This window comes from Oryctolagus cuniculus, chromosome 8 (genome assembly GCF_051225735.1).
Source record: "Oryctolagus cuniculus isolate XC-2025 breed Fujian yellow rabbit chromosome 8, ASM5122573v1, whole genome shotgun sequence".
Taxonomy (NCBI): Eukaryota; Metazoa; Chordata; class Mammalia; order Lagomorpha; family Leporidae; genus Oryctolagus; species Oryctolagus cuniculus.
This window is the reverse complement of record NC_142874.1, coordinates 130,678,077-130,750,165: the sequence shown is the minus strand read 5'-3', so window position 1 is coordinate 130,750,165 and position 72,089 is coordinate 130,678,077. Positions and strand designations below refer to the sequence as shown.

General features: G+C 36.6%; 1 long non-coding RNA gene across 1 annotated transcript; it reads left to right on the top strand.

The window, feature by feature from the left end:
* Window positions 1-29,951: 29,951 nt before the first annotated feature.
* On the top strand, window positions 29,952-47,027 carry LOC138843288 (uncharacterized). Its single transcript, XR_011377992.2, has 2 exons — window positions 29,952-30,123; window positions 46,695-47,027. It is a non-coding gene; the product is annotated as an uncharacterized LOC138843288 (long non-coding RNA).
* Window positions 47,028-72,089: the final 25,062 nt, after the last annotated feature.

Below are 72,089 nucleotides of genomic sequence, written 5' to 3'. Positions count from 1 at the left end.
GAAAAAGCATATAATAGATTTGACAATGGACCAAAGAGAATTTCCAGAATTAGAAAGTCATTTAAAATGTCACACATTGCACTCAGTTCTGGAATTTGATAACTGATTGGACGTCCCTAACAGAGAACCTTAGCTACTTCAAGGTCAGAATATATTTTGCTTCCAGTAATAAAAAACACAGAAAATATAGAGGATGGAATAAAATGCAACAGATGAGAACATCTTGTATTTATTTATTCTAAGCCTAGGAAAAGGAAGAGAAAATAGTAGAGAACTAATATTTAAAATGAATGAGTTTTTTCAAAAGCATGAAGAACATCAATTTAACTCTGCTATAATACCAAAGAGTCCTGAGAATGATAAATGAAAGTATGCTCTCTCTCCGATGGTTTGCATTAAAAGTACAGAAATCCCAAAAGAGTAGGAAATATGAATCTGAAACTAATTTCCTATAAAGGAATTGTCCATTTAAAAATGTTAAATTATCAATACATCACAGAAACTGACTGTATTATGTTATTCTGTTCTCCATATGCAGAAAATTAAGCGAAGTTATGATTGATTCTGTGTCAATAATTCTGATAATTTTTGATGAACTTGTGAGACTTCTAGGAAAAATATCAATCACTCAACCTAAACCAATAATATTTACTAACATAATTGCTCCCCAATTTTTCTTCTCATGAATTCCTGCATTTCCATTCTTTTTACTAGAGTTGTTTTCTTTCTAGGAAATGTATTGTAGAATTCCTTCATTGGTCCCCCTTCTATAGAAAACTCAATTCAGATCTCTACAGATGGCAGGGACCCAGGAACTTCACCCATCACTGGTGCTTGCTTGCCAGGATGCACATTAGCAAGAAGCTGGAAGCGACAGCAGACCAAAGGATTTCACATGCCTGACACAACCCACGGACCAGGCATTCCACACCCCTGTCTAGGTAAGAAGGGCACAATCTGCTTCAGGAAGTAGTTATTTCTAGTGAAATCCCAGTAAATAAAGGTCTTCAGCACCACAGGCGTTTCTAAGATTTAGTTTTGAAAAAAGAATGGGAGCAGGTATTTGGATGTGTTAGGATGCCTGCATCCCACAATTGAGTGCCTGGGCTCTGTACAAAGCTGCAATTCCTGACTACAGCTCCTGCCAGTTGCAGACTCCAGGAGGCCGAGTGAGAGCTGAGTGGCTGAGTTCCCATTACTCCTGTAGGAGACCTGAAATGAATTCCTGCTCGCATCTCTGGCATCCAGACCAACCCTGAGTCAGCGCAGACATTTGGGGAGTGAACTATCAAATGCGAGTGTGTGCTCTCTCCCCCTTTTCCTTTCTTTCTGTCTCTCTAACTACTTACTTAATCATTTTTTTAATCCAGAAATAGATTTAATAGTAGATCCAAACGATTATCATATACCTGGAAAGATCAGTGAATCTGACTCCAGCTGTGATTCCACAGCATGTGGTTGACTAACTTACTTAGACTTGGCTGTCCCAGTTAGGAGAAACTCACAATGATAAGTGACACTATGTTTATATCAGAATATAATACCCCACAGCCACATCATTCTTGGCACAGTTTTAAAATTTTTAGTATGAAGAAATTACATTGAAGAAGTAATAGTTAAGATGAAGTAATAATTTATACCATATTTAAAATTATATTCAGGAACTTTTCATTCCTTTTATAGACTTCTGGGGAAATATTTAGGTTTTTAATAGTCTCATATGAGCATCAGTTCCTTAAATGTTGATATCAAGTCTTAAACTTCAGGAATATTTTTGATCAGTTAATGGATAGATTTGTATTTGTCAGGTAATGTTTAAGTTTAGCCACCAGCTTAAATATTATTACACAGAGTTCTGGAATGAAATTTGAATATTTGAAAAATACGTGTCACTTGAAATAATTATTAACTGGAGAGCCAGAAAATGTCAAGATGAGAACCTGCACTGATGGAAGACAGTGGTAGTGAGCTGTACTTATATTTTATTACCTTCCTTATGAGTCCTTGAACTACAAATTGAACTACTTATACTCAATTCCTTATCTTGCAGTACACTGAAATCCAGCTTATTGGTTTGGTTTAGTGACTGTTTCTTGGACTCCCTTTTTTTTAAAAAAAATCAATCTTGTCCTTATAGAAGAAAGTTCCAAAACTCATTGCCACAGTCTGAATCTCCTGCTGCTAACTATAATGATTTCATTTACTGATATCATTGCAATCTAATATGTTTAACTTTCAGACTTTTAACTGGGTTAATTAAATTTTGACTTATTTCTTTGTGTTTCTAGCATCTTCCTCTTACTACAAGATTTTTATGTTCTTCTGTGACTGACTCTGCACACATGATTTGCTTTTTTATAAATCCTATGATTTATTTTTATGTATTAGGATATTACAGATAAATACTAATCAATGAAATCTTGTTAAAAAGCAGCAAAAATCATTGCATACTATCCAACTGTGCTTCAGGAATTAGAAGTAGTTCCATCATTCCCAATATCCTTTGTTCAAATGTATATTTTTGTGTAAATTCAAACTAACTGATAATAATACTTACGGCAAGTTATCAGAAAGTTAGTTTAAATTTTTATTTAATTTTTTTAAATTACATTTGCTTTTAGACATGATTTTAACATTTACCAAATCACTTCATATGTATACATTATATATATATATATGCACATATGCACATACTATTTTTCTTGAAAATAAAGATATTAATATCTCATAATGTAGATTTGTAACAATGATCACAAAGTGAAGAAAGATTGATTATTATGTAGATGGTATAATTCAGGGATGATAACATGTATGATGGTTGTACTAAATATTATAATATCCACACATTTTTACACTCTCTGTATATAAACAAACTTCCATACATGTGAGAAAACATGTGGTGTTTTTCATTATGTGTCTGTCTTATTTTGCTTAGTACAACAAACTTCAATTTTATCCATATTGTTGCAAATGCCTGGATTTCATTCTTTTTATTGATGACTAATATCACATTCTGAATATATATAACGTGCATAAACATTTAAGTGGAATTTCTTGTAGGAGAGCGGCAAGATGGTGGAATAGGAAGGGAGAACACTGATAGTCTGGGAAGAGACAGTTTAATAAAAGTGGAGATACTGCAGGTTCAAGGAAGAGTAGGGGAAGAAACAGCAGAGGAAACTCTTCCAGAACTAGTGATTCACAGTGGACTTGTGTGGAGAGAATGGGAGCCCATGGTTCAGGAGATCAGTGGCAGAATCAATGCACCAGTGCTGGAACTCGAGATGAGCCAAACCTCAATAGCCCCAGACACTGGTGGGCAAGTGGAAAGAGGATTCTAGAGGGAATGAGGCTTGAAACCGTGTGGGGAAAAGTTCACCAGGCTAACTAGAAGAGAGAGGGAAAAAAAAAAAAAGTGACCAACATGGACACGAGTTTCTCTCTCTCTGCTCAACTGTCAAAGGCAAGCAAGACAAAGAACAAGCACCATTTTGGACATACGTCATAAGAGGGGCAACCTCAGGGCTGCACCTGCCCTCAGCCAAGCAGAAAAACCTGACTCTGGCAGGGGGTGAAATAACAGGAGATTAGGACCTAGTGGATGTGTGGTGCTAATGAACTGAGACTGTGAAAAAAGAGACGGTGGGTAAGAGAACTCACAGAATTCACGTGAGTACTCTCCAGAGACGCTACAATTCAGTAACCTTGGCAACCCAGTGGGAGACTGCAAGAGAATTTGAGCCCACACTGAGGGCAGAACAGATTCCCTGTGTGGTTCTTGGGAAAGAGCTTGTGATCTCTGGCTCCTGTGAGTATATCATTCATCTGCTAACTACCTTCAATTCCACTCAGCTGTGCGGAATTACTTTCCTTTTGAATCAAAGAAAGAAACAAAGAGTGAGAGATTTACCACACCTAACCTGGGAGTGTCACCTTTGGCACACCCTTAACCCTGAGGAACCAAACAGAACTCTCAGGCCACACCCATCTAAAGCCTCTAAGGCTCCATCAAAAGCAGACAGTCCACTTAATACAGTCATAGTATAACAAGAAAAAACACTACAGCAAGGGAAGAGGAACCTTAAGAATATCTCCACAATGCCAAGCAACAAATGCAGAAACCGAGGAAACAAGAACAAGGAAGACATTATGACACCGCCAAATGAACAAGACACCCCAAGCCAAGATTGTGAAGATGATGAGATGGAAGAAATGCAAGATACCAATTTCAAAAAATTTATGATAAGAACAATTAGAAGTTTTCAAAACAAATGCTTGAGCTACAGACATCCTTAGTGGAAAGGATAGAAAATCTCCTTCAAGAAAACGAAATCTTAAGGAGGAATCAAAATGAAACACAGAAACTAGCAGAAGAGGAAAGTGTGATAGTGAAGAGAAATCAAAATGAAATGAAGAACTCAATAGATCAAATGACAAACACATTAGAGAACCTTAAAAACAGAGTCAGTGAAACAGAAGAGAGAATATCAGACTTAGAAGACAGAGCACAGGAAAGTATACAATCAAACCAAAGAAAAGAAGAGGAAATTAGAAATCTAAAAAATATTGTTGGGAATCTACAGAACACTATTAAAAAACCCAACATTCTGGTTCTAGGAGTTCCTGAAGGCATGGAGAGAGAGCAAGGATTGAAAGGCCTTTTTAGTGAGATACTTGCAGAGAACTTCCCAGGTTTGGAGAAGCACAGAGACATCCTAGTACAGGAAGCTCACAGAACCCCTAATAAACACGACCAAAAGAGATCCTCACCACGACACGTTGTAATTAAACTCTCCACAGTGAAACATAAAGAAAAGATCCTAAAATGTGCAAGAGAGAAACGTCAGATTACTCTCAGAGGATCTCCAATCAGACTCACAGCAGACTTCTCATCAGAAACCAACAAGCTAGAAGGGAATGGTGAGACATAGCCCAGGTACTAAGAGAGAAAAACTGCCAGCCCAGAATATTATATCCTGCTAAGCTCTCATTTGTGAATGAAGGTGAAATAAAGACCTTTCATAGCAAACAGAAATTGAAAGAATTTGTCGCCACTCGTCCATCCCTGCAAAAGATGCTTAAAGATGTGTTACACACAGAAACACAGAAACACGGTCATCAATATGAAAGAAGGTAAAGGAAGGAAACCTCACAGCGAAAGATCACAGGAAGTTCAAAGCATATATTAGAAAATATCTTTGGCAAATGGCAGGGCAAAGTTACTACTTATCAATAGTCACATTGAACGTTAATGGCTTGAACTGTCCAGTTAAAAGACACCGATTGGCTGATTGGGTTAAGGGACAAAACCCATCTATTTGCTGCTTACAAGAAACCCATCTTTCCAACAAAGATGCATACAGACTGAAAGTGAAAGGCTGGAAAAAGATATACCATGCCAACAGAAATGAAAAAAGAGTGGGCATAGCCATCTTAATATCAGACAACATAAACTTTAACAGAAAAACTGTTAAGAGAGACAAAGAGGGGCACTATATAAAGATCAATGGATCAATTCAACAGGAAGATATAACGATTATCAATGTATATGCACCTAATTACAGGGAACCAGTTTATTTAAAAGATTTGTTAAGGGACTTAAAAGGAGACTTAGACTCCAATACAATAGTACTGGGGGACTTCAATACTCCACTCTCAGAAATAGACAGATCAACAGGACAGAAGATCAACAAGGATACAGTAGATTTAAACGACACTATAGCCCAAATGGATCTAACAGATATATACAGAACTTTCAATCCTACAGCTAAAGATTTTACATTCCTCTAGCAGTACATGGAACCTTTTCTATGACTGACCACATACTAGGCCATAAAGCAAGTCTCAGCAAATTCAAAAGAATTAGAATCATACAATGCAACTTCACAGACCATAGAGGAATGAAGTTGGAAATTAGCAACTCAGGAATCCCTAGAGCATATGCAAACACATGGAGGATGAACAACATGCTCCTGATGGGTCATAGAAGAAATCAAAAATTTTCTCGAAGTAAATGAGGATAACAGAACAACATAACAAAACTTATGGGATTCAGCAAAAGCAGTGTTAAGAGGAAAGTTTATATCAATAGGTGCCTACATCAAGAAATTGGAAAGGCACCATAAATGAGCTTTCAATTCATCTCAAGGATCTAGAAAATCCGCAGCAAGCCAGACCCAAATCTAGTAGGAGAAGAGAAAGAATTAGAATCAGAGATGAAATCAACAGGATTGAATAAAAAATTTAAAAAAAAAATCAGCCAAACGAGGTGCTGGTTTTTTGAAAAAATAAACAAGATTGACACCCCATTGGCCCAGTGAATTAAAAAAGAAAGAGAAAAGACCCAAATCAATAAAATCAGAGGTGAAAAAGGAAATGTAACATAACAACAGACACCACATAAATAAAAAGAATCATCAGAAATTACTACAAAGACTTGTATGCCAGCAAACAGGAAAACCTATCAGAAGTGGATAGATTCCTGGACACAGGGAATCTACCTAGATTGAACCAAGAAGACATAGAAAACCTAAACAGACCCATAACTGAGACAGAAACAGTAATAAAGGTCCTCCCAACAAAGAAAAGCCCAGGACCAGATGGATTCACTGCTGAATTCTATCAGATATTTAAAGAAAAACTAACTCCAATTCTTCTCAAACTATTCAGAACAATCGAAAAAGAGGGAATCCTCCCAAATTCTTTCTATGAAGCCAGCATCACCTTAATTCCTAAGCTGGAAAAAGATGTAGCATTGAAAGAAAATTACAGACCAATATCCATGATGAAAATAGATGCAAAAATCCTCAAAAATTCTAGCCAATAGAATGCAACATCATATCAGAAAGATTATCCACCCAGATCAAGTGGGATTTATCCCTGGTATGCAGGGATGGTTCAATGTACGGAAAATAATCAATGTGATACACCACATTAACAGACTGCAGAAGAAAAACATATGATTATCTCAATAGACGCAGAGTAAGTATTTGATAAAATACAACACCCTTTCATGATGAAAACTCTAAGCAAATTGGGTATAGAAGGAACATTCCTCAATATAATCAAAGCAATTTATGAAAAACCCATGGCCAGCATCCTATTGAATGGGGAAAAGTTGGAAGCATTTCCACTGAGATCTGGCACCAGACAGGGATGCCCACTCTCACCACTGCTATTTAACATAGTTCTGGAAGTTTTTGCCAGAGCCATCAGACAAGAAAAAGAAATTAAAGGAATACAAATTGGGAAGGAAGAACTCAAATTACCCCTCTTTGCAGATGATGAGATTCTTTATTTAGGGGATCCAAAGAACTCTACTAAGAGACTATTGGAACTCATAGAAGAGTTTGGCAAAGTAGCAGCATATAAAATCAATGCACAAAAATCAACAGCCTTTGTATACACAGACAATGCCATGGCTGAGGAAGAACTGCTAAGATCAATCCCATTCACAATAGCTACAAAAACAATCAAATACCTTGGAATCAACTTAACCAATGACGTTAAAGATCTCTACGATGAAAATTACAAAACCTTAAAGAAAGAAATAGAAGAGGATACCAAGAAATGGAAAAATCTTACATGCTCATGGATTGGAAGAATCAATATCATCAAAATGTCCATTCTCCCAAAAGCAATTTATACATTCAATGCAATACCAATCAAGATACCGAAGACCTTCTTCTCAGATCTAGAAAAAATGATGCTGAAATTCATATGGAGACACAGGAGACCTCGAATAGCTAAAGCAATCTTGTACAACAAAAACAAAGCCGGAGGAATCACAATATCAGATTTCAGGACATACTACAGGGCAGTTGTAATCAAAACAGCATGGTACTGGTACAGAAACAGATGGATAGACCAATGGAACTGATTAGAAACACCAGGAATTAATCCAAACATCTACAGCCAACTCATATTTCATCAAGGATCCAAAACCAATCCCTGGAGTAAGGACAGTCTTTTCAATAAATGGTGCTGGGAAAACTGGATTTCCACGTGCAGAATCATGAGGCAAGACCCCTACCTTTCACCTTACACAAAAATTCACTCAATAAGGATTAAAGACTTAAATCTACCACCTGACACCATCAAATTATTAGAGAGCATTGGAGAAACCCTGCAAGATATAGGTACCGGCAATGACTTCTTGGAAAAGGCCCCAGAAGCACAGGCAGTCAAAGCCAAAAATCTTTATTTAGGGGACCCAAAGAACTCTACTAAGAGACTATTGGAACTCATAGAAGAATTTGGTAAAGTAGCAGGGTATAAAATCAATGCACAAAAATCAACAGCCTTTGTATACACAGACAATGCCATGGCTGAGGAAGAACTGCTAAGATCAATCCCATTCACAATAGCTACAAAAACAATCAAATACCTTGGAATAAACTTAACCAAGGACGTTAAAGATCTCTACGATGAAAATTACAAAACCTTAAAGAAAGAAATAGAAGAGGATACCAAGAAATGGAAAAATCTTCCATGCTCATGGATTGGAAGAATCAATATCATCAAAATGTCCATTCTCCCAAAAGCAATTTATAAATTCAATGCAATAACAATCAAACTACCAAAGACCTTCTTCTCAGATCGGGAAAAATGATGCTGAAATTCATATGGAGACACAAGAGACCTCAAATAGCTAAAGCAATCTTGTACAACAAAAACAAAGCCGGAGGAATCATAATACCAGATTTCAGGATATACTACAGGGCAGTTGTAATCAAAACAGCATGGTACTGGTACAGAAACAGATGGATAGACCAATGGAACAGAATTGAAACACCAGAAATCAACCCAAACATCTACAGCCAACTTATATTTGATCAAGGATCTAAAACTAATTCCTGGAGCAAGGACAGTCTATTCAATAAATGGTGCTGGGAAAATTGGATTTCCACGTGCAGAAGCATGAAGCAAGACCCCTACCTTACACCTTACACAAAAACTGAACATGATTAAAGACCTAAATCTACGACCTGACACCATCAAGTTACTAGAGAGCATTGGAAAAACCCTTCAAGATATTGGCACAGGCAAAGAATTTCTGGAAAAAACCTGGGAGGCACAGGCAGTCAAAGCCAAAATCAACTATTGGGATTACATCAAATTGAGAAGTTTCTGTACTGCAAAAGAAACAGTGAGGAGAGTGAAGAGACAACCGACAGAATGGGAAAAAAATATTTGCAAACTATGCAACAGATAAAGGCTTGATAACCAGAATCTACAAAGAGATCAAGAAACTCCACAAAAACAAAACCAACAACCCACTGAAGAGATGGGCCAAGGACCTCAATAGACATTTTTCAAAAAAGGGAATCCAAGTGGCCAACAGGCACATGAAAAAATGTTCAAGGTCATTGGCAATCAGGGAAATGCAAATCAAAACCACAATGAGGTTTCACCTCACCCCGGTTAGAATGGCTCACATGCAGAAATCTACCAACAACAGATGCTGGCAATGATGTGGGGAAAAAGGAACACTAACCCACTGTTGGTGGGAATGCAAACTGGTCAAGCCACTATGGAAGTCAGTCCGGAGATTCCTCAGAAACCTGAAGATAACCCTACCGTTCGACCCAGCCATCCCACTCCTTGGAATTTACCCAAAGGAATTTAAATTGTCAAACAAAAAAGCGGTCTGCACCCTAATGTTTATTGCAGCTCAATTCACAATAGCCAAGACCTGGAACCAACCTAAATGCCCATCAACGGTAGACTGGATAAAGAAATTATGGGATATATACTCTTTAGAATACTATACCGCAGTAAGAAACAACGAAATCCAGTCATTTGCAACAAAATGGAGGATTCTGGAACACATCATGCTGAGTGAAATAAGCAAGTCCCAAAGGGACAAATACCATATGTTCTCCCTGATCGGTGACAACTGACTGAACACCAAAAAGGAAACCTGTTGAAGTGAAATGGACACTATGAGAAACGGTGACTTGATCAGCATAGCCCTGACTGTTAATGAACAACTTAATACATTATCCCTCTTAGTAGTTTTTTTGTCTGTTCTACTTAATATGACTGGTTTAATTCTGTAATTAATACACAGTTATTCTTAAGTGTTGAAAATTAACTGAAATGTGATCCCTGTTAAACATAAGAGTGGGAATAAGAGAGGGAAGAGATGTACAATTTGGGACATGCTCAAGCTGACTTGCCCCAATTGGTAGAGTTAGAAACATACCAGGGGATTCCAATTCAATCCCATCAAGTTGGCATGTACCAATGCCATCTCACTATTCCAAGTGATCAATTTCAGTTCACACTTGATCATAATGAAAGGACTAAGAGTCAAAGGGAGCACATAAACAAGTCTAGCACCTGCTAACACTAACCAATAGAATAAATAAAGGGGAGAGTGATCCAACATGGGAAGTGAGATACTCAGCAGACTCATAGAATGGCAGATGTCCTAAATAGCACTCTGGCCTCAGAATCAGCCCTAAAGGCATTCGGATCTGGCTGAAAAGCCCATAAGAGTATTTCAGGCATGGAAAGCCAAGACACGCTGGCAAAAGATCTCTGCGAGTGAGATCCCAGTGGAAAGAACAGGTCTTCAAAGAAGGAGGTACGTTTCTCTGAAGGGAGGAGAGAACCTCCACTTTGACTATGACCTTGTCTAAACAAGATAAGAGTCGGAGAACTCAAGGGGCTTCCATAGCCTTGGAAACTGATGACCGGAGCATAGGGAGATTACTGATGCCATAGACAGGAGTGTCAATTGGTAAAGTCAACAACAGGAGTCACTGTGCACTTACTCCTCATGTAGGATCTCTGTCCTTAATGTGCTGTGCGTTGAGATTTAATGCTATAACGAGTACTCAAACAATATATTTCACTTTGTGTTTCTATGGGGGTGCAAACTGTTGAAATCTTTACTTAATGCATACTAAACTGATCCTCAGTAAAAAAAGAGAAGAAATTAGCAATTCCCAACTTGACTCTCACTGGGATTAAACATGACAATAGGTCTGATCTGATTTCATCATCATTTAAAAAAATCATCTATTATTTTTCACTTTATGTTTCTGTGTGGGAGCAAACTGTTGAAATCCTTACTTAATGTATACTAAGCTGATCTTCTGTATATTAAGATAATCGAAAATGAATCTTGATGTGCATGAAAGGGGAGAGGCAGTGGGAAAGGGGAGGGTTGTGGGTGGGAGGGACGGTATGGGGGGGAAGCCATTGTAATCCATAAATGGTACTTTGGAAATTTATATTCATTAAATAAAAGTTAAAAAAAAAGAATAAACAGAAAAAAAAATAACATTTGGGATTGCATCAAATTGAGAAGTTTCTGTACTTCAAAAGAACAGTCAGGAAAATGAAGAGGTAACTGACAGAATGGGAAAAAGTATTTGCCAACTATGCAACAGATAAAGGCTTGATAACCAGAATCTACAAAGAAATCAAGAAACTCCACAACATCAAAACAAATAACCCACTGAAGAGATGGGCCAAGGACCTCAATAGACATTTTTCAAAAGAGGAAATCCAAATGCCCAACAGACACATGAAAAAATGTTCAAGATCACTAGCAATCAGGGAAATGCAAATCAAAACCACAATGAGGTTTCACCTCAACCCGGTTAGAATGGCTCACATGCAGAAATCTACCAACAACAGATGCTGGCGAGGATGTGGGGAAAAAGGGACACTAACCCACTGTTGGTGGGAATGCAAACTGGTCAAGCCACTATGGAAGTCAGTCTGGAGATTCCTCAGAAACCTGAAGATAACCCTACCTTTCGACCCAGCCATCCCACTCCTTGGAATTTACCCAAAGGAAATGAAATTGTCAAACAAACAAGCTGTCTGCACCCTAATGTTTATTGCAGCTCAATTCACAATAGCTAAGACCTGGAATCAACCCAAATGTCCATCAACAGTAGACTGGATAAAGAAATTATGGGTCTCTTGACTCTTCTCTCTCGGTTCTTCTCTCTAGCCTCCTCCTCTGGTGTTCTGGCTCTTGGTTTTTCTCTCTTGGCTCTGCTCTCCTCTCTCCTCTTCTCTGCTCTATCTTCTCTCCTTGCTAGCTCCTCTCCTCTCTGTCTCTCTTTCTTACAGTCTCCCTCTCTTTTTCCTTTGCCACCCCTTCACTCCAGTCTGTAGGGTGTTCCCCAAGAAACCCTTTCCCTTAAAAAAAAAGCAATTATGGGACATGTACTCTGTCGAATAATATACAGCAGTCAAAAACAATGAAATCCGGTCATTTGAAAAAAATTGGAGCAATCTGAAAAGCATTATGCTGAGTGAATTAAGCCAGTCCCAAAGGGACAAATATCATATGTTCTTCCTGATAGGTGACAACTAACTGAGCACCAAAGGGGAAACCTGTTGAAGTGAAATGGACGCTATGAGAAACAGTGACTTGATCAGCTCTTATCCTGACTGTTGATATACAATGTAATACTTTATCCCTTTTAGTATTTTTTTATTCTAGTATTATGGGTTGAACTCTTTAATTAACACACAATTATGCTTAGGTGTTTAAACTTTAACTGAAAAGTGATCCCTGTTAAATATAAGAGTGGGAATAAGAGAGGGAAGAGATGGATAATTTGGGACATGCTCAATCGGACTTTCCCCAAATGGTGGAGTTAGAAACGTGCCAGGGGATTCCAATACAATCCCATCAAGGTGGCATGTACCAATGCCATCTCACTAGTCCAAGTGATCAGTTTCAGTTCACAATTGATCACACTGATAGGTCTAAGAGTCAGAGGGAGCACACAAACAAGAATAATATCTGCGAATACTAACTGAATCAAAAAGGGAGAGAACGATCCAACATGGGAAGCGGGATACACAGCAGACTCATAGAATGGCAGATGTCCTAAATGGCACTCTGGTCTCAGAATCAGCCCTTAAGGCATTTGGATCTGGGTGAAGAGCCCATGAGAGTATTTTAGGCATGGAAAGCCATGAGACTCTGGAAAAAAAAAGAAAAAAAAAAAAACCTAAACGAAAGATCCATAGCCTTGGCAACTCATGACTAGAGCCTAGGGAGATTACTGACGCCATAAACAAGAGTGTCAAATTGTTAAGTCAACAACAGGAGTCACTGTGCACTTACTCCTCATGTAGGATCTCTGTCCTTAATGTGCTGTCCAATGTGAAGTAATGCTATAACTAGTACTGAAACAGTATTTTACACTCTGTGTTTCTGTGTGGGTGCAAACTGATGAAATCTTTACTTAATATATACTAAATTGATCTTCTGTATATAAAGATAATTGAAAATGAATCTTGATGTGAATGGAATAGGAGAGGGATCGGGAGATGGGAGTGGTGCGAGTGGGAGGGAAGTTATGGGTGGTGGAAATCCATTGTAATCCATTAAGTGTACTTTGGAAATTTGTATTTACCAAATAAACATTAAAAAATAATAAAAAAAATGCAAGTGGATTTTCTTGTAAAAATCATTTCCAAAATATGACAATTAATTCTAAAACTGTTGCTTTTAGGATGTTCTGCTTGCACATTTAAAATATACTCAAGTTACATTCTTTCATCCTTACACTTCAGTGACAAAATATAAAGATCCTTTAACATTACTTATCTCTGTAAGAGTGCTCCTAGTACAATAGCATCTGAAACCAAAAGTGTCTGAGTAAAACAGGAGAAAAATAAGTTGTGCCCAACATACTGTTTGCCAACTCACAAGTCATGCTTGGACATTAAGATATAATCAATTAATTGTGGCAAACTGGCTTTTGTAAAAAACTATTTTATTTATTTGAAATGCAGAATTGGAGGGGGTGGAGAGAGAGAGAGAGAGAGAGAGAGACATCTTCCATCCACTGGTTCTCTCCCCAAATGGCCACCATGGCCAGAGCTGGGCCAGTCTGAAGTCAGGAGCCAGGAGCTCCTTCAGGATTTTCCCTTCTTCCGCTGTTTTCCCAGGCACATTAGCAGGGAGCTGAATTGGAACTGGAGCAGCTGGGACTTGAACCAGCACTCATATGGGTTGTTGGCTCCACAGGGGGTGGCTTTATCTGTTATACCACAGCACCAGCCCCCAATTGGCAATATTTATACAACAGAGAGTGTTGTGGAATTCTACGACGTTAATGAATGATGTAAAGCAATCTTTATTAAGATTTATTTTCTTGAAAGGCAGAGAGTGAGAGAGAGAGAGGGAGATAGAGAGAAAGCATCTTTTATATAATGATTCACTCCTCAAATACCCACAAGAACACGAACTGGACCAGGCTGAATCCAGGAGTCCAGAATTCAATCCAAGTCTTCTACACAGGTGACAAAGAGGCAACAACTAGTTATCACCTACTGCCTCCAAGGGTACACATTAGCAAGAGATTAGAAAATGAAGTGGAATCAGACTGTAACCTATGCATTCTGATATTGGGTGTGAGCCTCCCAAGAAGCATCTTAACTGTGTGCCAAAAGCCCATTCCCTAAAACAATCTTTTCATTAAAGTGGATGCACTGAAATGCAATAAGACGATGTACAGAAATATTATCACTACTTATTTGAGTCATGTTTGGTATAATTACAAATTTATATTTAAGTAATTATATATGTATATATTTTTTTCAAACTAACAGAAACGTGAGAATAGTATAAGAATCTCCTTATTACATGTAATCATCCATTCACCAATAATTCCCATTTCCCCATCTTTTTACCTTATTAATTTTATGTCTTTGCCTATTTGTTTCTTTCTGTCTCTCTCCATCTCATTATCTGTGTCACTCTGTTGTTCTCTCATTACGGTAACAATTTGAATTTTAATAGTGACTAATAATGTTTAACATCTATTCTTTGGTTCACTTGCAATATTTTTTGTCCAAAAATCTTTTAGACATTATTTATTGTGTTGCTTCCTTTCTTCTAATATAATATAATTTTGAAATATTTTCACACATTCTTCACACAAATCTCTCAGTACCTCTAAAAGTAAAGCAATCAGATTGCTGAGTTTAAAAAAATTACATGAAGAATACTGTTAAATATTCTCTTGCTTAATATATTTTAATTAATATATCTATATTTTATGTTTCCTGCTTTTTTCCACTTGATAGTCTATTTTAGTTTGATTTTTAGAAAAACTACTCATAAAGATTAATAACCTGAGACTTTGAAAAACAGAATAAGTATGAAATTAAAGTGGTCAGAATCTGTTTTAAAGTTTCAAACAGATTGAAGACTTTCTATAATTTTGAAGACTTTTATAATTTTGAAGACTTTCTATTTCTAAACTGTCAACATTTTATTGTATATTAACTATGTATTTATCAGAATAAATAAAGTAAATATAAGAAATGTACTTAAAAGCTATAATTGTTGAAGCATTTTTATTTTAATTAAATATTTTAACATATCTAGGAGCCTGGTGTGTAGCTTCTCAATTTAGGTTGTATAGCAAAATGGCCAATTTATTCATTCAGATAAACACATGCATTGTGTGTATTTTAGTATAAGAAATAGATATAGCTGAGGCATCATTCAATAAGTATTAATGAAAATCTACCACTGAGATATATTTGGAACAAATATTCATGATATATTTGGCTTGCCATTATAGATCATATTTCTCAAATTTACAATGTTTACATTATTATACAGTATTTTTCATGATGTCAATATCCCAACATAATAGGCATTTGTTTAGGATTTATGGAAAAACAATGGAATTATAAAATTTTTTTCTCTTTTCTCACACAAAGAAAGCTCTGACCACTTCACATGAAGATCCATAGAAAGCTCTTAGGTCAAAGATTTTTTTAAACATTTACCTTTTTTATTTTTTTAATATTTATCTGTCTTTTGAAAGGCAGGGTTACAGAGGGAGAAGGAGAGACAGAAAAGACGTAAAGATCTTCCATCTGCTGTTTCACTCCCCATATGGCCACAACTACCAAAGCTGGGCCTGTATGAAGCCAAGAGCCAGGAGCTTCATCCAGGTCTCCCACATAGGTGCCGGGGCCCATCAGCACATCAGGGCCATCTCCTGCTGTGTTCTCAGGCGCATTAGCAGGTAGCTGGATTGGACATGGAGCAGCCGGAACTGGAACTAGGGCCCATATAGAATGCTGACACTGCATTACCCACTCTGTCACAATGCCAGCTCAGCGTTTACCTTTTTATAATGAAACAACATGACATTTGATTTTAGATTCTAGGCTATGAATAAAATGCATTAATGAGACAATTGGAAAATTTGTAGGCTGTATATGTTAGTATAACATCGTGTCAATATTAACTTTTGATTCTATTAAGTGTTTTATGATTTTGTGAGATTTTCTTGTTTTAAAATATACTTATTGGAGATTAACAATGCAATTTAGGTCTATGTGTCTGAATGTTAATGCGACAGAAAAGTAAGGGAGAAAAGTGAGATGTGATAAATTATAAATCAATGCAGTAAATATATCACTTGGGGAATTTCTGTATAAAAGTTATATATAAACATTTGTATTTATTTTAAAACTATCAGGGCTAATTCAAAGATATGTTTTTAATGAATAACAAATATTTCAAACATTTTAACTGAAATGATAATGAAAATTAAAAAAAAAACCCTTCAAATTAAATCCCATCATAATTCAAGGACCAAAGCAAGATGCTTGTAGATGATATGTGACATGTGCATGCATATTCAATAAAAATATAAGAACCTACATTCTTTTTACAGCCTTCATATGCTCAATCCCCTAACTAACCTTTTCTCTCTTTCTCTAGTGTTAGTGGATTTTAAATTTATGTATCCTTTGATGTGCTTGCCCTGTACTAAATGTTCTCTGGCAAATTATTTACAAATGTTAATGTTCCACTTTAGATGAGGTGATGTTTTAATTTGTTTGATTTACTTTTTATTTATTTCAACAGTGCCTCTACATTCTTACCTCAGGGATCAGATCAAATTTTAAAAGCTAAACCAAGACAAACACATAACAGAAGGTGAAATATGAGCTAGTTCTCTAAACTAGTGAAGTGCTGTATTAAGAACGCATAGTTCATAACTGGCTACACTCAGTTGAATTTAGTTCATCTGATATTTTCCAGTTATTGCTCATCTGTGCTTGTAACATTCAATAAAAACAGTAAAACAATTATACAGTCATCATCAAAGAAAGTTGGAATAAAAAGGCAACTAATATTGATAAGGAAATTTTACCCTATTCCATTACAGCATGTTTTTAGAGATGAGGGGTAATTTTGATGCTAAAGAAAAGATAATTTACATTAATGCTCTGACTTATTTTGTAAGGGGTAAGTCTAAATTGCTGCATTCTCTTTTTCTGGAAGATTAGATATCCTTAAAATCCTAATTTCATACCAACAAGGAGTCCTGGGGTAAGTGAGGAAATTCTCTTATTACACTCAGGAAGGAAGTCTTTCTCATGAATCTTATTTTACTGTCGCTTCCATTCCTCTCAAATATAATTAAAGGTGTGACCATTTTTTTTGGTAATTTACTGAGATTACAATGGAATCACTGGCTTGCTGCTATATCGTTTTCAGAAGCCCAGTTCAATTACATTTAATATTGTTTACTAGGGATTAAATATACTACTTTATTTTCCCCATTTAACCTCTTCATTATTTATTTATTTATCTATGTATTCTGTTCTTTTGCTGAGTGCTATCCAGCCCCATTATTTGCTTAGAATTTATGTTTTCCTTTACAATTAAACTTTACAAAAGAAGTTACTAAATGTCTTCATATACATTGAATAAAAAAAAACTAACATAGTTTCTGAAAAATGAAGTTCTTAAGTAAAAATTGAAGATGAATATTGAAAATATTCAATAATAAAATATTAAGATTCAAATTCTATAATTTATAATAATTTTAGCTAATTGAAAAGTGTATTAGTATGCCCAAATGTGTCCTTATATTTTTGGCAACCACTCACAACGACATAAAAATCAATAACTTTGTAACCAACAGTGTAGCATTTAGACTGGAAAGGACAGCTGCAACCATCTGTTTACTGTTTATAGAAAGTGACCAGATGTTGAAGTATCAAGCATTACTGTTGGGCTCTCCAAGCATCATTCCAAAACACTGTCAGACTTTGAAGTCTCCCATATTTCTACCAGTGTCTCAGTGCCCCTGGCACCTGGTTGCTCTGAAGGTGATGAATTGGGTGTCCTCAATTAGAAATGACCTCAGAATTGAATGTTTGCCTAACACAGAAGAAATATGATCTGTAGAAGTAGCAATTTCGTGGTCAGTGGTCAACAGATGGCAGGATACTCAATTGTTTCTTTACATAAAATTGTTGAAGCCAAGTCTCTCTCCAAGGATATTTGTATAAAAGGCATGGGACTGGCAGATTCAGTCTTCCTCCAAGGGTGCACATCAATAGGAAGCTAGAATCAGGAGCAAAGCCAGGACTCAAACTCAGGAACTCCAATATGGGGTTTGGGCATTCCAACTGGCATCTTCACTATGAAGCCAAATACCAGCACCACATTTGCTCAAAAATTTTTGAAGATTTATTTATTTGTTTGAAACTCAGCATTAGAGAGAGAGAGAGAGAGAGAGAGAGAGAGAAAGAGAGAGAGAGAGAGAGAGAGATCTTCCATTTGCTGATTCACTCCCCAAATGGCTGCAAAGACTGGGATTGGGCCAGGTTGAAGACAATAGCCAGTAGCTTTTTCTATGGCTCCCCTGTGGGGACAGGGGCCCATGGACTTTGGCCATCACCCACTGCTTTAGCCGGATGCATTTGCAGAAAGCTGGATTAGAAGTGGAGCAGCTGGGACTAAATGGGATGCCACTACAGCAGGCAGTGGCTTAATCTGCTGTGCCATAGCACGGACCCCATAACTTTCTCAATTTTTAATGACTATGTTGAATCTAGGAAGAATATTGGAACAGAACTGAGATATTTCACAGTATTAGAAAATGTATATTGGGGCTGGCCTCATGGCTCACGTGGTTAATCCTCCACCTGAGGTGCCGGCATCCCATATGGGCACCGCGTTCTAGTCCCGTCTGCTCCTCTTCCAGTCCAGCTCTCTGCTGTGGCCCAGGAGGGCAGTGGAGAATGGCCCAAGTGCTTGGGCCCCTACACCCACGTGGGAGACCAGGAGGAAGCACCTGGCTCCTGGCTTCTGATCGGCACAGTTCTGACCATGGCAGCCATTTGGGGAATGAACCAATGGAAGGAAGAACTTTCTATCTCTCTCACTGTGTATAACTCTGTCAAAAATAAATAAATAATTTTCTCAAAGTCCTTTCTAAATGTTTATAAAAAAAAGAAAATGTATATTAAAATTGCATAATAAAGTGTAATGGGTCTCCTAATTCATGTACATGATAAGCCCCCTAATTTATTTGGTGTTTTTAAATTTGCTAAATAATACATTTATTTACTATGTAGAGTTATGGTGTATTTTTATATATTTATTTAAGAACATTTTTAATGATTCTATGACTATTGTGAAGGCCATATTCCAAAAACCTGTATTATAACTGCTCCCTGTTACTGGACATCAGTGAAATTTCTTTATACACTGTCTTTGTGTGGTATGAATTAAATTATATTTTCTGAAGTTCTATAATAAAATGACACTTTATATAATCAGAATATCTTATTCACTAAATTTTTAAACTTTTAAATTTATTTGATGTAATGATACTGGAAAATTATTTGATTATTGAACATTGAACTTGTGATACTACTTTTTTATTCTCAATTTTAAAAAGGTTGAGATATTGTGGAGTTTTGTAGATATGTTTCATTAGAAACTTCTATTATTTTTACAGTTTTCAAAGGATTTCTCATCATTGATCAGGTATTTTGATGTTTTTATATCTATTTAATAATCATAATACATGTGCTGATAGAATTAATTTTTGAAAAAATAATCAAGCAATTTTATTTCTCAATAAATTCCACTAATGTCTTACTTTATCTTGTATTAAAGTTAACTCTTTTGTGGTATAAAATAGGTACACCACCTGTCTTTGGCTATTTTGTGGTTTATATTGTGTCCATCCTTCCACTTGTACAGTGTTATTCTTACTTTTAGATTGTGTATTTATTAAAGCAGCAAACAGTCTCAAATACTGATTTCTTAATGGAACAACGTAGCATTCTTAAAATACAATGGAAAGTGTGTAGCATTTGGATTCAATTACTTAATCATTCATTTTCAATTTATCCTACTCTGTCCTTTTCCATTGACTCATCTTTTGGTCATCTAATAAATTAGTTACATTTGTATTATGTTACACACACAATATAATGTAATTTTACATTATTTTACTATTGTTTACTCAGTACCCTAGAAATTTTTATATACATCCTTTCATATTCTACTATAAATTATTATTTTACCATCCCTTGAATAATGCAAGAAAATGGTTACCTCAATAATCTTCCTCCAATCACTTTAGCAATGTTTGTTATATATATTTTATTCACATGCGTATTTAAATTCCAGAAGACAATATTACTATTGCGCTGGGCTATTTATATTAATATAAATTAACCCATACATTTTCCTTTTGCGAATGTGCTGCTTTCATTTCTAATTCACATTGTGTTTACTGAAAATCTAACTTTTCTCCTTGCTTTCACATTTATAATTTTTCTTTGTTTAGAGTTCCTAAGTTTTATATGTATAATATCCCAGGTGTTATTTCCTGCAAATTTGTCTCATTTGTAAAGCTTTCACAATCTGGCATACTGTCTTCTCAGAGTTTTGAAAAAAAAAAAACAACTCAATTTTTACTTACCTAGAATACATTTACTTAAGATGCACAAACCCCATGCATTTCATAAATACAAATTTAGAAACATAGTGATTCTTTCCACCCTGTGCTCCTGCCAACCTGACTTGCCATATTCTTCCTCCTCCCTCTCCTGTTCCTCTTCTTATTTTTTACAAAGATCTATTTTCAGTAAACCTTATACTCATAATTTGACCCTACTCTAAGTAAAGAATTCAGCAAATAGTATGGAAAAAAAAAAAAAACACACTGTTCCTCAATATTCGAGACATGGGTTGTTCAAAATCATCACATCTCAAGAGTGTCACTTTCACTTCTATAGATTACCTTTTAGGTATTCTATTATTTAACTTGGATCAGGCAAAATATATGATATCTGTTTTTGGTACTTGCACATTTCACTAAATATAATGGTTTCCAGTTGTATTCATCTTGTTGCAAAAGAAAGGATTTCATATTTTATGCAGTTGAATAGAACTCCATAGTGTATATATACAATGACTTCTATATCCAGTCAACAGTTGATGAATATCTGGGTTGATTCCATTTCTTAGCTATTGTGCATTGTGCTGCAGTGAACATGGGGTAGATAACTTAAATATTCTGATTTCTTTTGGTTAAGATAAATTCTCAGGAATTGTAAGGCTGAATCATATAGTAGATCTATATTCAAATTTCTGAGGTGTCTCCATACTGTTTTCAACAGTGCATTTACCAGTTAACATTCCTACAAATAGTGGACCATGGCACCATTTTCCCCACATCCTCGCCAGCATTAGTTGTTTGTTGATTTCTGTATGTCAGCCATTCTAATTAGAGTAAAGTGAAACATCATTGTGGCTTTGATTTGCATTTTCCTGATTGCTAGTAATCTGAGCATTTCTCAAGTGATTGTTGGCCATTTTAATTTCCTCTATAGTGGATCTTTGGGATCTCTTGTGTTTCCATATGAAATCTGGCATCATTTTTTTTCTATATCTGAGAAGAATGTCATTGGTTTATTGATTGTAATCACATTGAATGTGTAAAGTGCTTTTCGTAATATGGATATTTATATGAGATTGATTCTTCCAATCCATGACCCTAGAAGATTTTTTTTTCATTTTAATGTCTTTTTCTCTTACTTTCTTTAATATTTTGTAATTTTAAATGCAGAAATATTTTACATCCTTGGTTCAATTTATTCTAAGCTATCTAATTTTTTGCTGTTGTAAATGGGATTGATCTTAGAAGTTCTTCCTCAGCCATGGCACTGTCTGAATATAATGGCTATTTATTTTAGTGTGTTACTTTTATATCCTGCCACTTTATCAAACTCTTTTATGAGTTCCAAATGGAGTCTTTTTTATCATCCAAATATAGAATATGTCATCTGTAAATAGGGACAATTTGACTTCCTCCTCCCCAATTTGTATCAGTTTGACTTATTATCTTTGCCTAATGGCTCTGGATAAAACTTCCAGGATTATATTGAATAGTAATGGTGAGAGTGGGCATTCTTTTCTAGTTCTGGATCTTAGTGGGAATGCTTTCAACATTTCCTCATTCAATAAGATGCTGGATGTGGGTTTGTCATAGATTGCTTTAATTTTGTTGGGGAATGTTCCTTCTGTACCAAATTTGCTTAAGGTTTTCATCATGAAAAGCTGTTGAATTTTATCAAATGCTTTCTCTGCATCTATTGAGATATCCATATGGATTTTGTTCTTCAGTTTGTTAATGTAATGTTTCACATTTATTAGTTTGCGAATGTTGAACCACCCTGAATACCTGGGATAAATCACACTTGGTCTGGATGAATAAGATTTCTTATGTGTTGTTGGATTCTGTTGGCCAGCATTTTATTGAGGGTTTTTGGGTATATGTTCTTCAGGGATATTAGTCTATAGTTCTCTTTCTGTGTTGTATCTTTTTCTGGTTTTGGAAATACATTGGTGTTAGCTTCATAGAAGGAGTTTGGGAGGATTCTCTCCCTTTCATTTGCTTAGAACAGCTTGAGAAGAATTGAAATTAATTTGTTCTTCTGTAAATGTATGTAGAAGTCAGCACTAAAACTGCCCCGTCTTACTTGTGTGTATTTTTAAATCTGTGTGTGTGTGTATTTTTTGGGGGGTGTCTTTATTACTGATTCAATCTCTATCTAGGGTATATGTGTCTGATTAGGTGTTCTATGTCTTCATGACTCAATTTTGTTAAGTTGTATGTTCCAGGAATCTTTCCATTTCTTCTAGGTTGCCCAATTTATTGGCATACAGTTCTTTGCAGCAATTCCTAAAGATTCTTTTTATTTGTGTGATATCTGTTGTTGAATTTCTTTGTTCATCCCTGATTTCATTGATTTGTGTCTTCTCCCTCTTTTTTTTTGTTAGATAGGCCAATGGTGTATCCATTTTGTTTATTTTTTTTTCAAACAAACAAACAAACAAACAAACAGGTCTTTATTTCACTGATCATTCGTATTGTTTTTTTGGTTTCAATTTTCATTATTTCTTTAATTTTTACTCTCCACTGTTCATTCCAGAGCATGCTGTTCAGTCTCAATGTGTTTGCATATGTTCTAGAGATTCTTGAATTGTTGATTTCTTGCTTCATTCCATTGTGGTCAGTGAAGATGTATGGTATGATTTTCATTTTTTTTTAATTTGCTGAGACTTCTCTTATAGTTTAGCATACAGTCTATCCTAGAGAAAATCCCATACACTGGTAAGAAAATGTGTATTCTGCAACTGTGGGGTAAAAAGTTCTGTAGATGTAAGTAATGTCTATTTGGTCAATAGTGTCAATTAACTTTCTTATTTCCTTTTTGATTTTCTGTCTGGTTAATCTGTCTATTGTTCAAAGTGGGGTATTGAAGTCCCTCATTACTATTGTTTTGGAGTCTATTCCTCCCTTCTGATCCATTAACATTTCTTTTACATAATCAAGTGCTCTGTAATTGGGTGCATATATGTTTATTATTGTCATATTTTCCTTTGAATTGATTCCTTAATCTTTACACAATGTACTTCTTTGTCTCTTTTAACAGTTTTTGTGTTAAATTATATTTTGTCTGATATTAGGATGGCTACACCTGCAATTTTTTTTTTGTTTCTGTTAGCACGGATTATCTTTTTTTCATCCTTTCACTTTCAGTCTGTAGGTGTCTTTGTTGGTGACATGTATTTCTTATAGGCAGTAAATATATGGGTCTTATTTCTTTAATCCATTCAGCCAGTCTGCATCCTTTTTTAAGTTTTTTTTTTTTATTTGAAAGATAAAGTTATAAAGAGAGAGAGGGAGAGGGAGGAGTTCTTCCATCCACTGACTCACTCCTAAAAAAGCCACAATGGCTGGAAATGAGCTGATCCAAAGCCAGAAACCAGGATCCAGGAGCTTCTTCTAGTCTGCCACATGGTTGCACAGGCTCAAGCAGTTGGGCCATCCTCCCCTGCTTTCCTAGTTGTATTAGCAGGGAGCTGGATCAAAAGTGGAACAGCTGGGAGTAGAACTTGAGCCCATATGTGATTCTGGAGCTACAGCAAATCCAAATGAAGTAATTTCTACTTCTTTCTCTGTGATGTTTATTATTATTATTATTATTGTGAGAGGCTGATAGAGAGGAAGAGAGAGAAAGAGAGAGAGAGAGAGAGAGAGAAATAGAGTGACAAACTCCTTCTGCTGATTCACACTTGAAATTCCCATAACAGCAGGGCCCAGGTTGAGTAAAAGTCAAGAGCTGACACTGAATTCTTGTATTGCATGCTGAGATCAGTAACCCAAAAACTTGAACTATCATCTAACATCTTCAAGGTTTACAATGACATGAAGCTTGTGTCAGGAGGCAGAATCAGAATCAAACCCAAGCACTCTGATTTGCTGTGGGGAACCGCAGGCTGGCCACCTGTGGGAACTTCCTCACTTTGCTGTTTGCATGGCCTGTTTTAACAACTTGTGCAAAACAAGTTAAGGAAGTGCTGGCTGCTGAGAAAAACAAGTCAAGGAAGTGCTAACCACAGGATGTCCTGAAGACACAAACAACCCCGATGGAGCAAGATGGACTTTCGTCCTGAGGCACTATGTGCCCTTTGACTTCATTGGACTGTGCCTGCATGGACTGCATGTGAACAGACTTGCCATTGGCTGGAAGCATCCTGCTAGGGGAACCTAGGGTATATAATGGGGATAGTATTGTGTAGGGAGATGAGGGCTTGGCTTCTTTTCTTTCGCTTTGCATCTGGATGAATAAAGTTCCATGAGAACTGAGTAAGCAGCAATCTGTCTTTACTACGCTGGACTCTCACGGGCGGGCGTCTGACAATTTGCAACATAAACACCTGCTCTCTTTTAATGCTTTCATATGAATATTTTCTTCTGTTTTATGAATTATATCTTATCACATTTTGTTTGCTATATATTGGTGTACAGCATGATGCTTTGTAAATTTAAAATAGTATTTGAATGCATTTGTTGAATTCTAATATGATTTATTGACTTTTTTCATTTCCACAATGGAATTTGATTTTAATAGTTTAAAGTTACATGATGAATCTCTCTATTGCTTTCTAATCTTTTGAATACATTACCGATTGTAAACACAAATCTTAATCATCAGTCTATTTTGTTTCTAGTGTTACTCTTATTCTCTTGAATTGTTATAAATACTTTGTCTTTTGGAAGTTCCATCATTTTTATTAAGTGACAAATGTTTTTCAAGAAAAATCCTATAAATAATTCGTGCTTCTGTTGTGGTTATCTTCTTCTAGAGGAACAGATTAATGCTGTCTCTGGAAGACAGTTAAATTATTGCTAGAATGTTCTAAAACAGTTGGACAGAGTTTAACAGAGATTGATTTTGCTGCTTGTGAAAGTTAATCTATTTCTGATTCATATTTATTGGTAAATACAGATTTTAAAGGATTAATCAACAAGAAGTTGAGCTGCTTAGCCAGGCTCCTCCTAAAGGATGACACTAGTTCCCAAATTTTATCACTGGCCGGTGAAACTTGGTGTAGCTCCCCTTAAAACACAAGATTCTCCTTAATGAAATTCTTCTCAGATTCCTACTATTTTAGTTGTACTTTTTGGACCAGCTATTGTCTTAAGAGGGAAACCAGTGTGCAAAATGGAGCTCATGTTAGTGGTTGCATTTCTCAATCTTTCATCTTATTCAACAGTATAACACTTTGGTAACCAGAAAAAAAAATGTGTTGTACACTAGTCAACAATAGCTAGAAGTAGAATTCTTCTTTATGGAGAAAAAGGAAAAACCATAACCTACTCTCACTGCTTCTGGAATCATCTTAAATAGAACATAGACAAATAGCTACATATATCCAAAATAAATATCACATGAATTTTCTTTTTTTACCTGAAGTTTCAAGGCATATGTGTGTTTGATATTCCAGATCAAATATATGATGTATGGAACAACACAACAGCAATGACAATAAAAAATGCATTTTAACACTCATGCAGCATTTCAGTTTGTACAGTTTTGTCATTGTGTCCCTTTAAATGATTTTTACTGTAGACCTACACTTCTTTCTGCTATGACTATAAATGTCACCACGTTTTGTTTTTCCTACAATATCCCTTATTAGAGAGTTAACAGAGCTTACATTTGTGTTCTCAAAGTGCTTAGCACACACCTCCAGCTCCATATCTATCATGTTGGATCATAGCTGTCTCTTTCCAGTCTGCTTTCTTTCTACCAGATTCAGAATTCCTCCAGAGTAAGCACTGTTTCTTATCTATCAGAACAGCACTGGCATCTATCATAGTGCAAAATCAGGCAATCAGTATAATCACTGACTCTATTTTTTTTAACTTTTATTTAATGAATATAAATTTCCAAAGTACGACTCATGGGTTACAATGGCTTCCCCCCCATACCGTCCCTCCCACCCACAACCCTCCCCTTTCCCACTCCCTCTCCCCTTCCATTCACATCAAGATTCATTTTCGATTATCTTAATATACAGATCAGCTTAGTATACATTAAGTAAGGATTTCAGCAGATTGCTCCCACACAGAAACATAAAGTGAAAAATAATAGATGATTTTTTTAAATGATGATGAAATCAGATCAGACCTATTGTCATGTTTAATCCCAGTGAGAGTCAAGTTGGGAGTTGATAATTTTTTTTTTTTTTTTTTTTTACAGAGGATCAGTTTAGTATACATTAAGTAAAGATTTCAACAGTTTGCACCCCCATAGAAACACAAAGTGAAATATATTGTTTGAGTACTCGTTATAGCATTAAATCTCAACGCACAGCACATTAAGGACAGAGATCCTACATGAGGAGTAAGTGCACAGTGACTCCTGTTGTTGACTTTACCAATTGACACTCCTGTCTATGGCATCAGTAATCTCCCTATGCTCTGGTCATCAGTTTCCAAGGCTATGGAAGCCCCTTGAGTTCTCCGACTCTTATCTTGTTTAGACAAGGTCATAGTCAAAGTGGAGGTTCTCTCCTCCCTTCAGAGAAAGGTACCTCCTTCTTTGAAGACCTGTTCTTTCCACTGGGATCTCACTCACAGAGATCTTTTTGCCAGAGTGTCTTGGCTTTCCATGCCTGAAATACTCTCATGGGCTTTTCAGCCAGATCCGAATGCCTTTAGGGCTGATTCTGAGGCCAGAGTGCTATTTAGGACATCTGCCATTCTATGAGTCTGCTGAGTATCTCACTTCCCATGTTGGATCACTCTCCCCCTTATTTATTCTATCGGTTAGTGTTAGCAGGTACTAGACTTGTTTATGTGCTCCCTTTGACTCTTAGTCCTTTCATTATGATCAAGTGTGAACTGAAATTGATCACTTGGAATAGTGAGATGGCATTGGTACATGCCACCTTGATGGGATTGAATTGGAATCCCCTGGTATGTTTCTAACTCTACCAATTGGGGCAAGTCAGCTTGAGCATGTCCCAAATTATACATCTCTTCCCTCTCTTATTCCCACTCTTATGTTTAACAGGGATCACATTTCAGTTAAATTTCAACACTTAAGAATAACTGTGTATTAATTACAGAATTAAACCAGTCATATTAAGTAGAACAGATATAAAAAAAAAAAAAAAACTACTAAGAGGGATAATGTATTAAGTTGTTGATTAACAGTCAGGGCTATGCTGATCAAGTCACCGTTTCCCATAGTGTCCATTTCACTTCAGGAGATTTCCTTTTAGGTGTTCAGTCAGTTGTCACCGATCAGGGAGAACATATGGTATTTGTCCCTTTGGGATTGGCTTATTTCACTCAGCATGATGTGTTCCAGATTCCACCATTTTGTTGCAAATGACTGGATTTCGTTGTTTCTTACTGCGGTATAGTATTCTAAAGAGTACATATCCCATAATTTCTTTATCCAGTCTACCGTTGATGGGCATTTAGGTTGGTTCCAGGTCTTAGCTATTGTGAATTGAGCTGCAATAAACATTAGGCTGCAGACCGCTTTTTTGTTTGCCAATTTAAATTCCTTTGGGTAAATTCCAAGGAGTGGGATGGCTGGGTCGAACGGTAGGGTTATCTTCAGGTTTCTGAGGAATCTCCAGACTGACTTCCATAGTGGCTTGACCAGATTGCATTCCCACCAACAGTGGGTTAGTGTCCCTTTTTCCCCACATCCTCGCCAGCATCTGTTGTTGGTAGATTTCTGAATGTGAGCCATTCTAACCGGGGTGAGGTGAAACCTCATTGTGGTTTTGATTTGCATTTCCCTGATTGCTAATGACCTTGAACATTTTTTCATGTGCCTGTTGGCCATTTGGATTTCCTCTTTTGAAAAATGTTTATTGAGGTCCTTGGCCCATCTCTTAATTGGGTTGTTGGTTTCGTTTTTGTGGAGTTTCTTGGTCTCTTTGTAGATTCTGGTTATTAACCCTTTATCTGTTGCATAGTTTGCAAATATTTTTTCCCATTCTGTCGGGTGTCTCTTCACTCTCCTGACTGTTTCTTTTGCAGTACAGAAACTTCTCAATTTGAGGCAATCCCAATAGTTGATTTTGGCTTTGACTGCCTGTGCCTCCCGGGTCTTTTCCAGAAATTCTTTGCCTGTGCCAATATCTTGAAGGGTTTCTCCAATGTTCTCTAATAACTTGATGGTGTCAGGTCGTAGATTTCGGTCTTTAATCCATGTTGAGTGGATTTTTGTGCAAGGTGTAAGGTAGGGGTCTTGCTTCATGATTCTGCACGTGGAAATCCAATTTTCCCAGCACCATTTATTGAATAGACTGTCCTTGCTCCGGGAATTAGTTTTAGATCCTTGATCAAATATAAGTTGGCTGTAGATGTTTGGGTTGATTTCTGGTATTTCAATTCTGTTCCATTGGTCTATCCATCTGTTTCTGTACCAGTACCATGCTGTTTTGATTACAACTGCCCTGTAGTATGTCCTGAAATCTGGTATTGTGATGCCTCTGGCTTCGTTTTCGTTGTACAAGATTGCTTTAGCTATTCGAGGTCTCTTGTGCCTCCATATGAATTTCAGCACCATTTTTTCCATGATCACTGACTCTTAACACAGGATTCACAGTGAGCATTCAAAAAATCTGGAGAACAGTGAATACATGATTTTGGTAAAAAAAAAAAATATATATATATATAATTTTATATTTATTTGAAATCCAAAAGAAATTTAGCATTGTGTTTGACAGTATATTCAGTCAGCAAGCCACATTAGTGATAGCTATATCTAGTATTTGTGACTGTAATTATTAAAAATCTGAGAAAATTCCTTTGAAATTACAGTTTTTGTAGATATCTTGGAATTATATTTAAGGTTTTGGCTTTTTGTGATACTCATTAATTGACTCACTACAGTCTTTATTTACTACGTTAATAGAGAAGGTATATAGGTACAGATGATTGTACTTCAATAACTTTTTATAATCCTGACTAATACATTTCCCTTGCTTGAAAAAATGATTCTGAGAAGTTAATAACTTGAATTATCAAAAATGACAAAAAGACCTATGGCAGAAAATATTTAAGTGTGCCTGATAAACATCTCTCTCCCTCTCTCTTTCTCTCTCTCTCTCTCTCTCACTTTCTCTCTTTCAGACCTATTTCTTCATTTGAAAAGCAGTGTGAAAGAGAAAGATGGAAGGAATGGGGGTGGTGAAAAGGGAGAGATCTATCCACTGGTTCATTCCACAGATGGCACAATGGCTGGGGCTGGGCCAGGCTGAAGTCGGGAGTCTGAACTCCATCTGATCTCCCACATAGGTGACAGGCCCCAAGTACCTGGACCATCGCTCACTGCTTTCCCTGGAGCATTCATTAGTAGGAAGCTTTATTAGAAGTAGAGCAGCTGTGATTGATCTGAACCTGCACTTCCATATGGGATGCTGGCTTATCAAGCAATGGCTTTACTCACTGGGCCACAACACTCACTCAGGTAAACATCTCTTTGAAGGAGAAGAATGTAGTAAGTATATTATTAATGCTAGAAAATATTTTACAGTTAAATTTTATTTTTATGAGTTTTGAATTTACATCTTAGCAGACTGCTTAATTTGGACAAATAAAAGTTGACTCTAACATCTCAGTTTTTCTTGTTTTAAAGGCAGAAAACTTGGGCACTAGCATTTATTTTCTTAAGAATGGTATGATTGAATATTTAAAATGGCAACTTTAAGCAAAGTTCCAGAAAGTTTCATTTGCATGTTTATTCATTTTTTTCTAATTTTGAAGAAATATTAACCCGATGGTGAAAATCTCTCTCTCAAAGTATACCATTTATAAAACTAGAAAAGGAAGAAACTAAAAGCAACATATCAGAAATACTGTCCCTATCTTTCTCTTTTTATGATATTATTGATAGTGTTACTTCAGATCTTTTACCATATTTAAAGAAATATTTAACCACAATAACAATTATCAACAAGCAAAAAAATATTCAGTGCATTCAAATTAAACCACAAAGAAAATGATCCAGAAAATAACTCACTTCTGAATGCAATATTCACTGAATATGCATACACAAACAAGAAGAGGAAGATGGAAAAAAGAACCGAGATAATAAAAAACAGAAAGAACGAAAACAAGAAAGAAGGAAAGGGAGAAAGAAGGGAAAAAAAAACCTACTGTAACTAATTGTTAATTATGTGTGATATATTGAAGTTCACTATCTGAATCCACCTTGGATGCCTTTCACTGTAAGAATAGAGAGCAGAGCCCTTTCCTAAATTCAGTTGTCTTTTATTAGTGGGTTAATAAGAAGCTTATTAACATTTTCTGTTCCTTGGAGGCATTCTTAAAAACTAAGACATAATAGTCAGAATGCATGCCCTAGGATGATGATGAAAAACTCTACTAAGTCAAAAAAGACAGGACTCAGATTTATAGGTAGCAAATATTTCCCGAAGATATTAGAATTCAAATGTACATTGTGCTTATAGGTAAGGCTGAAGGCTGAATTGTTACATGCGAAGTCCCTTTTTCCATTATAATATCTTATCTACAAATTGGATATGGTCATGTGTCACATAAATTTTGGAATAAGAAGCTAGAATGCCAGTTTTATCAAAGTTCCATCTGATCATAATGCAGAATAGCCTTAAGCAGAGGTCTTTGAGGGCCCTGCTTCAACTAATAGAGATATGGATAAATTATAAGCTTGCTGGCTGCTGAGCCCATAAGTTATGCTGCAGCCACTTCTGTAACTGAAGCAATGGAATGGAAATGAGATTTCATAAGCTGAACATTTTTTAAATATATCAAGGTCATTATACTATATATGAAACTCATGAAAAATTAATAATCAACTTGTAATCAAATCATTTATTCAATTAAACAATTGATTATATTTGAGGCAGTTGATATTAAGTTAAATATTATCAATGGGCATAAAATCATAAAGACAGTAATAAAATGGTTAGAGACTTTGATGTTGCTAATTTGAATTCACACTCCCATTCAAATCATTGGAGCAAAGTCTCCCTGAACAAAATTTTTACTTATTTATTTGAAAGGTAAAGTTAGAGAGAGACAGAGGCACAGAGAGAGAGAGAGAGAGAGAGAGAGAGAGAGAGAAAATATAGCTGGGCAGGCCAGGCGGTGGCTCAGTAGAGAGGCAGAGGGCTGAGGGTGCAATCTGCTTGAGGCCAGGGGTTTCTAAGGGGATGGGTCTTGCCTTCTGCCTCTTCTCCTCCTGGAACAAAGGACTTTTGGATGTAAATATGAAAAATTCCTTTCTGAGTTTCCCCCCTGAAGTTATCAAACAGGAGGAAGCCTGGCTGGCAATGTCCCAGGTTAGAGGAAGGATGGTTATCAGGTAGAAGGGGCAAGAGAGATAGAGAGAGTCTTCCATTCCCTGGTACACTCCCCAAATGGTCACAATGGCAGGAATTAACCAATGTGAAGCAAGGAGCCAGGAGCTTCCTCCGGGTCTCCCACGTGGGTGTAGGGGCCCAAAGACTGGGGCCATCTTCTGCTGCTTTCCCAGTCCTATAGCAGAGAGCTGAATCAGAAGTGGAGCAGCCAGGACTCAGACAGGAACCTACACGGGATGCTGGTACTACAGGCTGTGGCTTTACCTTCCAGGTGATAGCACCAGACCCCATAATGTCTCTTTATTCTTTTCCAAGATCTATTTTAAAGACTTCACAGTTAGTAGAATAGTAAACACTTTCTTCTATACTCAAAGATTAAATAGAGTCAAGCCTAAAATTGAAAAAAGATCATTAATGTTTGAAGAGACTTGTGACTCCCTTATTCTAGTAAATGAATGTGTTTGGACCTGGCATTGTTCAGTAGCAGGTAAAGATGCAGCTGGCAATGCAAGCATCTTTTATGGGTGCTGGCTCGAGTCCCAACTGCTGTACTTCTGATCTAGCTCCCTGATACTGTCTTGAGAAAAGCAGCAGAAGATAGCCCAAGTGTTTGGAGACCAATCACCCACATGGGAGACCCAGATGTATTTCCTGGCTCCTGCCTTCAGCCTGGTCCTGCCCTGGCCATTGCAGACCTTCTAGGAGTGAACCAGCCAATGGAAGACCTCTCTGTGTTTTCCTCTCAATATATTACTCTCTCAAATAAATGAACTTTTAAAAAAATTTTAAAAGGTAAGGAATGTGTTTTATTGAGTCAAGTCATACGAAGAAACATAATTTTTATCCAATTCTTCAGTAATTGTCATAAATACAAAAAAACAAATAAAAGTATTTACTTTTTATATGATTCTAGAAAATATTAATCTGAAACCATAAACTGATATGTATCTAGTCTTTGTCTCATTTCCATACATTTGCCAAATTATATAGGAAATGACTATTTCAAAGAGGGATCACTAAAATTAAAACATTGATATTACAGCTACTGATAATAAGCTTTCTACTGAGTAGACAGCAGGTCTCTACAATATCAGTAAATCCTAGCCCAACAGGATCTAATTTTGCTTCCAGGAGTTATCAAAATCTCTTTGTCATAGGGTTGCTCCCTTCTGTTGCTGGAGCTATCGCCCTGGTAGGATGGTCAGTGTCTCATTACTCACTACAGGAATACAGAAAGACTTCCTTTAGAAAGTTCACACTGTCAGAAAATGCATTTTCATTATGAACCATATACCCTGTACTAAAATAACATCCTCAAAAAATTGTCCACTACTTTTAAATTAATAATATTTTAAATTGACATCTCATAATTACATATATTTATGTGGTACAATGTGATGTTTTGACATCTCATACTTCAAAGAATGAGCACATAAATCATAAACAGTATTTTTATTACGTTGTATGTGATAAATAATATGTATAACTCCGGCCGGCGCCACGGCTCAATAGGCTAATCCTCCGCCTAGCGGCACCGGCACACCGGGTTCTAGTCCCAGTCGGGGTGCCAGATACTGTCCCGGTTGCCCCTCTTCCAGGCCACCTCTCTGCTGTGGCCAGGGAGTGCAGTGGAAGATGGCCCAAGTGCTTGGGTCCTGCACCCCATGGGAGACCAAGATAAGCACCTGGCTCCTGCCATCGGATCAGTGCGGTGTGCCGGCAGCAGTGCTCCGGCTGCGGCTGCCATTGGAGGGTGAACCAACGGCAAAGGAAGATCTTTCTCTCTGTCTCTCTCTCTCTCACTGTCCACTCTGCCTGTAAAAAAAAAAAAAAAAGGAAAACTCCATACGATTTATTTCATTTGTTAATTTTATATTATCCATTTTAGGCTTTTTCTATTTTTTAATATTTATTGTGTTCATTTGTAAGGCACAGTGACACAGAAATTGAAATTTAAAACAGCAGAAAAAGAGATATTCCATCTGATGGTTCACTCTCCATATGACCATAACTGCCAGGGATGGGACAGGCCAAAGCCAAGAGCCTGGAACCCCATGCAAGTCTCCCACATAGTTGGCAGGGTCAAAGTACTTGAGCTATCTTCTGCTACTATCCCAGGCATATTAGCAATGAGTTGGATTGGAAGTAAAGCAACCTGGACTCCAATGAGCAACCATATGGTTTGTTAGCATTGTAGGTTCCTGCTTAACACACTGTGCAGAGTGCTCACGTCAGGACTCATGTGTGTGTGTGTAGGGGGGTGGCTAAAAATATATTTATTTTATTCATTCTTTTTACTTATACAAAGGGAACAAATTTTATATTTATAATTTTAAAAACATAATGATATTTCCACCATATATTCCCTAACTTTCTCAGCCCCACGCTCTCTCTTCATTTCTTTCTTATTTTTCTTTCCTTATAAATGACATGCTTTCAATTTGCTTTTATAGTCACAAGATTAACCTTCCTCTAAAAAATTCAACAAGTACAGTAGGTAGAAAAATGACTGTTCTTCAGGAGTATAGACAAGGGCTATAAACAGTAAATGAATCTGAAAATATCAATTTCTCTCATATGAATTATATTTTTTGTACTCTGTGTATTAGTTACCATAAATCAGGGAAAACATGATATTTGTTTTTTGAGGACTATCTTATTTCAGTAAGCATGATGGTCTCCAATTGCATTCATTTTGTTGCAAAAGACAGGATGCCATTCTTTTCATAGCTGAATAATATTCCATCTCATTTACATAGTAAAATTTCTTTACCCAGTCATCAATTATTGAACATCTGAGTTGATTTCATATCTTAGCTATTGTGAGTTGAACTTCATAATCGTGAGGTAGAGGTAACTGATATTTTGAACAAAGGAGAAGTTAACGCTTTTCATAATCAACTTATCATGTCCAGCAAACTATTAAAAATATGAGTCCTATTGGACTCATAACTGTCCCTTTGTTAAAAAAATCTGAGAATTTAACTATGGAGGCTTTATAAGACAGAAATGTAACAAAATAAAAGCAATTTTGATTCTCATAGTTAATATTACCCACACAACCTATCTGTAACCAATCCCTTTCAAATATGTCCAATCCCGTTGTTTTCCTCCCACAAGAAGCAATGCTCGGGGCTGACTGGGAAATCTGGAGGACTTTCCAACCAATAAAAGGAAAAGAGTTTGAATAAAGGCACCTTGAGCATTTCTGATTTATTCCTGGGAGAATTGTGAATGAAGGCTTAGTGAAATCATAGACTGCAGAAAAAGGTGAATAGATGTTTATACTAATGACAGGAGGACCTAGTTATTACATAGCGAGTTTGAGCTGCAATACCAGGTCTACATTGTTCTGTCCCTGGACTCATTATCGCATAATCAAAATAAAGTATTATCTGCTATTGGTATCCCTGGTGGATTACATACCTGACATTTGCTTTAAAGGTTCACTTTCATTTTTGCATGTAATAGATTTTCGTGTCAATTTTAATGAAAATCTAGTGAATTGCAAAATCACACAAATTATAATCATTAAATGTGAAAAATTGTGTTTACTACAACCATGTGATACCTCTAGTATAGCTTACATAAAATGACATAGCCATAATACTTTAAATTCTTTAACATAACACTTCCTGTCATTTTAACTGTCAGCAGTAGCAATTATCACATGGTAGCTTTTATATACAAAAATCATCAAATCACATAAATTACCATTTATTCATTTTAATATACTCAGATCCTCATTATACCAATATACTTTATTATTTTGTAACCAATAGACATGAAAAATATAAGAAGTTTAAATATATGGTACATTATTATTATAAATATTATAAAGCAATCAGTTCTATATTAATTGTTTAATCAAATAATATCTAAAATATTCAATGTGATGAATGATACTTCATAGAATTTTCAGGTAATTAAAAAATTGGCCAGCAGTTACAGAAGAATCTTATTCTTTATTTTGCTCCTGGACATTTTCATGAAACTGCCAGCACGTTGGGCTAAATCATTGGCAGCATTCGTGTTCATTCATCTTCGTCCTGCCACTCATCCTGTGGCAGCAAGGAGCACACTGTGTAATTGAATTTGGTTGAAATCTAATATAAGAGCAAACTGCAATATGGTAACTCTCATCGGTTTGATTCACAAATTTGAGCACACGTTTTTGATAGCTGCTGTCTGGTGTCCTATAATGGCCCACAAATGAGAGCTCTGGGGAAAAGGCTCACAAGCTGCTTTGGGACACACCAAGAGTTCATGGACTCTCAGCTGAGAAATTACCCGCAGTCAGAGAAAAGGCATAATGAGCACACTACAGTATTCACAGAAAGGGAATGAAGCCTAATGTCTAAAAATTTTTCTAGGTTATATAAACAAAATAGTGTCTTAATGTTTTCTTTCTCTGTAATGTATTGTCACTAGTCTGTAATATTTTCTATTTCTATAATATATTGTCATATTTTAAGGAAATGTATATAATTCAGTAAAATTGTGTTATAAATTTGAAGGATGTAAAATTATATATACATCCATGATCATCTATCTAAAATCTTTAGCTGTATCTCGAGCTACATATACGTAACTCAACAATAGGCAAGAAGTCATGAAAGGTAGTTAAGACTTAGGGCTATATTTTCCCCATAAAATGATGTTCGTCATCCCTTACATGGAACGCTGAAAGAGTCCAGTTCTTGTTTTTGATGCCACTGCAGGGACACTTTGTGTTATCAAAGGGGCCTGGTGCATCGCAAGACCAGTTCATCAAAGGCTTTTTATTTGTGTATTATAACTTGTTTCCTTTTATTTATTTGATAGGTGTAGAAACAGAGAGGTAGATAGACACAGATATCTCACTCTCTGGCTCTCTCTAGAGAGTAAAAGAAAAAGAGTTTACATTTGCCAGTTCACTCTTGACATGTCTGCAAAAGGTGGCAGTTGGACTGGGGCCAACGGTTGGGTACTCAAGCTCTCAGCCCAGGATTTCTGCATGGGTGACGAAATCCAATTCTGGGAGCCCTCACTGCTGCCTACCAGTAGCCTCATTGGTAGGAAGCTGTAGTCAGGAGCCAGAGAAGGGTATGTAACTGAAATATTCCTGGAAGATATATGGATATATGAGGGCTATTTTGTTAAGATTTATTTATTTATTTATTTATTTATTTATTTATTCTTAGAGAAGCTTTTCTTTTTTTAATTTTTATTTATCTATTTGAGTAATAGAGTTACAGAGAGAGAGGGAGAGAGAGAGAGAAAGGTCTTCCATCTCCTGGTTCACTCCCCAAATGGCTGCAATGGCCAGAGCTCAGCCAATCTGAAGCAAGGAGCCAGGAGCTTCTTCTGGGTCTCCCATGTGGATACAGGGGCCCAAGCACTTAGGCTATCTTCAACTGCTTTCCCAGGCCATAATCAAAGAGCTGAATTGGAAGAGGAGCAACTGGAACATGAATTGGTGCCCATATGGGATGCTGGTGTCACAAGCAGAGGCTTAGCCTTCTAGGCCTCAACATCAACCCCTTATTTATTTATTTAAAAGTCAAAGTTACAGAGAGAGAGAGAGAGAAATTCACTCCCCAGATAGCCTTATTGGTCAGGTCTGAGCCAGGCTGAAGCCGGTGGAGCTTCATCTGGGGCTCCCTCATATGTGGCAGGCACCCAAGTTCTTGGGCCATCCTCTGTTGCTTTCCCAAGCATTGGGAAAGAGCTGAGTTAGAAGTGGACCTGGGCCATGAACTGGCACCCACATGGGATGTAACGACTGCAGGTGGAAACTTTACCTACTAAAACACAATGTGGGCCCAATGAGAGGGTATTAACTCAAATGCTAACCACTATGCCCATGCCCGTGCCCTAAAGAGGCTTTATTAATTGTGATCAGGACACTCTTCCACAGCGTCAGTTCATCTAAAACAGGAGGGTTTCAGTTACCTCCCAGGATGCAGATGCTGGATCCTCACCCTGTGAACTGAAGTTTGCGTTTTGTTGGTGTGCACCATGGTATTAGGAATGTTGGCATAGTTTATCACGGACAATATATGAATGCCAATGTGTCAGCGTTCTCACTTTGTCAGGTGATCGGTGTTGGCTGTGGGTTGGGGGAGCCTAATGAAAGCATTGTGCTTGCTGGCATCAGCTGCCTTGCCCCGTGGAAAACCAAGCTCAACAGGTACCAGCACCACTCTCATTCATGCATGTAGCCCAGATGTTCCCTACCTATCACAACGGAGTTGAGCTAAGTTGGGATAGCAGTGCAATTGGTTTGTCCTGGTGCTAATGTTACTTACAAACCTACTGACACAAATTTCTGCCCTTGTTTGTTGATGCAGGTCTTTTGGCTCTAGTTATTAAGTTCAGAAAAGAAGTCACATCCTATACAAACTCCCCAACTTTGATACTTCTATCCTTCAGACTGTTAGAATCAGATGTGTGCAGTGCTACCAGAGGGATCTTAGCCCCCTAATATTCTTTGGTGCCATCCCTCACTCCTGTGGGAACACAGAGAGGGGAGGTGCTCAGAGAAATTATCTCCTCCAGATGAGAGCCAGGGGTTCTGTCTAGGTTAATATAGCACTGAGAAGGATGAAGAGATGGAGGGAGGGGGAAAGTAGGAGGAAGAGGGGGAGTGAGAGGGAGAGGGAGAGAGGGAGAGGGAGGGGAAGGAGAGGGAGGGGGGATAGGGATGGAGGGGGGAGAGGAAAGAAATGCCTATGTGATTCAGTTTTGCTGCAAATACAGTGTTTGACCAAACTTTGCTGTAAATCCTTGTGAAACAAATTTATAGGAATACTATACTACAATAGTTTTATTGGTTTTGTTACTATTTTGTAATTTATATGGGTGAATTTGAACATCTAATTTGATTATCATGTATAGAATCTTTGCCTATTTTTCTGTTTGACTAATGTCTTTTTGCTTTTTATTTGTTGATTTATTCATTTAGGAGAGCCATTATGCTTTTGAATATAATGGAAATTAAAAATATGCTGTCAAAATAAATGAAATATTAAGTTGAATTAAATAAAAATAAAGGGGTGGCACTGTGGCATAGCAAGCAAAACTGCCACTTATGATACTGGCAACCCATGTGGGCACTGGCTGATCCACTTCCAATCCAGCTCATTGATACTTTGCATGAAAAAGCAGCAGAAGATGGAACATGTTCTTGGGCTCCTGCATCGATTTGGAAGATGGGGAAGAAGCTCCTGACTCTTTGACTTTGACCGGGCCCAACACTGGCCATTGTTGTAGCTATATGGGGAGTAAATCAAAGGACGGAAGATCTCTCTCTCTCTCTCTCTCTCTCTCTCTCTCTCTCTCTTTCTCCCTCCCTCCCTCCCTCCCTCCCTCCCTCTCTATAACTGTGCCTTTCAAATCAATAAAAATAAATCTTTAAAAGTAAATTTCTAAAAAATAGAAAAGAGGAAAAATAATCGTTGGGAACACTAAGAGCATGATTGCTCAGGCCCTGCCAGTTCATGGAGTTTCCTCTTTAAATTCTACATTACTAGTGTTTCTCAATGCTCTGCAGCCACGCCCCCTTTGTGTTGGAGTGTGGTGTTTGTTTTCATATTGCCGTGATCAGAGGGGGTTGGAGGTAGCACCCCTCTAGCTGATCATCCTGAGTTTCATTTATCAGCTCCATTGTGAGTCAGAAGTTCTGTCCTTCAAAGGATCTTTTGGTCTGCAAAATATGAGGAATGCCATTGTGTTCCCTGAGAATGTGTCCTGTATGTTGCTTGGGCATGTTTCTTGATTACAGTAAAGTCTCATGGAGTATCCAAATAAATGATATGCTTCTTTCCATCATGACTATAGCAGTACTTGTTTACACATAAGTGACATAGTTTGTCCTATTGTGGCAAAGAGCCTTAGTTATAGTCCTTGTACGCACACAGGGGATCCCTTAATATTCCATTCATTCCACTGCCATTCTTCTAAACCAATGGCTAGGATATTGGCAATAAATATGAGTAAGTGAAAACATAACAAGATGTGATGCTACAGGTGCTACAGGTGTCACCACTACATATTACATTCATTGGAATTCTCAGTGAAAAGGTAGCTATCCACTGGGTAGTTGACACCCACAAACAGTGGAATCTGTCTTGCTTCTGAGTCTTTTGCTGCAGCAGCCAACATATTCCCTATAGATTGCATGGTACCTTCTGATAAACCAATCATTCATTCATTGGCCTATTGGTCCCTGGGTATCTTGGCTGTAAACAATCTTAATGGTACCAATTCTGGTTGATCACCCGACGCACAGCGCATTCTCTCCCTATACCAAGTTATCACATTCCCTGGAATGAGCATGAACAAGGCCTAGACTTTTGCAGGCAGTTTGACCTTAACTCAGGAGATTGCATTTCCTGGACATTCTAAAGTTAGTCTTGAGAACTACAAGCAAGGAAACAGGGAGAATTGCATTGGTCAAAGCCATCTGAAGAACTGTCCCGTGTTTCTCCATTCCACTTCCAGTCCATAGTAAAGAGTATTTCAGCATGTATGTTCTGCATTTTACTCAATAAATTGAGTGCACATTCTGGATTATATTTAATTTTTAATTTTAATTTTGAATATCATCTTATCACTATAAATTTCCTTTAAATAGACAATTTATTAATGTATTAATATTAAAATTATGAAGAACACACTCTGAAAAAGATACTCAGACAAGAAATATTTCTTGTGGCTGAGATTGAATAAAAATAATTTTATATGAATACTTCTCCCTTGATTGCCACCATTTATTAATAAAAATAGAATCTATGATATGAATCGATTTTCTTTAACTGTAGCCACTGACACTTTCTGTTAGTTCTTTCTTTCTTAAAATTATGCAAATCATCAAATTTTTAAATTATACAAAATAAAATTAAAATTTATAACATGTTAATCACCAAATTTTATTGTATACCTACTAAGAGTAAAATTTCATTGTTTTGTGAAAAGACATAATTTTAAGTGTCTCTCAGTCTTAACATTCTATGATACCATATCTATATAAAATAAATTACCTCATTTATTTCATAGTGATTACTTCTAGAAATTACTTGCTTTATAACTTAGCAATATTTATCTGAACATATTGTGGTAGATTTTTTATTTTATTTCTTTAAGTGTACGGAATAATTAGCTATTTATCAATGTCAAATAACTTTAATTCTAGTCATTCAGTTTTTTGTGTAGTACAATGGAAGAATAGAGCTTCCAAGTACATATTTGTTTTCCTTTCCTTTCTATAAAGAGCTATTAAATACAAGGTGTGTCTACCATCCCTACCTACTATCGCCTCTTACCCCACATACTGTGTGGTTAAAGATTGGAAGTGGAAAGGTAGACACACAAAGTTCTTTATCCCAGATGCTGGCACTGGACAAGACCTTGAGATAACTACTTAGACTCAGTAGATTGTGCTATTATGTTTGTTTTAGTCTATTGTGTTTTAATTTCCACTTGGATATGATGCAGAAATCTCCACTTTTATAAAACAAACAAAAATATTCTTCAGAATCTCATTAGATGACTCATATATTTTCAACACATCAACTTCTATCGGATTTTAAAATAGATTAGCATGGCAATTAATATTCTGAAATAAAACTTGTTGTGTAAAAAAAATACAAGAAGCTCTTGTTCCCAGAAAACAAGTGTAATGATAACTTTACATTAATAATGAGTTTATTTGTTGTACACTATATTATTTAATTCATTTCAGACATGGTTCAGTACAAATTTACTGATGTTTGTAAATTTGATTGGCAATGCTAAGGGATGTTCGCCAACTCTTGCCTATTTGTAGATTATTTTGACTTATAAAGGACTACATGGTGATTTTTTTCTGAACTTAGTCCAGATCTATCTGCAGTGATTGGATATGCACCACATGAAATTTATACTAAAATTTAACAAAAATGTTACTAATGTAACATTCTTACTTACTCCATTTCAAACTCATTAAAATAAATTGATTGAAGTATATTGTATTACTTCTTAGTCTTTTGACTGAAATCACATATTCTTATCAGTTTGAAACACACTGTAGGGAACTGTCTTTGGAAGGGAACTAGAACAGTGTGTAGAAGCTGATGTGTGAGGTATGAGGCATAAAAGCAAAAGCATGTGTAAGCTGAGCTCTGTGTAAATGCCCAGTATAATGGACCATAAAGGTAATTTGAATAAATATGAAAATCTAAAATCAAACAAATTACCTGATCACAACGGCACTAAATTATGAAACAATAATTATAAAACACACGAGAAAATCTTGGACACATGGAAATGAAAATACACAATTCAAAATAGTAGTTAAATAAATAAATGTTCCATTTCTTGGACCAAGTTGTAAGTAATGAGATTTTATAGTATATTTAAGCCATATCATGTGTAAATAAACTTGTACATTTTATATTTTTATTAAATTTTTTATAATGAGGTAAATTGGATTACTTTGTTTTAAAATTTCTATACTTAACAAAATATAATCAAATCCAGGCATATTTTACATAGTAGGATAGCTCAATGATATAAAGTTCAAAGAAGAATTTATGAAGGAACAAATTCTAGTTTGTGGCATAGTTTGTCACAATGCTTCACGCTGTTCCTCAGAACAGTGATGACAATTGGGTTTTCATGGTGAGAGAAAATTTCTAGAAAGCCAACTGAGACTCCATAGGTAGGTGAACTGAGAATATCATTGAACATTTTAAATACAAATCCTATAGTATACCACAGTTCAGAAGATTCTGTATGGTGCTGTAGCATCTCAAAGATACAAGGAATAGTCATAAGTATTGCTGTTTTCTGAAGACTATTTCCATCTACAAAAATACTCTGTATTATTGATATCATGTACTTAATGTACAGAAAAAGGAGAGGAAGCAAAGGGGAAATAGTAGAGATGGGAAGATGAAGATCCAAGGTGTATTAGTCAAATTTCTCTAGGGAGAAAAGAGCCAATAGGGTGAGTGTGTGCATATGTGTGTGTGTGTGTATGTTCATGTATATACACATTATACATATGTGCTTGTGCCCATACATATCTCATTTTGTTTTAGAGAGAGAAGGTTTGTTTTTAAAACTTGGTCACAGGATTGCAGGGCTGGCAAATCTGTAATATCCAGAACAAGCTGTCAAGCTGCCCTCCTGGGTGCCTTGACCCTGCTGGCTGTCAGCTAGCCCAGATCTGTGGCTGGTGGTTTGCAGTGAAATAAACTGGTCTTCCTACTTCCCAGTTCTACGCCTTCAACATATTTCCTAGACTTTCAGCCTTTGTCAATCGGGTTCATCAGCAAATGTGAAGATGAATCCTGAAGCAGCACACTCTTTCAAAGCCTTGTGTTCAGTTCGGGCCAGGTTTGGGTGTACCCACATCCCAGCACCTTTGTCCCTCCTGAGCTTGGTGCCATGCTGTTTAGGGTGGAGAGTTGCCACTGCTTCCCTTTGGGAGCCTGAAGGCTCATCTGGCCTTAGTCTCATGTTCTAGCCACCAGGAATTACTGGTCATTCACCCCTAAAAATGAAACTGCCTCCATCTTCCTGCTGGTGGATGATTCTACAGCACACCTTCATCCTTGCCCCACTCCCAAAAGTGAACTTGTTAGGTTAGTGGTCACGCAGTATCGGGGATGACTGCCATGACTAAAGATAATTATCCTCTGTGTTTTATTGGTACCTCTTTCCCGCCCATTGATCTTCAACTTCCTGATGCTGAGTCATGTGCTGCTCCGTGGTGGCCCACTTAAGAATCCCACATGTATTGTGAAGTTTGTTTCACTCTCTTTCCTACCCATTAAAAATAAAATTCAGTGTTCCACTAGATTATGAATCTGCAGTTCTTTTGTCTCACAGCACTAAAATACACGTATAAATTATTAAAATGTGGAGAGATAAGCTGGAATGGCTAAAGACAGGTTCAACATGTGGAAGACTGAGCTTGAGATACTCATGTACTTGGGTAAACATACGAGAGAAACGATGATCAGCCTGACTGTGAAAGGAAGCTGAGTTCAAGTGTGGAGACCAAATAAAGACATAACATTTGAAAAGCACATTAGGAGAAATGGAAGGAGTTGTTATCTTGACACATAATAAACTGTTCCAAATACAAGAGATGTATCTTTTAAGAACTTATCACTTGTGTGGTGTCAATCAGGAAAAAAATCAAAATCTGACAGCCAAATATCCAAGTCTTGATTGTATTCTTCATAAGTATTCAAGTTTGGGGACTCAAAATTCATATAGATTGCCTAGAGTTTTTACTTTGTGAATCTACAATAGAAAATGAATTTTTATGTGTGCTATTTCAACATTTGGGGAATATGTGAAATAAATCATTACCATACATTTCTTTTTGAACTTTATCTGTTATTATAAAATTACCTCTCAAATTTTTATTTTACAAAATAGTTACTATTATAGCCCTTAAGTTCAAAAGCTTTTAGAATAATGCTTTATAAATATTTATGTATTTATTTAAAAGTCAGAGTTACAGAGAGAGAGAGGAGAGGCAGAGAGAGAGAAGTCTTCCACCTGCTGGTTCACTCCCCAGATGGCCTCAAAGACTAGAGCTGTGCCAATCCGAAGCCAAGAGCCAGGAGCTTCTTCCAGATCTCCCATGCAGGTACAGGGGCCCAAGGACTTGAGCCATCTTATACGGCTTTCCTAGGCCATAGCAGAGAGCTGCATTGGAAGTGGAGCAGCTGCGACTTGAACTGAAGCCCATATGGGATACTGCCACTGCAGGCGGCGGCTTTACCCATGATGCTACAGCGCTGGCCCCAGAATAATTCTTTACAGAATCAAGTAACATGATCGTTATGGCTGTGATATAATGTTACATCAAATAGTTGTCAAAATAGTTGTCAGTCATAGATTTTAAAATACATCCTATATATATATATATATATATATTATTTTGGGTATTGTTCGAAACATTTAGCTAATTAAAGATAGAAGGAAACAAAAAGAATAAGTTTACCAACCCTTTGTTTTGTCTTATATCACTGATTGGGATGCCATTCTAAAATTAAATTTATTTCATTATGACAATGCATTTGTAAATTGCAAAAGTACAGGCAGTAAAGAACAAAGCACCTGTGATGTGGGAACTAAAATAAAAAAAATAAAGAAAAGAAATCAAGAAACAAAAACAAAAAAAGAAGATTTTTATTAAACTGTTCTATACCTTTGTCAAAGATGTTTCTTTTTTTTTGCTACTATAATTTTTACTTTAGAATTTGCTGCATATGTGTGAAATGGTCATTTTTCCTTTCAATTATTCCTTGTTGTCATTGCCTGCATTCCCACTAAAGGAGGTCTTTTTGTTTTACGTTATTAAACTTTTTATTTGATGAAGCATTAAGCCTTTTTATTATAATGTAATCTTACAATATTTTACCTCAAAAACAGAAAGGAACAAAGGAAGGAAAGGAGAAAGGAAGGAGAGAAGGAAGAAAAAAGAAAGCAAGCAGGGGGAGAGAGGTTGGGAGGGAGACGAGGAGGTTAGGAGGAAATGAGGGTAGATGTATATTCTTAGAACTCTATCTATGAAGTGTATTGACTCTATTGAAAACAAATTAATTTTTTTAAAAAAGAGTCACTTTGTCTCTGTCCCCATATCCTGGTTTGAGGCTATATTAATTTTTTTCATTAAACTCAATTTGAAAAGTAATGGAAAATGAAGCAAATAGGTGTAATTCTATTCAGAAGACTCAGAGCATCAAAAAGTGACATATTTAATTTTTTTTTAAATTTTTAAAGATTTGTTTATTTATTTAAAAGGCAGAGTTACAGAGAGGCAGAGGCAGAGAGAGAGAGAGATTGAAAAAGAGAGGGGGAGGGGGTCGTTCATCTGCTGGTTCACTACCCAGATGGCTGCAATGGCCAGAGATGCTCTGATCTGAAGCCAGGAGCCAGGAAATTCTTTCAGGTCTCCCACAAGTGTGCAAGGTCCAAGGAATTAGGCCACTTTGTACCACTTTCTCAGGCCATAGCATAGAGCTAGATCAGAAGTGGAGCAGCCAGGACTTGAACGGAAGCCCAAATGGGATGCCAGCACTGCAGGCAGCAAACTCACAGGCTATGCATAGCACCAGCCCTGAAACATTTTAGAAACAACATATTGAGAATAAATTTTGGAAAACAAGAATAAAATTAACTGGTTTATTTTTTAAAAAAAGATGGGCAAGGGATAGATTGTGGTGGGATTCTCAATGGCTTAAATCTAGTAATATGAAAGAAGCAATACATAAAATTAGAAGTATGCTTATAAAATCATGCTCTCTGAAAGCTGCTAAGCTTATTTGTGGAAACAAAGGAAGAAATGAAGAAATGTCCTCTTTAAATGATGTGACTTGCTGCAGCCCTGGTGGCAATTCTTTGAAAGTTTCCAAGCACACCATGTGGGATTTGAAGCTAAAATTTCAGTAAAAGCAGTGGTTTTCATGGGAGCCAACTTTTGTTTTTTTGTGTGTGTGTTGTATACCTACAGACATAATCAAACAGAAACTATTCTGTAAGAATCATTTAAGAAGAATAATTTAAAAAAACTTATTCAAGGCTTTGAAATGTGGAAGTTTGTCATAGAAACATAATTATAGTTTGGCATGCTTTGAACAAAGGTAATGTTAGCAATATAAGGAATGTAATTAGTTATTTTTAAAGGAGAACCCATTATTCTCTAATACAGGTGCTCACATTGTGGCCTAATGGGTAAAGCCACCGCCTGCTGGTTCCAGCATCCCGTATGGGCACTGTTTCGAGTCCTGGCTGCTCCACTTCCGATCCAGCTCTCTACTATGGCCTGGGAAAGCAGTGGAAGATGGCCCAAGTCCTTGGGCCCCTGTACCCACATGGGAGACCTGGAAGAAGCTCCTGGCTCCTGGCTTCGGATCTGTGCAGCTCTAGTCTTTGAGGCCATCTGGGGAGTGAACCAGCGGATGGAAGACCTCTCTCTCTGCCTCTCCTTCTCTCTGTGTAAATCTGACTTTCAAGTAAATAAATAAATTAAAAAAAAAAAAAACACAAACAGTATTTCTTGATCAAACTACCAAGAAGCTAAGACTTCTGTCAGGGAGAATTTAAGTCATCATCTGTCGCTCCCCCATTTGCGGAGGAACAACACTAGACCCTGCGCTGTTCTTTTATCTGCTCGGCCCTTCCCGGGTTAGCTGCCGTTCCCTCATTCGTGGAGGAACGATGCTGTCCCGGGTTAGCTGCCGTCCCCTCCACCTCCGTGGAGGGGTGGCATCCCCCGCTGCTTTCCCCGCTTCTGTGGAGGAGCAGCACACCGCCGGCTGGCTCTCTTGGGGGCTGCTCAGATGTTCCTCAGGTGTTCCTTCAGATGTTCCTGGTGCATGTTGTCTCTCTTCCTTTATAGTCCTCTTCCACCAATCCCAACTCTGCTGCCCACACGCCGAGCACACTGCTCTCCTCCAATCAGGAGCAGGATCAGCTCCTGCAGCTTATCAAACTGATGAGGCAGCTGTGTAGAGGTTGTTTGGTCTCCCTCTCAGCGCCATATTGTGGGAGAGCAGATGCATAGAATAAGTCTTAATTCCAGTAATTTAGTCTAGTCTCAGTTGCTCCCCACAATGATCTTTCCAAAATGATTTTTTTTAAGGAAAATAAGAATTTAAGTAACTCAGAGCTTGTGGATTCAGAGGATTAATTTTAGAACACATGCATCATCACATAGATATTTTATTTCCTGAAGAAAAAAATTGGAGAGCATTCTTAGATTATTTTGACAGAAACTTTGTAGGCTTTCATGTTTTTGCACCAGGCCATCAAAACAATTTTATGGATAAAGTGCAAGAAACACAGTTTTTTGATCAAAATTCTTTTCTGAAAGGAAATAGAGAGACCATAAAATTTCCAACCTTCTCACACATTCTGTTGTTGATATGACAAAAATCATCTGACATTAAAAAAAAAAAACACATTTTCAAAGGGAAGAAACCCCTCAACTCTAGAAAACATAAATAACTCATTTAAAGCAAATCTCAATTATATAATAAAATAATTATATATGTATACGTATGTGTTACAAACTCATAAGTAGTCATTGAACAGAGATTACCGATAATGAAACGATTAACTGAAGATCATAAATACAAATAATAGAATGCTAACTGATTTTTATTTGACAAAGAATAGTTTTTGTTCAACAAACCAAGTAAGTCATTACTTTTAAATTCTTTACTCTTTTTTATTTTCATATATCAGGGTGGTTTTGTTTCAATTTTCCTAAGATGATGTTGACTGTTAAATATGACATGATTTTTCTTCTTATTAAATAATTGCTACCATACACAGTTACTGGAAAAGGTTTCCTAAGATTTTTTTAAATCAATCTTTTAAAAGTGAAATATGCAGGGAAAATGGAACATAAGTATTTCCACATAAAGGTATGCTTGTATAACATGAAGGTATAAGTTAATAAAGAAGTTTATATTTGATGTAATGTTTGGAAATTATTGTAGGTAGTTGTTTAAGTAAATTTTCTGGTCTGATTCCATATTTTTGACTACACAGTACATGATAATAAAAACTATTGAATTCAAGAAAGGATCAATCACATATAATCTTTATTTGCTTTCAGACATATTATTTCTGGATATCATAATATCACTTTGGAAAGATAATCTTGAATTTATCTAGTACTTAAATATCAACAGATCTGTAATTATGAGGTACTGTGCTTAAATGGCGAGTAAATTTCAAATGAATGACAATGTGTTTGCTCTGTCTAAATTTAAAGAAAGAGCAAAGGCTGTTTAATAAATTGAAATATAATTTATAAACACTATCCTCCATTTTTACTGACAAGCTTACCCATTTGAACTAACTTTTCTTTAGGTTTCATTCAGTGCCTCTTCTAATCTGACCTGGTGTTTGAGCTTTTATAATATGCAAAATAAATTATAGTATCATCATTAAATGTTAAGGACACAAGCTTTTAATTTACTGACCCAAGTATTATTGGTTAAATTTTTAGAGATTTGATACTGTATTAACATTACAAAATATCAGTATTCTGACTTTTGTACTTTCAATAAAGATTGATGTATTTAATAAACTAAAATTATGTTTAATCTTTTTAACTTCCAATCTTATTTTTGGTTAACAAATTAATTAAGCATTATGACAGAACAAATTTCACTTCTTTTAGAAAATGATTAATTGTTTCTTAGGTTTCACTCAACCCTATTTTCATTTTCAGTAACCGATTTAACCTTATGATGTTTAAATTATCTGGTAACAAAGAAATATTACGTGGCCGGCACCGTGGCTCACTAGGCTAATCCTCCGCCTTGCGGCGCCGGCACACCGGGTTCTAGTCCCGGTCGGGGTGCCGGATTCTGTCCCGGTTGCCTCTCTTCCAGGCCAGCCCTCTGCTGTGGCTAGGGAGTGCAGTGGAGGATGGCCCAAGTGCTTGGGCCCTGCACCCCATGGGAGACCAGGAGAAGCACCTGGCTACTGCCATCGGATCAGCGTGGTGTGCTGGCTGCAGCGCGCAGGCCACGACGGCCATTGGAGGGTGAGCCAACGGCAAAGGATGATCTTTCTCTCTGTCTCTCTCTCTCACTATCCACTCTGCTTGTCAAAAAAAAAAAAAAAAAAAAAGAAAAGAAAAGAAATATTATCTATATTTTAATTAAAATATTTTTATTTTATGAGTGAAATTATTTAGATGAAGAAGTATATATGAGTGATTAAAAGAATAATTTTCAAATTTATTAATTAGCTTTTACCTTACTAATGCATTTTTTGTTTGCTTTTATTGTAACTTAATACTTACACATATGTTTCCAGTATAGTGTGATATTTTGCTACATATGTATGCTGTATACTGACTAAATTAGGATAATTAGCATACTTAATGTTTGTTTTGGAGGAAAAGATTTCAGATTTCACAATAATCCATATAAAATGCACAATGCAGGGAAGGGAAATATTTAAAAGCAGAACCAGCATCCCATATGTGTGCCCGTTCAAGTCCTGGCTGCTCTACTGCTGATCCAGCCCCCAACTAATGAGCCTGGGAAAGCAGTGGAAGACTGACAAGTCCCTGGGCCCCTAAGACCATATGGGAGATCTGGAGAAGCTCTTGGCTCCGGGCATAAGTCTGGCTCACCCCTAGCTATTGGTGAATGGAGGATCTCTCTCGCTCTCTCTCTCTCTCTCTGTGTGTCTCCTTCTCTCTGTAACTCTACTTTTCAAGTAAATAAGTAAATTAAAAAAACAAAAGCTTTAAAAGACTTTTTTTTTTGCCTTAGTGTATAGATCATTTAATTAGAAAACAGTTACCTGAATATTTAACAACTCTTTAAAATATCAGTACTGTACTACATGTATTTGATAATTCATTTTGTGCAACAAAATTGTTAATGGCTTTATTTTATTTATATATTGGCTCATAAAGTTGTCAGTTTAGATATAGATATATTAACATAAGATAGTAAAACGTGTTAAATATGGGGGCATAAATCAAGTTAACTTATGTAGGATAATTTTCTTCTGGAAATGATTGTGTACAAATAAATCTTCTACTACAAAAAGATGAAGATAGATGTTATAACGTCAAACATCATAATGTCTACTAAAAGAAATGAAATAGATTTAAATATAGAATTATAACACTGTTTTAATATGAAAATAATCAGGTGTTTGGATAATTTTTTTCTTCATGTATTTTTAATATATTTTATGTACAAATATTATAAGGGGCAATTTAAATACAAACAAGAGGCAAAATGCATCTTTAACATCAAGAAAATTATAGCGAAGAACACTTTGCAATAAGAATTATGCTGATTGGGACCATGTTTTGTAAGATGGTTTAAGACACACTTTGTGATCCCCACTGACATAGCATATGGGTGTCCTGGCTGCTCCACTTCTGATCCAGCTCTCTGCTAACGTGCCTAGGAAAGAAAGCAACAGAGGAGGGCCAAAGTCCTTGGGTCCCTGCACCCAGTGGTAGACCTGAATGGAATTTCAAATCCTGGCTTTGTCTTGGCCCATCACTGGACACTGTTTTACTCTAATTTCACCATTTTATACGATGATTATAGTTCATTCTTGTGGAATTTCACAACAGCTTTCTCTTAATTCTGTCTCTGTCTCTTCCAGTCCAAGCAAGCAGCATTTCTTCTGATATAACAATCTCAAAAACCCTCTGGTCTACAGTTCATGGAAGAGAGGTCCCTATCATTTGTTAATAAGGACAGAAGTCAAGGCTCCGCTGCATCTGGGTTCCTCTGGAGGTTTGAAGGGAGCACCCTTGCTGGCTTCTCCCAGATTCTGCTGACTGCCAGTGTTCCTTATCTTGCGTCTTTGTAATTCGGACTCTGTCACCATCTTCACAGGACCTCCTCACTTCTCCATGTGCGTCTCCACTGCACGCCTTCCACAAGGGCACTTGTCATTTTGTTTAAGCTCTCCAGAATAATCTAGAATGATCTCATTTCAAGATCATTAATTACTTTCACCACTTTTATTTCCTCAAAAATAGTGTCACGCTCACAGGTTCTAGACTTTGCATGTATCTTCTTGGGAGCTACCATTCAACTACACCAGTTTCAGTGATAGCATTCTTATTCTACCATGTATATAAGGTTTCTAATAGTAAGAAAACTCATTTTTCCTTCTTTGCTCCAGACTTTGTATCTGAAAACATGAAAAATTACATAGTTCAGAGCTAGGAATCATGCCTAAATTCAGAGGACTAACTATTTCTGAATACTCAGCATTTTTTATTGTTTTAGACATTTTAATTACATTTAATTGTACTTTATTTTTCTAGGCAAATGTGAATTTTATGCATTTACCTCTAGAACATGATATGTTGAAATATGTATACATGTTGAAGTGGCTCAAAGATCCAATTGAAGCACTGATTACATTGTATGTACTCATCGTTAGTTGGTGATGAGAACACTTAAAATTAACTCTCAGTTGTTTTCAAAACATTATTGAAATTAATTCTTATCTTATGAGGTGCACACTGGACATTGAGGTCAAGACATTGCTTGTGATGCCTGAATCTCATATCACAGTGTTGAGATTCCGGTTCCAGCTCTGCTTCTGATTCCATTTTCCTGCTATTGCACACCTTATCAGACAGGAGAAAACAGATCATGTACTCAAGTCCCTGACAATAGTGTGGAAGACCCAGGTTCACTATTGGGCTCCCAGTTTAGGTCTATCTTAGCCACTGCTGTTGCAAATATTCAGGAAATTAATGAGAAGATGAAGACCTCTCCTTGTCTGTCTATCAATATCTGCCTTTCAAAAATAATTATTTTAACAAAATATTTTTAATTGTAACTGTTACCTTGAGTTTAGAGTCAAGTGATATAGATTTGTCATCTGTCACCAGCTATGAGAATTAGGCAAGCTAACTATATGCTTGCAATTAGTATTTCTCTTTCTTTTTTTTTTCTTTTTCTTTTTTGACAGGCAGAGTGGACAGTGAGAGAGAGAGAGAGAGAGAAAGAGAAAGGTCTTCCTTTGCCGTTGGTTCACCCTTCAATGGCTGCGGCCAGCGCACTGCAGCCTGCGCACCGCGCTGATCTGAAGCCAGGAGCCAGGTGCTTCTCCTGGTCTCCCATGGGGTGCAGGGTCCAAGCACTTGGGCCATCCTCCACTGCACTCCCTAGCCACAGCAGAGGGCTGGCCTGGAAGAGGGGCATCCGGGACAGAATCCGGCACCCCGACCGGGACTAGAACCAGGTGAGCTGGCGCCACAGGTGGAGGATTAGCCTATTGAGCCACAGCACTGGCCAGTATTTCTCTTTCTTAATGGAAAACACTTAACGAAATAACTTGAGGATTATTGTGCAAAATCATATGAAAATGCAATGCTGTAAACAGTACCATGGAAATCTCTATTAAAATTATTACATGTGTTATATTTAGCCTCTAGAGAAAAGCAACCTAACCTAAGTATTCTTTTTTTTTTCACCCATCAAAATTAATATCAATATAGATTTTCATTGAAACACTTTTAATACAAGGACAGTAGCCTATTTCTTTGATTTGAGAAAGATTCCTGAGACCATGGAAATAAGGGTGCATCAGTGATTCAAATGAATCTTTACTTCCAAGTAATTCAGATAGTTACATAATCTTCATCCATCTATGAGGTCTTCACTGACAGTGCTCATCTTCTTCCTAGCATTTGAAGGGAAGTTTGTAGTCAGTGTGGCATACTTCCATATTCTCAAATATCACTATTATCCAAAACATCTTGGTGTGTCACCCAAAGATTTCTGTGCTGGAAGATTGGTCACCAGTGACATGGTGTTGAAGTTGTGAAAGTCTGAGGAGGTAATACCAGTGCAATGAACTTAAGGGCAGTTTGCAAAGATCATAGAAAATGCACATAATTTTAGTTGTATTTTTTCATGAACTATTTGAAGTAACTTTGTATATGTCAAGGGAGTGCTACTCTCAGATGATATTGATGCTGGTCTCATAGAAGTGGATGGTTTCCAAGGGAGCAAGTTGGTATTAGTAAGATGGTCCTCTAACCAATCTCTTGCTTCCTGTCACAGGCTGTGATCTCTTCCACATGTGTTCCCAAACACTGAGATATCATCCACCATGAGAAATTCACCAAAGCTGAGTTCTTGAATCTCCAGTTCTGGGAGCTAAATAAACTTGCTTCTTTATAGAGTACCCAGACTTGGGATATTATATTAAAGCAATACCAAATACACACTTTAATTTCTCTTTAGTTAGTAATACTAAAAGAAAAATATAATTGGAGTAAATTAAAATCTAGTATTTATGTAAGAAGAGCTAATTTAGCTGTACAAATGGAATCTTTCAAAACCAATGATATCTAAAAATGTTTCTCATGCGAAATTGGTCCTGGAAGAAATGTCTTACATCACATTTCCATTAAAAATGTTGTGCATATTTTAGGTCTTAAATATTTATTCTGAAATAATCGTTTCAGCAACAATCACTTGAATCAGGGTGGATTAATATTTGCATTTTGTGAATAATGTTATAGTGTAAATACAGTTTGTACTACTCTCACAATAGCTTGTTGAGGTAGATGTTGATTCGAAAACATGTTCAGTTCATTTAAATCTTACACACTTGGCTTGTGGATATTTTATTGCTTTCATCGTTCCTGTTCTCATTAGTTTTAGTAGCTTCAGTTATCATGGTAAAATTATTCAAGTGCCCTAAGCAGTGAAAGGAGCTGTGCTTCAATACCATCATTATATGGCATCTGAGATTGATGATGCTGCTCCTACCAATTCTTTAAGTCTGTCACTTTGGGATTCTCAGGATGATTAGGAACTACTCTTCTGTGGCTGTTGTTTGGAAAGAGCATCTAAGCAGAGCATATAGCACTTAGTGGAGCAGAGAAGACGGATCAGAAAGTAAGGATTCAAACATTCTCAAAGGCAGAATTTTCTTGATGTTATAAAAATGTTATAAAAATGCTTTTCCTGCACATATATTTAGAAACTTATGTTTCTAGTAGCAAATGTAAAGATGATTCAAAATTAATATTTTTGACAATAAATATGGAAGTTTTCCGAGACTCTCATATTAATTAAACCTGTATAACTGCTTGTTTTACGCTAAGCTGGGCTTTAGGTCTTATTCAGACTAAAGTGTTGAATTCTGAGTAGAATGCAGGTTAGCTAGGGAAGGTATAATTAGACATAGAAAAGAGTATCCGTGAACCAAGAAATCTGAGACTGGGGGATGGGAGGGGGATGATGTAACTAATCAAAAGTTAAAAGTATATTGGCCCTGATCTTCCAGTTCCAAGGCCCAGAGACCCTGGGAGGCAGCTCTGCTGCTATTGGGAGACTCTGAGGGTAACTCAGCATCTACCGTTTTTTGAGCTTCTCTCCCCACAGAACACTGCTCACCTCAGAAATCTAGAAATGTTTTCTTAGAGCAAAGGAAACAATGAGTCTCCATCATACCACAACAAGTGTCCTTCTCTGCTTTTGGAATCGAAGTAATATTGTCTTCATAACATAATTTGGGGGAGATCCAAGATGGCTCAATGAGGTCTAGCCACACTAACTTAAACTGCTCTGGGATATGAAAAGAAAAAAGGAAGGACTACATTTCCAGGAGTCTGATTGATGGAAATATTCAATGGAGAAGTGAGAAATAAAATTAAATACAGCTATGGTACAGCTTGCTGCCAACTGTGAGCCGCCATGTTAACACACCAAGGTAGGAAGAAATTGCCGTGTGCTCTGCTGCTCACAGTTTTAGATGACAGGGAATTGCACAGTCACCCACTGACTGGTACTTCAGCCTGGAGAGCTGACCCGGTTCTGAGCAACTGCCAGGTTTAGTGAAGGGAAGCTGCCTTGCTTCCTTCCCCTCACCCACTTCATTCAGAATGCTATAGTTGGCAGCAAAAAGTCACGCAATACCCCAGTGTTTTGCTGCTACCAGCATCATAGTCAGAGTCAGGGCAACATGTAGGGCAAAGGACAGATCCCCTGAATCCTGCAGCTCTGGGAATTGTTGGGCGTTAGACCCAGAGCTATGCTCATGTACTGGATGTGAGCAAGGGGATTCACCAGAGTCTTTATCTAAGAGTGAAAGAAGCCCATAAAAAGTCTGCTCCTACCTTGGGAGATCTGGGTATCGATCCTAATACACCCAGCAATACCATTACTGTATCAATTTATTCTAAATTTCTCAGTGCCAGTGGAATCTACCCAAAGGAAAAGGGAAGAACTTATCTGTATTTCCACCTCTCTGGACTCATGCCCTCCACAATAAGATCTCCTGTATACCTTGTAGTCACCCTGTAAGATTGAAATAAGGTCCTGTTCACACCACCTAGTCCTAGGACTAAGGCTATTGGTATTATAAGCCACAATTACTAATTTAATTGGACTCTCCTAACAGGACCTCTGGAAGGGTCCATCCATATCACACACTCCTAGAGTTACAATTATTGCCCCAAGCCCTGGCATCACTCAGGCTTCCCTGTAGGACAAAGGGGTCAGCCACCCTGTACCACTCAGTACCAAGAACAAGGACCGGGCTGACACATTTGTCAGGGAGACTAACACTGAACTCTCTATACCAAATATACACACCCAAGGAAAACTTAATTCATCTCAAACCACACTTCTCTTCTTATGAACTGCAGCAGACTAGTCCACTGTGCTACTTCTAGACACAGCTGGCATTGATTAAGACAAAACAAGTAACTCAGAGACTACACAAGCCAAAGCAACAAGCCAAGTGATATCCTACTTTCCAGCTCAACCATCAACTCTTTTACAATAAAATCATCCCAGAAATAAGGGGGAAATACACCAGATTGGTAGATGTCAACCCAGAGACACAGGAGACACGAAGAAGTAAGGTAGCATGATGTCTGCAAAAGAATACAGAATTAGATCCTGAACTGAAGGGAATCTGTGAAATGATGAATATAGAATACAAAATAATGATTGTAAGGAAACTCAACAAGATGCACAAGAATACAGATAAATTAAAGAAATGAGGAAATGAATGATTACTATGACTAAGGGGATAGAATTCATTGGGATGAACCAAAGAGAAATTTTGGAGATGAAATCTTCAATCAATAGAAACACTACAGGCCAGAAGAGAATGGGATGTTATATTCAAAGTCTTAAAGTAAAAAAATAATACAGCCAAAAATATTATATTCAGCAAAAAATATCCTTTAAAAGTAAAGGAGAAATAAAGTATTTTCCAGATAAGCAAAAACAGAAAATTCACCACTACCAGACCAGCCTTACAAGAAATTCTGAAAGGTGTCCTGCATTAGAAGAAAATATCATGAAAACACATGAAACCTTCAAATCCACTAGCAGAGCAGGTAGAATCATTTCTACTCAATCAAATGAAAAGTCTTAGTTCTTACTGTAAATACTAACTTTGAATATAGATAGACTAAATTTACCAACCAAAAGACTTAGGTTGGCTGAATGGTTAAAAAACCATGATCCCACTGTACGCTACCTACAAGAAACTCTCTTCACAAACAAGGATACACACAGACTGAAAGTGGAGGGTTGGAAAATGGATACTAGGCAAGTTGAAATCAAAGGCAAGCAATCATAGCTAACCTAACATCAGATCAAAGTTTTTAAATCGAAAAGTACAAAAAGAGGTAAAGAAGGACATTATGTTTTGGTAAAAGATTTGATTCAGCAAGAAGACATAGCAATCATAAATGCACCTAACCACAAGACCACCCAGATAACTACAGGAAACACTACCAAACCAAAAAGGAGAGACAGACCCGAATACAATAATGGTGGGTGACATGAACACAATAATGGTGGGTGATATCAACACTCCACTGTCATCAATGAACAAATCATCTGGACAAAAAAATCGGTAAAGATATATACTATCGAGCAAATGGACCTAACAGATATTTACAGGGTATTTCACCATACAGGTAAAGAATACACATTGTTCTTATTGGTACATGGGATATTTTCTAGGATAGACCACATAGTAAGCTACAAATGAAATCTCAGCAAATTTAAGAAGAATGAAATCATACCATGTGTCATCTTAGATCATAAAATTATAAAACTGGAAAATAATAACAAAAGAATAATAAAACACTCACAAATATTTAGAACTTAATATGCCATGGTCAAAGTGGAAGTTCTCTCCTCCCTTCAGAGAAAGGTACCTCCTTCTTTGATGACCCGTTCTTTCCACTGGGATCTCACTCACGGAGATCTTTCATTTAGGTTTTTTTTTCCCCCAGAGTGTCTTGGCTTTCCATGCCTGAAATACTCTCATGGGCTTTTCAGCCAGATCCGCATGACTTAAGGGCTGATTATGAGGCCAGAGTGCTGTTAGGACATTTGCCATTCTATGGGTCTGCTGTGTATCTCACTTCCCATGTTGGACCATTCTCTCCCTTTTTTCTTCTATCAGCTAGTATTTGCAGACACTATTCTTGTTTATGTGATCCCTTAGGTTCTTAGTCCTATCATTACGATCAATTGTGAACAGAAATTGATCACTGGGACTAGTGAGATGGCATTGGTACATGCCACCTCGATGGGATTGAATTCGAATCCCCTGGCATGTTTCTAACTCCACTGTTTGAGGTAAGTCAGCTTGAGCATGTCCCGAATTGCACATCTCTTCCCTCTCTTATTCCCACTCTTATATTTAACAGCGATCACTTTTCAGTTAAGGAAATTTATATTTTCTAAATAAAAGTTAAAAAAGAGGAAAGTTTATAGCAAAACATCCTTACATTAAAAGAAAAATATCTCAAATCAAAGTAGGGAAATTTGAAATAGTGTGTTGCTCTGGTTTATTACCTTGCTTTTAAGATATATAAGGAAGGCTTTAAAAATTTGTATGCATTAATGGACAGGTGTTTAGTGTGGCAGTTAAGATGTAAATTGCCAGAGTTTCTTGGCTTTCCATGCCTGAAATACTCTCATGGGCTTTTCAGCCAGATCGGAATGCCTTTAGGGCTAATTCTGAGGCCAGAGTGCTGTTTAGGACATCCACCATTCTGTGAGTCTGCTGAGTATCTCGCTTCCCATGTTGGATCACTCTCCCCTTTATTTATTCTATCAGTTAGTATTAGCAGGTACTAGACTTGTTTATGTGCTTCCTTTGACTCTCAGTCCTTTCATTATGATCAATTGTGAACTGAAATTGATCACTTTTCCAAGACACTCTGAAAAGAAAAAAAAAAAACCTAAATGAAAGATCTCTGTGAGTGAGATCCCAGTGGAAAGAACAGGTCTTCAAAGAAGGAGGTACCTTTCTCTGAAGGGAGGAGAGAACCTCCACTTTGACTATAACCTTGTCTAAACAAGATAAGAGTCGGAGAACTCAGAGGGCTTCCATAGCCTTGGAAACTCATGACTGGTGCATAGGGAGATTACTGATGCCATAAACAGGAGTGTCAATTGGTAAAGTCAACAACAGGAGTCACTGTACACTTACTCCTCATGTAGGATCTCTGTCCTTAATGTGCTGTACATTGAGACTTAATGCTATAATGAGTACTCAAACAGTATATTTCGCTTTGTGTTTCTATGGGGGTGGAAACTGTTGAAAGCTTTACTTAATGTATACTAAACTGATCTTCTGTAAAAAAAAAAAAAGAAAAGAAAAGAAATTATCAATTCCCAACTTGACTCTCACTGGGATTAAACATGACAATAGGTCTGATCTGATTTCATCATCATTTAAAAAATCATCTATTATTTTTCACTTTATGTTTGTGTGGGAGCAAACTGTTGAAATCTTTACTTAATGTATGCTAAACTGATCTGTAGATAAAGAGAATCAAAAATGAATCCTCATGTGAATGGAAGGGGAGAGGGAGTGGGAAAGGGAGGAATGCGGGTGGGAGAGACAATATGGGGGGGGGAAGCCATTGTAATCCATAAGCTGTACTTTGGAAATTTATATTCATTAAATAAAAGTTAAAAAAAAAAAACAAAGATGTAAATTGAAACACTGACATCCCATCTCAGAGAGCCTGGATTGAAGTCCTGGATGCATCTCCTGATTCCAGGTTTCTGCTGATGGACACCCAAGGATGCAGTGTTTATGAATCAAGAAATTGAGTTCTTGCCACACATATGGAAGACCTGGGTGATATTTCCTACTCAACTCTATTCAACCTGGCCTAGCCACAGGCATTTTATATGAGCTCTTAGTCTGTCTCTCACTTTCTGTTTCTATGCCTAATAGAAGAAAGTATGGAGATTCTTTAGAAAGCTCTAAATAGGTCTACCATATTACCCAGCCATCTCACTCCTGGGCATTTGCCTAAATGAAATGGAATGGAATCAGCATATGGGTTATCTGTACCCGCATGTTCTTTGCAGCTCCATATATATACACTATGGAATACTACTCAGCAGTACAAAAAATAATGAAATCCTGATTTTTGCACCAAAATTGTTGCAACTGGAAACCATAACACTTAGTTAAATAAACCAGTCCCCAAAAGGTAAATAACATGTGTTTTCTCTGATCTGCGGTAACTAGTAGAGTACCAAAAATGTAATTTGTAAGAGTGAAATTGACATTCTGAGACTTGATTAATGTTTAGGGCCCTTGTCTGTGCTGATGAACAGTGTTTTATTCTTCTTACTATTTGTTGAATTCTTTACTTAGTAGAAGATTAGGGTTATAATTATAAAATAAACTGAAAGTATGTCATTGTGAAAAATTAGAGAAAAAATAAAAATGGAAGGAGGAGAGAAGGTGTGAGTGTGAATGAGAGGGAGTGTAGAGTGGGAAGCATCACTGGGGTCCTAAATCTGTATATTTGAAATATGTGAAATTTGTTCACCTTACATAAATAAAAAAGAATTGTATGCGTTGCAGATAATTTATTTTCACCTGGCACCATTTTGAAATATGATACACAATTTATATTTAATATACTTTGGAATATTGTATCCATTTGCTGTAATGTAAATATACAGTATTTCCCCATAGGTGATAGTGTTTCTTTTTTTATCCTAATTTGGACAAAATAAATGTTTTGTTCTGAGGAACAGAAATACAAATGATGAAGATTTGATTCTAATCTTATGCATTTTTTTTTGACAGGCAGAGTGGACAGTGAGTGAGAGAGACAGAGAGAAAGGTCTTCCTTTTGCCGTTGGTTCACCCTCCAATGGCCGCCGTGGCCGGTGCACCGCGCTGATCCGAAGGCAGGAGCCAGGTGCTTCTCCTGTTCTCCCATGGGGTGCAGGGCCCAAGCACTTGGGCCATCCTCCACCACACTCCTGGGCCATAGCCCAGAGCTGGCCTGGAAGAGGGGCAACCGGGACAGAATCCAGCGCCCCGACCGGGACTAGAATCCGGTGTGCCGGTGCCGCTAGGCAGAGGATTAGCCTGTTGAGCCATGGCGCCGGCCTAATCTTATGCATTTTTATAGCTTTTTATCAGCATGGCAAAAATTAATATCTGTGATATGAATCATATTGGCATAAATGTACTACACATATTAATATTTCAATTAATTTAACCTCTACTATATACTTTTCTTTTGTAAAGTACTTATTCAGACTACATGGGACAGTATTTGTTAAGTTCTTGGTCTATCACAAATATTTTTGAGAAGCATTGTGTACTTAGGACTATTTATGTTACTGAAGCCTGAAATGAATATATCTTCATTATTCTTATATAAACCTGTTTTGTTAGTTTGTATAGTTAGTTTTATATAGTTAGTTTACAAAGCTGTATGCTTAAGCTAACAGTAGAAACTTTAAATACTGTCTATCAGATTCAAATCTCAGTGGAACATTACTAGTAATAAATATCCCAGGGAGCTCTAATTACCTCCTACTGCACTCATGTTTTAGGGGAATGGTTCTATCCACTCAGGTCATGCTGTGTAACATATTAATTACTTAATTTCTATGCTAATAAGACTTTGTATAGTAAGAAAATCAAGATAAAACAAAAAGAACATAATGCTTTATGTAAAACAACGGCAGAAGAATGGTTCCTAGTTTTGGAGAAAAGTCATCTCCAATTTGCAAAAACCATAGCAATGAGCATTACACCTTCCTTAGTATTCTGTTTAGAAACAAACAGGCAAAGACGCATTTGGTCAACACTAAGGCCATTTTATTTGTTTATCTTCTTTTCAAGTTAAGGTACTATACTTTTGTAAATTTGAAAAAAAAAATACTTTAACCAAATACAAATCCATTTCCAGTGTTGTACTGCTCTTTTCCACTGTTACCACATGAGTGCTTTACATTAGAATGCATAAAGTGTCATTTATTCCTGGAGATATTTGCAAATTTATAAAGTGAAAAACTCAAATGTGTTGATTTTTCATAATGTAGGAATCTTATTTGTTTCTCTAAAAGATAATTTGGAGGAAAAACACATGACATTTAGATTTTTGTAATTCAAAAATAGCTTTAGAACTTTAAAATGTTGAGGACCACTTTTCTTTATATTTTTATATTTTATCTGCATGAAAAGAATTCAAAGTACTCAATAGTTATGTTTAAAATTCTTTTAGCCATCTATTTTTAAGAACAGCATAAGAGGATTTTATTTTGCCACTGCATTAATGGAACTAATCTGTAAGTTAGGAAATCTCCTTGCATTGGGAACACTGCACAATCATTCAAGTCTTTATCCCAGGATTTTAAGCAGCTAAGTGTTCTGCTGGTCATTTGAATTTCACTTGATTGTTACCTGCTTTTCTTTAGCAATTGATTTATTATAATTATTTAGAAGGTAAAGAAAGGAAAGAGAGTGCTCCCATCTGCTGGTTCAGTCCCCAAATTTTCAAAATGGTGGCAGAGTGAGCCTGAAATCAGTAACCAGGAACTCAATCCATGTCTCCTACATGTGTGGCAGAGACCCAATTACCTCAGCTGTGTTCCAGATGTGCCTCAACTAGAACTTGAAATCAGGACTTAAACCCAGAAACCCCCATGCAGAATGCAGGTGTCCCAAGTGGAGTCCCAACTGCCAAATCAAACACTCAAGCTTTGTCTTAATATTTCTCTATCTACTGTAACCTCTACACTACTCCCTCCAAAACTATGATGTAGTTCGAACTTCAAAATATGTTTTTGGTATTGTTATGCATCTCAATAAAATTATTCACTTTCTCTGATTGTACTTCTTCATTTACTTAATGTATTCATTATATGAAAATACAATTCATTTCCAGGACTCTGTCCCCTGCTAGATGATTATCAGCTTGAAGGCACACAGTGTCTGCTTTCTTCTTTGACATGTAACACAGTGTCCACGGTGTCAATTTGGTCGTTTAAATTTGCATAAGCTTATGTGACACCATAGGCCAAACTCAAAACACCAAATATTTTTCTTCAAAAACAGTATAGTACAATAGATTCCTTGTTCATTCTTTTATAAAATAGTCATAGCTTCCATCTTGTGATTTGATTGTTGCCTATAACACTTGTCTCTACCCCTGCGCAGAGGTGGTCTATCTACCTTTTTCTTAAAAGGCTCTATGTTTAGAGGAGTACTCAGCCTGTGAATATAAAATAAATTGAAAGCACGTTATTATAAAACATTAAAAGAGGGGGGAAAAAGAAAGAAAAGAAGGAGGAGAGATGCAAGAAAATATTGTTGTATTCTTGGAATTGTATATATGAAATTCATGGCATCTGTTCTCTGTATATTAATAAAAAATAACAATATGAAAAAACTGAAAAACAAAAATGTCTGTGTCCATTATTGCTCAATTTAGAAATTCAATTTTTTTTTTCTTTAAACATATTAGCTTCCAAGTTAACTTGAGCCATAGGGGGATTTAAGGAGTTCTGTTCCTTGCAGTCTATGTTCTTGATTGCATGAATCAATGATGTCTAAGTCCCTTACTTTGATGGTATTGGTTTTCAAGGTGCTTGCTTAAGATTACACATGATACTAATGGATTATCACTTACATTAGACAGGAAACAAAACAGTTCTCTCAGTATTCGAGGGCCCTGTGTCCCTCCTGAGTACCTCAGGGTCGGCAAATACATTTTATAACAAAGACCCGGACTCTGATCAATCTCATGAACTTGCCTTGCTAGAACATACCACATGATCTGTTCCTTTTTCTTCTACCCTTCCCCACGTGCCTGCTCATTGCATGTACATGCACACAAGCATACATGCGCACAGGCACACACCCGGTTACCTGTCCACACACAGCTGTCACTTTCTTTCACACTCCTCAGCAATCCTGCTTTAGTCTTCTATAATGTCAAAAGTGGTTTATTCATCCATTAAATTTGATATCAAAATCACTAACAAAAGAAAATTGTTTTCTATATTCCCTGAGGATGAGGACAATGTTTTAGCAAAACTTCGAAAAAATTTACTGTAATAAATTAGAAATAAAAAACAACAGTTTCAAATAAAACATTGGTTATAGAAGCTTAATTTAAGGAATTATGAGAATTTAGTTGATTTTAATACATGACTATTGGCACAATAAATAGAAGTGATGTATATGCCATCAATTAAAATTCACTATGAAGATCAGTATGCACCCTAAAAAGTTAGGAGTACATAAACTATTTTTGAGAAATTTTATGTAGTGAACATGGAAAGCGATCACCTTTGTGTAAAATAACTGCCGATCTTCAGATAAGGTAAATCAAGAGTTTTACTTTGAGTTTTATGTATACAATATATTTGTTTATATAATATATTGGAATGTGACTGTCACACACACACACACACACACAAAGATATCTTCACTGAGAACTGTGAAAAAAAGAGCTTGTTTGAAAAGAAACAAAACAAAAACAAAAATTCAGTATTTTCTCAATGAAGCTAATGATCTTGAAATGAGATCAATATAAATTAATTTGGACCCTGAATCCAATGGCAAGTGAAGTTCACTTAACATGAGCTAGAGAAGGAAGGGCAGGTGAAGACAAAGGAGCCTTAATGATTTCTCAAATGCCCAGGAAGTGCAAAGATATCTGATAGCCACCAGAAGCCAGGACAGAGAAATGGAGTGGTTTCTCTCTCATGGCTTCAGAAAATATCCATGCTGCTACCACACTGATTTCAGACTTCTGGCCTCTTGTACTTTCACAGAATAACATCTCCTTATTTTTAAGCCATGAAGTTTATGGAAATTTATTACATCAGTCCTGGGAAATTAATACACTACTGTATTAATTACATACTGTAATGGTAAAAAATGCTTAATTCATGGAAATATGTGACTTGGATTTTTATTTTGAAAAAATAAATATTTTATTATGTTTGATTGGCATTTGTATCTCTATTGAACAAAACACTCCAAAAGTTGGACAGCTAAAAATGTTGCTATCTATGAAGAGTGAACCTATAGATGGGTTTAAAATTTAAACTTTATACTTCTAGCATAATTACTAGTACTACTAGTAATAGTGTTTGTTTATTTTCCCTTATTAGCATGTGTGCAATAATATATTGTTAAACACACTTGTAAGGGGAAAACTTCCTACCCTACCGTCCCTCCTGCCCATACTCCAAACCTTATTTCCTCCTCCCTTTCCTATTCCCACTCTTAATTTTTACATACATCTATTTTCAGTTTATTTTATATCCACAAAGTTAACCCTATACTAAATAAAGAGTTCAACAAACAGTATGAAGAAAAAAGCACTGTTTTTTCTGCAGATAAGGGCCATAAACAATCATCAAATCTCAAAATGTTCATTTCACTCCAATACATTACATTTTAGGTATTAGTTACCCCAGATTAGGGAAAACATACAATATCTGTTTTGGGGGACTGGCTTATTTCACCAATTTTAAGGGTTTCCAGTTGCATCCATTTTGTGGCGGAAGAGGATTTCAGGGCCGGCACTGTGCCTTTTTGGGTTAAGCCTCCACCTGCAGTGCTGGCATCCCATAGGGGCACCAATTCATGTCCTGGCTTCTCCTCTTCTGATCCAGCTGTCTGCTTTGGTGTGGGAAAGCAGTAGAAGATGGACCAAGTGCTTGGGCCCATGTACCCAAATGGTAGGCTTAGAAGAAGTTCCTGGCTCCTGGCTTAGGATTGGCTCAGCTCTGCCCAATGACAGGATTTCATTTTTTTGTTTGTTTATAGCAGAGTAGTACTCCATAGTATATATTTTACATAATTTTTTCCAGTCATCAGTTGATGGACATTGGGGTCAATTCTACCTCTTAACTATTGTGCATTGAGCTGCTATAAACATGGAGTACGTAAGAACTTGTATATGCTGATTTCTTTTAATTTGGGTAAATTCCATGAAGCTAAAAATGCTGCACTGTGCACTTGAAAATCTGTTCAGAGTGGAACTATTGTTGACTGTTCTTGTAATGAAAAAACAAAAAAATGGATTGGAAGGGAGGCATCTTTTTCCATGTTTCTGTTAATCTAAAGTGCTAGCATTTTTAGTGAAGATAATGTGAAGTAATGTATTCAAAGAATTAAAAGAGCCAATAATTGATTAAGATTCTAATTATTATTTCAAAATGTAATGGGGAGAAAATAATGATAAAAGGTAAATTCATTACTAGTTTAAATGAAAGCTTAATTTTTCCTTTTATTGAGTAATATTTGAATTTGAAGATCCACTTTAGATAATTAAATAAAATGTGCAGCTATTCAATTTATTCACAATCTATACAAGTAAACAACAAAAATCTACTTCACTGCTATTTAAATAAATAGGATAGTCTCATTGAACACATGCAGTGTTTGATCAAAGTAGTGATTGAATTAGAAAGATTTGGTATGGAAGTTTACATTGCTCGTTTGTTCATATGTTTTATATATATATGTGTGTGTGTGTGTGTGTGTGTGTGTGTGTAATTGTCAGAATGGATTTCTGAATAATGAGTAATAATTTAGAGTACACAAACAAGAATCAACAAATTCTCGTATATGATCTTGGCATGCAGATGGATCTGATTTTTAAATCAGTTTTCTACATTTTCCATTAGAACAAATTTTGAGGGTAAGATTATAGAAAATTCCATCAGTTTTAAAGAAAAGTACAGATCAAATTAATACATAATCAGTGTTCTTGCTAATGTAGGTTTTATTTTTCCTGTTAGAAAATAATCCTTTTACATACAAAACCTAGTTAATTTTTAAAGATTATCAATTAATTAGATGAAAATAAAAGTATAATTGAAGATAGGAAAGAAATGATATAATGGTGTGCACATACACCGAGATACACCTTTTTGTGTATGAGGAGTCATCAAAAATTCGTGAAAATTGGGGCCAGCACTGTGACACTTGTGTTCCAGCATTCTGTATCAGAGTTTGTTTTCAGTCTAGCTCCCTGCCAACTTGCCTGGGAAGGGATTGGGCTATGGCCCAATGCCTGAAACCCTGACACCCATTTGGGAAAGCAGAATGGAACTCCTGGCTCCTGGATTTGCCTTAGACCACCCAGACTTTTGCTGCCATTTGAGAGTGAACCAACTGATGGAATGTCTCTCTCTCTCTCTCTCTCTCTCTCTTTCTCTCTCTCTCTCTCTCTCCCTTTCCTGCCTTTCAAATAAATACATCTTTACATCTTTTAAAAAGATTTATGAAAATGCACTTATTTACCATATAGGCATACATAGATTATGCATCCACACACACACAAACACACACACATATATATATATATATATATATATGCAGAAATATACAACCTTGGAATAATCAGATAAGGACACATTTCTCAGAATGTATTCCTATCATTAACTGACACATGTTTGTGTTATGATTATTATTGAATAACTCTAATCATGTGTATATTGATTCACAGCTATGCATATGAACATATCTACCATTGCTCTAATAATAAGTAAATTAGAGATTTAAACTAAGATCTCCAAATATTTACTGAGATGACATATCCCACAATTGATTTCCTTCATTCAAGTTATGCATGTTTTGCTAAATGAGGTACCATGGATGGCATGCAGGCCTGTAGCCAACTGTTTCTCCCATACCATACTGCCTAGAAATACTCAGCCTGAACAGCATATGAACGGCTCGTTAGGGATCACACCTCAGCAAGTCTGGGTGCAATCCTCAGAAAACAGCTCATTCACCGAAACAGGATGATATACACTGGGCAAGAAAGGTTGGCCCCTGAGTTCATCATTCCCGCTGTCCACAAGTCATTTCTCTTTCCCTCTGCAGGTTTTGTGTATTATTGTTCAGTAACATTAACTCCTTGAATCCACCTACCCATGCACTTCAGGAAGAATACACTTTGTTGTTTACTGCTGTTGAGCTTGACACTGCAATGCAATGACCTTTAAGAGTATGCCTTCCTATACTTTGACTTTAGCTTCAGAAAACTAATTTGCTTTTGCCATTGATACAGTGGTGCAGATGCTACAAGCAGCCAAAAATGAAAACAGAAATAAATGAAACAAAATCTCAGGTTAGTGATTGACTGTCCTAATTAGTCTCTGCTCAAATTTTAAACTTAAAAAAATTGAAGTAAATAGACAAAACAAAACTATTTCTTATGATTTTTCTACTCTATTTTCTATGACAGCATTCCAAGGAAATTGGATATTCGAAAAAAAGAAAGAACAATGAATTTATTGTATTTGGCAAAATCATGCAACAATCTAGCTAAACATATTGTAACATCAAATACAAGAGCAGACACTATACTGACCTTTTTTTTTTTTTTGCTGATTTTAAACTATATTCACTGTTGTTGTAAAACACAAGTCAGCTTTAAAAGTGCCAACACAGCTAAACCAATAAATACGCCATATCTTCACATTACAGTAAGTGCTGAAAAATTCATGAGTTGCTAACATCGTAGTAGGAAATGTATTATTTATTTCTACTAACAAAAATTAAAAAAGGAATAATCAGTTTAATTATATGAGTTTTGTAGTTCTTCCTTTAAAATCTGGAAGAAAAATATTATTATTTGTAATTTATTCACCTTACTGCAAAATGTGAAAGTGAATTTCAGACTTCATCTTGAAATGCGAAGCAGCGAAGCTTCAAGTTATCACAGCTAATGACAAGCATTTAGAACTTCTGTTGCTAGCTCTCACTTCATTCTAAACATGTTCCGAAAAGTTGGCATGTCAGAAGACTATCTCCGGCTCTGTCTGCCCAGAATATTTACTAGAATTATTTATTTTTTTGAGTGAGGAACTTAGAGTCAAACTGAAACCAATAGGAAATGTAAATGCTGCAATTGATATGGTATACTATCTTTTAAACAATTAAAAAATCTTATTGAACATAAGCGGATCAAATCTAAATTTATGCAAAATATTTCCAACTTTAATCACCCAGTCATTCTCTCTAGTCCCAAGAAATTGATCTTTTGTCTATCTCCAGTAGGTCACTTGACTCACGCTAGTGCTAATGTAATGTTTCATGCAGAAAAAGGATAAGTGTCTTCCATTTTTCGCATTTATTGCAAGGAAAAAAGTTTGTTAAGAACATTGCAAATGCTAACATTGGACCTATAAATTGAATTTAAAATATATATTTGCTGTGAATCTGCATTCCTACAGGGAGTATTTTATAATGTTGAAAAAGTGTTTCATGTTAAATTTTTTGAGTTAAAATGCCCACAAGTCAAATAGGAAATTCCATTATTTTATTTTAGTGAGTATTTAGGGCAAAGCTCATGTTAAAATGCTTTATAGTCATGTTCTAGTTATTTAGAAGATATATTTCAGTGCATTTCAGATGAATTATAGCCGATTTTCCACTATTATAATGAAATACCTAAGCCTGTACACTTTGTAAACAAAAGATATTTGCTTAGCTCACTGGCAAAGTGGCAGTGGACTCCTGTGAAGTCCCTGTGGCAGGTGGTAGCACAATAATGAGAGTCTGTACAAGAGAACCAGAGTGGGAGCAAGAGCGAGAGCGAGAGAGAGAGAGAGAGAGAGAGAGCTCACAGAGAAAGTGAGGAAGGCAGAGCAGCTTTGGAACAGCCAGCCTTGCCCTTTTATAACTACTCTCTAACTCTAGAAGATTCCACCATCTCAACATCACCACACTAGGGACCCAGTTTCCAATACATTAATGCTCAGGGAATAAACAGAACCCAAATCAAAGCAACATGGGATATTGTTATAAAAGTATTCATAATACATATAATTATCTAATAAATAAATGGTACAGTTTAATATATAATGAAAAAAGGCTGGCACCGCGGCTCACTAGGCTAATCCTCCGCCAGTGACGCCGGCACTCGGGGTTCTAGTACCGGTTGGGGCGCTGGTTCTGTCCCAGTTGCTCCTCTCCCAGTCTAGCTCTCTGCTGTGACCCGGGAAGGTAGTGGAGGATGGCCCAAGTGCTTGGGCCCTGCACCTGCATGGGAGACCAGGAAGAAGCACCTGGCTCCTGGCTACGGATTGGCACAGTGCGCTGGCCATAGGCCATAGCGGCCTTTTGGGGTGTGAACCAATGGAAGGAAGACATTTCTCTCTATCTCTCTCTCTCACTGCCTAACTCTGCCTGTCAAATATATATATATATATATATATATATATATATATAGAAAATAAAATGATAGAATACTATAATAAAACTTTGCATTTATAAATTTGTAATATTGGGGCTGGCACTGTGGTATAATGGGACACCTGTTGTGCTGGCATCCCCTATGGGCACCTGTTCGAATCCTGGGTGCTCCACTTCCTATCCAGCACTCTGCTAAGGCCTAGGAAAGCAGTAGAAGACAGCCCAAGCACTTGGGCCCCTGCACCTGCATGGGAGTCCTGGAAGAAGCTCCTGGCTCCTGGCTTCAGATCAGCGCAGCTCCAGCCATTGAGGCCATTTGGGGAATGAACCAGTGAATTGAAGACCTATCTCTCTCTCTCTCTCTCTCTCTCTCTCCCTCTCCTCTCTGTATGTAACTCTGGAAAGTAAAATAAATAAATCTTTAAAAAAGTCATATTAAAATCTTTTGTAGAAGTTCACATAGTTTCTTCCTAGTGCAATATAAGTGTGCATTTGTATGTTTGTATGTATTTGTGTGTCTGAAGTAATAGTGGCCTGGTTCAATGCCTTTGAATTGTGATGAATATTCAATCCCTTTTCCCATACTTGCAGCATTATGTTTGTTGTTTCAGATAGCTAAGGAATAAAAAATTAGCTTATATTCCGACAAGGTAGTTATTTTTAATTTAGAAATTTATAATGATCAGTTTTCTGTAGAAACATATCAGAAAATCAAAATATGGAAAGGATATCCAGAATGAAAAAGATGGATCCAGAAAAGCATATTGAAAAGGTAAGCTATTTCTAAAATAGAAAGTACTACAGGAAGTTATTTTGAAAGATTTATGAAAGCAGCAGCAATCTTTCACAAGTATGACAAGGTCACCATGTGCTGCTCAGGGCTGGAGGTTAGGGCCCAGAAAGAACACATAAAGCATGCAAGACAGCTCCAATGTGTGCTCCAATTAATTGAATCCTGGACCACAATGATAGCTCCACAAAACAAAACATTTGTTGTTATTCACAATCTTTTTTTTTAAAGAAAGAAAATTATTTTCATTTATTCGAAAGGCAGAGTTACAGAGAGAGAGGGAGAGATCTTCTATCGTCTGGTTTTCTCCCCAGCGACCACAGGGACTGAGGCTAGTCCAGAAGCCAGCAGCCCCATGCGGGTCTCCCATGTGGGTAGCAGGTGCCCAAGCACCTGTGCGATATTCCTGTGCCTTACCTCAGGCCATTATCAAGGAGATGGAACAGATATGGAGCAGCTGGGGCACAAACTGGTGCCTATATGGTATGCTAGCATTGCAGGCTACTACTTAATCTGGATGCCACAACTCTAACATCAATTATTCCCAATCTTTTTCCCATCACCTAGGACATGCTTGGCATGTAGTTAGCACGTGACAAATATAAATGATTGTATGAATGAATGAACTATTTGAATAAACTCACCAATAAGTAAGACAAAAAATTCATCAGGTAAGAAATGAGATTTTAAATATCAAGGTCATAGAATGATAATTTTAATTTCTTTACAACTTAAATGTATAGTTCATTTAAATATGAAATGGACATGGTCAGTATTTTTATCTTACTTTTAATGTTCAGCTTATAAATGAATGAATTTTCAATTGACCTTATACATATAAACACAGATTGTGAAACTTTTATTTTATTTTAAGCAATCACAATTTCGGTGAAAAGATGATCATACTAATATCACATATCAAGAAATGAGACTTAATATGGTGTCTTTTGTTTATGCTATGAAACATAGTAAATACAGCATCTACTCACAATTATAGCAGAAGATAATGAATTATTTGCATGAAGAACTAAATTAGCATGTCAAATTGCTGTTGACCTTAATTATATTGTGCTGTGGATATTTTGCTTGTTTCACTCCGATACTCAGTATTTCTTCAGATAAAATAAAAAGCTCCTGAAAGAAATACTATTTCAAACATAAATTTGTCAATAGATATGCATTTCTACTCCAAATGAAAATGCATTTATATTTTACTCATTTTTATATTCATGGAAGTTTTCATTTCCAGTCTGAAGATAAGCACAACTTAACTTCAATTTTCTGTGTTCCAAACCTATTTCAATGAAAAGT